This window comes from Equus caballus, chromosome X, assembly GCF_041296265.1.
Source record: "Equus caballus isolate H_3958 breed thoroughbred chromosome X, TB-T2T, whole genome shotgun sequence".
NCBI classification, from domain to species: domain Eukaryota; kingdom Metazoa; phylum Chordata; class Mammalia; order Perissodactyla; family Equidae; genus Equus; species Equus caballus.
This window is the reverse complement of record NC_091715.1, coordinates 83,339,788-83,411,876: the sequence shown is the minus strand read 5'-3', so window position 1 is coordinate 83,411,876 and position 72,089 is coordinate 83,339,788. Positions and strand designations below refer to the sequence as shown.

The 72,089-nt window shown below is 36.1% G+C and overlaps 1 pseudogene; it reads left to right on the top strand.

Annotated features, from left to right (window-relative positions):
• Positions 1–39,811: 39,811 nt before the first annotated feature.
• LOC100072134 (high mobility group protein B1-like) lies at positions 39,812–60,841 on the top strand (annotated as a pseudogene).
• The last annotated feature ends 11,248 nt before the right edge of the window (positions 60,842–72,089 follow it).

Below are 72,089 nucleotides of genomic sequence, written 5' to 3'. Positions count from 1 at the left end.
GAAGGAATGCGTTTGATTGTTGCTCTGAGGGTAGACCTGTTTTTTTTTTTTTTATCTAATTGTAAATTCTCTTTGGAATTCCTTACTCTGTATATATGTGTATCTTTTAGAATTCTTTTTTGAACTGGTTGTAACATCTCAATGGTTTCATCATTTAATTAATTAATTAAAAACGTGTTTGTTTTATATTTGTAAGAGAACCCTGATTTTACCTAGTTGTGCCTACATACCTATAGTATGTTGGGCTTTTACTAGGTACTTCCAAAGAATTATCCAAGTTGATTGCAATAATTTATACTCCTACTAGCAATGTAGGAAAGTTCCAATTGTTCTACATCCTCACCAACACTTGCAGTTATCATCCGTTTTAATTTCAGCCCTTCTTTTGGATCTGCGGTGCTATCACATTGATATTTATTTGCAATTCCCTGATAACTAATGATATCGAGCATCCCTTTATATGCTTTATGGCTTTGAATATTTTCTCTTATTAATTGCCTATTCAAGACTTTTTCCCATTTTTCTATTGGATTATCTATTTCTCATTATGATGTTTGTTATATATTCTGGATAGCTGTCCTTTGTACAAATATTGCAAGCATTTTCTCTCAGTCTGTAGCTTGACTTTTCACTATCTTTGTGGTGTTTTTGATGAACACAAGTTCTTAATCTAATAAAATTCAATTACTCAATATTTTCTTTTATGGTTAGTGCTGTTTGTGACCTGCTTACAAAATATGTCTACTCTAATATAATGAAGATATTTTACCTTTTCTTCTAGAAACTTGATTTTTAACTTTTGCATTTAAACAGCTAATCTATCTTGAATGAATTATTTGTGTATGGTTTGAGCTAAGGTTAAGATTAACTTGTATACATATATATATCCAATCCAATTTATTGAAAAGGCAACTTTTTCATCATTGTGTTTCATAGTATGTCACAAATCAGGGGTCTCTATATATATATGTTGTTCTGTTTCTGTGGGCTTTATACTCTTCCACTGATATAAGTGTTCATCCTTTCCAAGTAGCAGCCAGTCTTAATTATTGTAACTTTATAAGTTTTTATGTTTATAAGTTTATATAAGTTTTTATATGAGCAGGTCCTCTAAAGATGTTCATCATTTCATGGTCATCTTGGCTATTCTAGGCTTTTTAAATTACTATATAGTTTTTTTCAACAAAAATACTTGCATGATATTAACTGGGATTGCATTGAATCTATAGATGAATTTGGGGAAAATAGACATCTTAAAAATATTGTTTTCCAATTCGTAAACAGCTTCTCTCTCAAATTTCTTAGGTATTCTTTAATTTTTCTAAATAATATTTAATTGTTTTTTATGTAGAGTTAATTTGTATCTTTCATTACATTTATTCCTAAGCGATTGTTTTCTAGCCTATTGAAAATAGCATACTGTTTTATATTTTAATATTATTTTTTCCATCAATAAAAATACAATTGATATTTTTATGTGACATAAATCTAGTGACCTTATTAATTTTATCTATTAACTCTAACAGTCTGTAAATTTCTTTAGATGTTTTGTGTTTGTAATCTTTACATCTATGAATGAGTATTCTTTTCTTCTCTTTAGTCTTCATAACTTTTATTTCTTTTGTTTGGTGTATTGTACTGGCTAGGACCTCCAATACAATAAGTGATACTGTATATCTTTAATTTGTTACCAACCTGATGGGGAAATAATTAAATATTTCATGCATAATTATAATGGCAACTGTTGTTTTTTTGTTGATAGTCTTTATCAGATTAAGAAATTTCTTTCTCTTCCTAAACTACTGTTTTTATGAAATCATGAAGAGGTATTGAATTTTACCAATTAATTGATTTTCTTTATCCCAGCAATATAACCTTATTTTTTTAATCTCTGGAGAACTATATTTATTGTCTTTTAAATGCTAATTCCATCTTGCATTTTAGAATACACCATACTTACCCATGAGATTTTTACATCACTTTATTTCAACTAGCCAATATTTGATTTAGAGTTTTTCTATGTTCATAAAAATTATTAGCTCATAATTTTGCTTCTTTATAAAGCCCAATCAAAATATTTTCTTATATCAATTGTGCTATATTCTTTGACCAAGTGTTATTTGAAAATATGTAGGCGAGTTACCAAGCATTTGGGGATTTTTCTGGTTATATTGCTCATATTATTTCTGTTTAATTTTACTGTGGTTTGAGTACATAGTGTGAATCTTTTTTAACCTTTGATGTTGGTTGAGACCTACTTTATACCTGAATTTAAAGTCTATTTTGGTAAATGCTTCCTGTACCTTTGAAAATAATATTTAACTTGCAAATATTTGATCCAGTATTTTGTTTATATTAGCACAAGTTAATTACATTATTGTTTAAATGTTCAATATCTTATGTACTTTTTCTATCATTTACTGAGAGAGCTGTGTTAAAAATTTCTAAAGGTGATTATGGATTTATTTTTTAATCTTTAAATTTTTGCTTCATATATTTTGAAGGTTTGTTATTAAGTATATTTACACTTAATATTATATGTTTCTCTCAAAATGCTTCTTTAATTGTTATGAAATATCTCTGTTTGATGTTAATATCATTACAACAACTTTGGTTTGGTGATAGCGTGGTATAACTTTTTCTGTCATTTTACTTTCAATCATCATCTTTTATTTGGAATATTTAGTCTTTTTATACTTATTGAAATGAGTATTATGTTTTTGCATAATTCATACTTTTGCCATTTCTTTCTATGTGTCCCATCTCTTCATTTTACTTTATCCATTTCTTCTCTATAAGTTTTTCGCATAAATGCCATTCTTATTCGTCTTCTAATGATCATGTTAGAAACTTCAATAATTGTCATAATGACTACCTTATAAGTTGTTTTAAAGATTAATTTTTTTTAATATGTGATAAAGTCTCTCTCTTTTGCTGTGTTTGCCACAATTGCTACGTGGGAAGAAGATTCAATTGAAATTCACTTCAGATGTGTTTCTTTTTTGGCTTAAGAGTTATTAGAACTAGTGCTTAGGCTGTTGATATTCTTAGAAACACTTTCATTGATGTTGTTAATGTAGTGGCATTCCAGTATTTTAGGATTAAAATATAGATTAAAATATAGGTTATAGAGCTTGTACTTTCTGAAATATAAGGCATGATTTATGGCATACAAGATAGACTTTTAAACGTATTTTTTACTGTGTACTGTCTTTAAGATACAATATTCCATGTTAACTATTATATCAAACTTTTTATTTGTTTTATTAATATCTTTCATATTTTACTTTTTGTCTCTTAAGCTGTCAAATTCTTTAAAAGGCCTATAAAATGATGCCACAACTTTTGTGATTTTGTAATATTTTCTTGTGCTTCTAACACTCTCATTTTTAAATGTGCATGCATATTCTAATGATGTGCTGTTTGTTACAGAAAAATTTATTACTTTATTTCTTTGTGGCTTGTTACTTTTAATAATGTAATAATCACTATATTCTTTATTTAAAGTGTTTTGTCTTGTATGCTGCTTTGTCTTAATTTAAAAAGTTCATCCTTAGTTAACTTTTGCTAAAATTGTTGGCATTTCTTTACCAACACTTTATTTTCTGCCTTCAGGTGACATTTGTTTTAGTTATATCTTTTATAAAACTTGTGTAGATGGATCTTTTTTAAATGAAATAGAATGATCATTCTTTATCCTTTAATAGGGAAGTTTGACTGCCTTTTATTGTGATCACAATCACTTTTATCTTTTCCCTGCCGTGTCAGGGACCAGGACCACCTCTAGGTTTGACGATCCACTGGTAGGACTCCCGGGACTCGGCATATAGTCATACTTATGGCTAAGATTTATTACAGCCAAAGGATACAAAGCAAAATAAGCAAAGGAGAAAGGTAGATGGAGCGAAGCCCAGAGAAATCCCAGTGCAAGCTTCCAAAAAACCTCTCCCAGGGGAGTCACCCAAGACATCCTTAATTGTCCCCTTAGTGTGTTGTGATGTGTATGAAATGTCAGAGAAGATCCTTAAAGTACCCACGGTTTTTATTGGGGAATGATCACATAGGTAACCTCTGCCTAGTATGTATCAAAATTCTAAACTCCAAGAAGAAAAGCAGGTTTTTAATATAAACTATATTATTACACACTTGGGGCAGAGTGAGACACTCTTATCAGTTCCGGAAATGGTGGAAGTCCTCTCAAAACCCAAGTTCCAGGATGCATACCAAAAGCCAAACTTGTAAGCAGGGTTTTCTAAGAATAAGCAGTCATAGTCTGCCATGTTAGCTCTTTCCTGCATACCTGCCGTTATTTTGTATTTTTGCTTCATGGTATTTTCTTATTGCACCTTTTTTTTCTGTTAACGTAATCACGTTTTCTTAGTTTTAGTAGCTTTAAAAATATATACCTATGTTCTATGTATATTCTACTAATGATTACCTTTTATTTATTGACAAATATAATTTAAAGTATAATATTTCATTGATGTAAATAATTAAATAGTACCTGGGACCTCATCCTTTATTTTCACAGAAAAACGCAAGGTATTTTACTATGAGGCTGTTATTCAGTCTCCATGTCTCAACTCCCATCTCCAAATAATAGAAATTTGTTTCAGTTGCAGGTTTACTAGTTACTACTATTTTTTTCTTTTTTGCACTACATCTTTTTCCAGTGTTACCAGTGATGTCCAAATTTGGCAAGTCCAGTAGTCATATCTCAATTGTCACTTTGTTCACCCATTAGCAACATTTAATACTACTTTTTAAATTACTTTCATAACTTCATATCACGTGTGGTCACTGATGTCTGTTCCATTATCTCCATTGTCTGTCAGTGACCTGACAGAAATTTCCTTGAGTATCTAAATCCAATTAAAAAGGTGTTTTCCGGGGCTGGCCCCTTGGCACAGCAGTTAAGTGCGCACATTCCGCTTTGTTGGCCTGGGGTTCACCAGTTTGGATCCCGGGTGTGGACATGGCACCGCTTGACAAGCCATGCTATGGCAGGCGTCCCACATATAAAGTAGAGGGAGATGGGCATGGATGTTAGCTCAGGACCAGTCTTCCTCATCAAAAAGAGGAGGATTGGCAGCAGTTAGCTCAGGGCTAATCTTCCTCAAAAGAGAATAAATTTTTAAAAAAAGCATAAAAAGGTGTTTTCTGTCTTTAAATTCTTTCCACAGATGCTACCTGAGAATTGGTTTCAGCCCAATTGGTCTGAAATAATGACTAACTTCTCTACCATTCTCTCAGTTATCTGCCAGGCAAATGAAAACACACAATATTGATTTTTGGAGGACAAAGGTTTTATTGCCCACCTTGGCACCAGCAAACCATACCAGGAATGCAGGTGAACATCTCCACAAGCCACAATCCTGGAGCTGAGGGTGTGGATGGTACCTGTCACATAAAATGCTGAAATTCACTAAAACTTAACAGCCTCTTTCTTCCTCAAGCATTCCCCCAGACTCTGCATGTGTTCAACTAGACTTCAGTGCTCAAAAACAGTTGATTCTGGTAGTACTTACCAGCTCAATAGTTGCTTCAGTGGAGGTTCTATTCCATTAACTTACATGATATCACTGGCTAATCAGTTGCTTCCAATTTACAGCAATTATGAATAAAGTTACTATAACATTTGTGTCCACGTTTTTGTTTGGTAATAAGTTTATAAATAATTTAATAAAATTAATTTAATTAATTAGCTAATTAAATGTAAATACTTTGGAACATGAAAATATAGCAAATTTAAATTTGTCACATGCATTTAAAGTTACGCTTCAAGGTAAATTTATAGCACTAAATGCTTAGGTTAAAAGATAAAGTTTAAAATCAATAATTTAAGCTTCCACCATAAAAAAAGTATAAAAGAGGATATAAACCCAAAGTAAAAAAAAAAAAAAGAAGGAAATAAAAAAGATAAGAAAAATCATTGAAATAGAATATGGAAAAATGATATAAAATTCAAAAAAATCATATAGTATTTTTTGAAAAGATAACAAAATTGGTAAAATTCTTGTTGGACTAATCAAACAAAGAGAGAGAAGGAGATGACACAAATTACTAATGTCAGAAATAAAAGAGGGCATCACAACTGACCCTACAGACAGTAAAGGCTAAGAAGGAAATATTACTAATTTGGCAAATATTATAAATAAATAGTTCAAATATTATGTTTGATAATTTAGGTGAAATTGAAAAAAAGTCCTTGCAAGTCACAGAAGATCAAAGCTCACTCAGGAAATATTTGGTAACCTGAATATCCCTATATCAATTTGATATTTAATTCCTTGCTAAAAACTTTCCCACAAAGAAAGCTCCATGCCCAGAAGGCTTCACTGGTGAATTGTTCAGAACATTTAAGGAAGAAAAATTCATGGTATGTCCATATAGTGCATTACTATTAAACAATAAAAATGAACAAATTACTGATACATGTAACAGCATGGTTGGATCTCAGAAGTATTTTGCTATATGAAAGGAGATAGCCAAAAAAGACTGTATGCTTTATAACTCCATTTATATGAAACTTTAGAAAACACAAAACAGTAGGGACAAAAAAGCATATCAGTGCTTGCCAAAGGCCAAGGATATGAGGAGATAATTGACTGCAAGCAGGCCTGAGGGAAACTTTTGTGATGATGGAATTGTCCTGCATTTTGATTGGGTAGTGCTTATAGCACTGAACACAGTTGCCAATCATATTGACCTGACAGTCTACATGGGTGGATTTTATTGTATGTAAATTATATCTCAAGCTGATCAAAAATAATTTAATATCAACTATATAAAGTATATACATTTTATCATGTGCTGATCCAAAAACTGATTTTAAAAGTAATGTGGTAAACACTAATTATACTATGCCATCTTGTATTTTAAAATAAGAGATTAAGGAGATGTATATTTACATTCATATTTATATTTATATTAATAAAAGATGAGCCAAAAATCTAACAACTGGGTGAGGGAGTGAATAGGGTAGAGAGGACAAGGATAGAAGCTAAATTTTGCTGAATGCACCTTGTTTAGTAGATTTGACTTCAAAGATATGCAAACAATTTAAAACAAAAATAACTAATAAAACATCAATCCTTACAATTCAAAAGCAAAAGGAAGAATTTAAGTAAATATTGATTTGTGACTTTAAGATATCAGTAATTTGACTACACGTCCCTAACCTGAGAACAAGAAAAACATCCTATAAGGAAATGTCAAACTTTCCTTATTAATCATTTTATTAGCAATAATATTGGTATTGTTACACTGAAAAAAGTATACAGTTGGATAAAGCAAATAAGCAAGATAAGTTATTGGCAATCGAAATGTTTACCATAAGAGAGAATAAAAAGGGAATACACTTATAAAATCAAAGAATTTAAACAAAAAATTAAACCATGAAATCCTAAATATGAATTGGAAATATCAGTATAAACTTATAAAATATTTTCTCTGAAAAAATTTTAAAGAGAGTATTGCCTAGAGCTATATGACCTTGTGTGTAAATACCACTTACAACTAAGAGGACCAGGTCTCCTTGGAAAGTGGTGCTTTTGACATTTTGTCATACAGAAAACAAAGAAACTGTCAAAAAAAACCCCAACTGGAGTAAAAAGATTGTCAATCTACAAAAACAGAAACCAGTTTAAGAGGCAAAGCATTTATTTGGGATCAGAGAATTGCAACTTAGGGAGCACAGATTCAAGTAGAAACCCAAACAGTGTCTCACTAGGCAGTGGAAGTCAGAGGGTTTTAAAGGCAAAGAAGGGAGGTTGTGTTACAAAGAATTTTACTTGGAATGGAGGCAGAGAGCTAGTCATGGCTAAGCATTGACTATTGATTCTGTCTTCAGAAAGTCCAGAATCATGAGTCTTCATCATCAGGACATCCACTCTCCTGCAGACTTCTTCAAAAGTTGCTCATAGCACAACTCCCGTTTTGGCCCAGTCCAAGGGGTTTGGCCTGGTCCAAGGTTCAAGACAGCGAGACAGTTTCTCTGGAAGCAGCTCTGACTCCATTTTAAAATGGCTCTACTAAAGTCAACTTTGACAAGACTAAGGAGCCACATTGAGGGGCCTTTTTGTCCAAATCTGTTAAAATTCATGAGTTCATGATTATACACATGCATACACTCACAATCTCAATGATTTACTGCTTTTGAAATGTTCTAAGGAACTCAGTCATTATTCAGAAAACTATTAAATAAGAAAAAATAATTAAGCAGTTACTCTGCCTTGCTTAGATGAACTGTATTTAATGGTAATGAAAAGTTTATGAGGGGGCCAGCCCCATGGCTGAGTGGTTAAAGTTCCACGTGCTCTGTTTCAGTGGTCCGAGGTTCGCAGATTTGGAGCCTGGGTGCAGACCTACTCCACTCGTCAGCCATGCATGGAGGCATCCCAAATGCAAAAAATAGAGGAAGATTGGCCCAGATCTTAGCTCAGGGCTCATCTTCCTCAAGCAAAACAAAAAGAGGAAGACTGGCAATGGATGTTAGCTCAGGGTGAATCCTCCTCACACATATACAAAAAGTTTATGAATAACTTTTTCTTTATAAAACTACTCCAGTTAACCAAAATAAAAATTGTGAAATCTCTAATGAAATAATGCCTTTTAAATTCTCTCATGTGTTTATATTCCATTAATAAAATGGCATTGTGATATGGTAGGAAGCTTATTCCTGCAATCAGAACACCTAAATTTTAATTCAGCCCACTTTTCCTCTTAATAAGCAAATGCACATCATCTTTTGTTGCTGCTTCAGTGTCCTAAAGTATAAAATATGAGTGTTAGACTGGATGATCTTTTTTTTTTTAAATTAAATGGAGCTTTTTTTTTTGAGGAAGATTAGCCCTGAGCTAACATCTGCTGCCAATCCTCCTCTTTTTGCTGAGGAAGACTGGCTCTGAGCTAACATCCGTGCCCATCTTCTTCTACTTTATATGTGGGATGCCTACCACAGCATGGCGTGCCAAGCAGAGACATGTCCCTACCCGGGATCCGAACCAGTGAACCCCGGGCCGCCAAAGCGGAACATGTGCACTTAACCACTGTGCCCCCGGGCCAGCCCCAGACTGGATGATCGTTAAAGGCAATTCTATTTTAAAAAAAGACTAAAAGTCTAACGTATTTAACAATGGATCATTTTCCTGTTCTCCATATGTATAACAGGAATTCTATTATTGAATAATTCCATTTTAGTATCTACATAATTACCAGTAGTTTAATATTACTTTATTTACCCAATTTCAGAGAGAAAAGTGAGAAATATGATTTACATAAATATATCATAAATTCTTCTCTGAGATTATTTCAGTTACAAATGCAGGAAATACCTGATTTATTTAAGTTCTATGCTAGACAAACCCAGAATATCAATGTCGTGTCACCTAGAATCTAGTCTCACCTGTGCTATTAACTTCCTGATTGACTAAGAACAACTTGATTAGCCTCACTGTATTTCATTTATCTTAAAAATTTATGGTATAAGACTTCCCCTCAAGACAAGATGGTTTAAATTTGTTTTTCCCTGTTTCTCCCAAATAACCACTACTATAAACTCTGGAAATAGTGCAAGAGGCAACCAAAGACTATTATGAAAGGGGACAAGAAGGGAATCTGATATGGAATCTCCATACTAGAACAACACGTTTGGCAGGGCATCTTGTGTCCCCTCACACAAAGGAGGACAATCCAGATCTGGTGTTTTCCAACCGCTAACCTAGGAACAGATGGTAGCCCAGGTGGGCTCATTCCTCCACGAGATCCCTTCGATGAAACCAGGTCTCTCTGACAAAACAAGTCAAGCTTGGCAACATCAGCAATGGGGATTCATTGCTTAATGGGAGCCTAACCAAAGATAAAGTGCCAGGGAAAACACTCTCCTCTCCCACCTAGAGTCACTGTGGTGGGCAGGCTGGCTGAACCAGTATAAAAGACACAGCCAAAATAAACAACCCAGTCTGCAAAGACTCATTGTCTTCAAAGCTCGAGACTCTCCTCCCCTGCCCAGAGACACCCACTAGGGCAGGTAGGCAGAACAAGAAAAAGGGACCCAGTCACAGCAAGCAGCCTGGTTGGGTAATCCATTTTGTCCCCATGGGCTTGAGACTCCCCTCCCCTGCCCAAACACACAAAGGTGGCCTGGAGGGACAGGCAGAATGAAAGGGACTCAAATCACAGCAAGCTACCAGGTATGAGAAGCCTCTTTGTTGGAAGAACCAAGGTGGGCTGTGGAACTGGAAAAAAGGACACAGCCATAACAAATGACCCAGTCTGGGAAGTTTTTTGTTCCTGGGGGTCCAACACTTTCCATCCCGGCCCAGAGAAACAGGGCACAGAACCCAGGAAAAGAGCACCGTTATAACAAGTGGCCAGCTTGGCAATACTTTTTGTTTCTATGGGCAAGACTCTCCTCCCCTCCACCAAACACAGACAAACACACATGCACACACACAAACATACGCACACACATACACAGAGGGAGCTATGATTCTCCTTCACCAGGCACAAGAGACATAAAGGGGCATTGGAGGACATCTCCCCACCTGAGAGACACCCAGGGACCAGAGCTGTGGAAACCTGTTTGACTTCTTCAGACAGCAACAGCAGGAAACAGTGGGAGTCCGGAGGCAACAGACATACAAAGCAGACCAAATGGCAATACAAAAACTCCAACAATTAAACTGTTTTAGAATCACAGCAAAGTTAGGCCAAGACCCAGGCAAGTCAACCTAAATAAGCTGACTGCTTACTAAATTTAAGATTTAAATATGAGTTAGAGTCTCCTAATATAATGGACAAAAAGTCCACAATACAATTGAAAAACACCCTTCATACTAAGAAACAAGAAAATCCAAACTGGAATAAGAACAGACAATCAATTGATGCCAACAGAGACTTCAGAGAAAAGAAAATTACTAGAGATGAAGGAATTTTACATGAGAACAAAAGGATCAATCCAAGAAGACATTGAAATTCTAAATGTATAAGCATAAAAAAAGAAAAAGTGCCTAAAAATATATAAAGTCAAACTTGATAGATCAGAAAAGAGAAATAGCCAAATCCACAATTATCTTTGGACTTTAAACTACTCCTCTCAGCAACAGAGAGAGCTGTTAGATAGAAAATCAGCAAGAATATCTGAACAACACAATCAAACAGAAGGATCTGATTGACATATATAGAACGTTCCTCCCATCAAGAGAAGAATATGTGTTTTTTAAAGGGCCCATGGACTATTCACCAAGATAGAGTTTATGCAGGGTCATAAAACAAATCTCAAAAAATTTAAAAAATGGAAATCATACAGTGTGTTCTCTTCATATTGGAATCAAACTAGAAATCAATAACAGAAAGCTAATAAAAGCACTGCTCCTACAACACGGAAATTAAACAACACACATCGAATAATAATCCATGGGTCAAAGAGGAGATCTCAAAGGAAATGAAAACATACAGAAACTGAAAGGAAACATATCAAAATATGTGGGATGCAGCTAAATCAGTACTTTGAGGGAATTTTATACCACTAAATGCTTCATTACAAATGAGTAAAGATTTCAAAACATTGACCCAAGTTCCTACTTCAAGAGAGTAGAAAAAGAAGAGCCGAATAAATCTAAAGCAGGTAGAAGAAAGGAAATAAAGATAAGAACAGAAATCAATGACATGGAAAATAGGAAAAAATAGATAAAATCAATGAAACAAACAGGCAACTCTTTTTAAAAAAATACTTTCACACTGATAAACTTCCAAAACTTACAAAAATTGAAACAGAGAAGATACAAATTATTAATATCAGGAATGAAATAAAAGTTATCACTACAGATCCTGCAGCCATTAAAATGGTAATAAGAGTACTAAAACTTTCTGTGCATATATTTGGTGACAGAATTGCACCAATTCCTCCTTAACCACAAATGACCAAAATCAACCAAGATGAAATAAGAAATTGAATACTTATAACCATAAAATAAATTAAATTATTAATTTAAAGTCTCCTATAAAATAACCTTTAGGCTCAGATTGTTTCAATGTAGAAACCAACCAAATGTTTAAAGAATTGACACCAATTTTTCACAATCTCCTCTAGAAAAAAAAGAAGGTGGAATACTTCCCAACTTGTTTTATGAGGCCAGTATTAATCTGATACAAAAACCTGACAAAGACGTATAAAAAAAGACAACTATAGACCAGTATTTGATTCAGGTGATGGCTACACACACCTATACATGTGAAAAATAGTATAGAACTAATTACACACGTGTAAATGAGTACAAGTAAAAGTAGATAAATCTGAATAAGAATGGCAGATTGTATCAATGTCAATATCCTGGTTGTGATGTTGTCCTACAACATTGCAAAATGTTATCATTGGGGGTGAGTGCTAGAGTGTAAAAGGGATCTTGTGTCCTTTCTTACAACTGTATGTAAATCTACAATTATCTCACAAAAATATCAATTGAAAAGTATATGTTGTCATCGAAAGACTGGATGTGGAATCAAAGAATCATGGAATCATGAGATTTGAGAACCATAAGAGAACACAGGGATCATCACTAAAACCTCATTTTACAGATAAGGAAACAGAGATATAGAGACTTTTTCCAAGGTCACAAAGAAAATTAGCGAGAGTCAGAAAAGCTGAGCTTGTCCCATCTCTGCCATTTGCAAGCTGTGGCCCTATGCAACTCACTTAACCTCACCTAGCCTGTTTCTTTACCTGTAAATTAAGGATAATAGAATTATCCCCAACAACCTGACAAAGATTCTTATAAGGATCAAGCGAGATAACCTATGTGAAATTGGTTTAAAAACTATACAGTTCTACCTGCTTCACAGTGTTGAAAATAAAATAGTAATTATGAAAGCACTTTTAGATTTTATTTTTTTTTTCCTTTTTCTCCCCAAAGCCTCCTGGTACATAGTTGTATATTCTCCGTTGTGGGTCCTTCTAGTTGTGGCATGTGGGACGCTGCCTCAGCGTGGTTTGATGAGCAGTGCCATGTCCGCGCCCAGGATTCGAACCAAGAAACACTGGGCCGCCTGCAGCGGAGCGCGCGAACTTAACCACTCGGCCACGGGGCCAGCCCCTGAAAGCACTTTTAAAAGATAAGAGCTCCATATAAATGTGAGCAATTGCAAAGAACAAGATGTTCGGAATAGATTTGCAAGAAAAAAAGTTGTTTTTTTTTTTTTATTTCAAAGCTGTGTAAGCTTACATTTCTTATTGGTTTTAAAGAGTTCTATATACAAGATGTGGCATTTTTATTTAATTTATCTCGACCCATAACAAGGTAATTATTTTGTTTCATTGAAACTAAACATTATTTGATCTGATTTCTTGGTTTTTATTATCCGTTGTGTATTTTAAACAAAGCAGCAAAAACACTATTCCAAATGGATGGTGTTAATTGTATGTTTTCCCCTTGTGCTCAAAATATGTATTTATGTTTTGCAGCTAATTACTGCTAAAGTATATTCTTAAACTAAGAGTTTATTCTTTAGATAAGAAAAATCATGTTTAAAAAAATTCAGAGGATTACACTGCTTTGAGTTTACTTTGTTTATTAAATCACTAACTCCAATTGTGCCAGGCGAACTTTTAGGTAGTATATCTGTCCCTTTAACTTATGCTCAAATCATATTAAGAAAAATGTAATAATTTTCTGGTTACGTATTCCGGCATTATATCCATTTTCTGCCTTTTCCATGTGCCTGTTGCCTAAATGAAATGATCCATAATGACAGTATTCAATTATTTGAAGAAAAGATGAATCAGCTTACTACGCTATTAACCTCGAAGGGTGCAGGTCTATACAAATTGCTAGCTAACAAACTTTTAGTCATTAAAAAGTACTTATTTCAGGGGAAAAAAAGAAAAATCTTGTTTGCATTCTATTAAATAGCTCATTATGAAAGTAAATGTAGCATTTTTAGCATCTTTGTTATCCATCGGAGAAAAGAATCTATCCTAGTCAATTCTTTGTAAGGTCTAATTACAACTCTTTGTAAAAGTCTAATAGGCTTTCCCCCAATTTATAATTTGTAAAACTTTACATACCACAGGCAGTGTTTGCATGGGTTTAACATATCTTAATAGGAGAAGATCTAGTCTCTTATTCTCTGTAATTAAGTACTTGTATTTTATTAAGTTGTTTTGTATTTTCAAATAAATTTTTGGACTTGTGGTAACCGTACCTGTCAAATTTTGAATCAAAGTTCAATAGTGCATGTGTGGATATTTCTTGGGAAGTTGAAGAGTAATAGAATCTTTTCAGTTTGCCACATTAATAAAGTTTAGTAATCAAAATGCAGTCTACTCATTAAAGTTTTAGATTTCCATTAATATGGCTTCCGTGGCCATCTCACTTTAATAGACTTTATCTTTTTCTTTAATGTAATTTGAACTTCCTATACAGGTGAATTTAGTTGCTAAGACATTAAATGTTAATCCTTTCATGTCTTGAGAGACTCAGAGGTGATGTGTTGAGGTTTTGCCACTATTAAAATTATAAAAATTTACAGCTGTAAGTAAAAGTTAAAGCATTTAAACCGCATGTAGATTAGACCATAAAACAATATTTTTGATGCTGTGAAAATTGGATAATTGCTGAATTTAAACACATTTTTAGAAATATGTAATGAGGTAGGCATCATGTATAGATTTTTAAATAATATCAAACTTAATTGCTATCCCTTGTAGGAAAAAAAGTAGTATTTCTTTGATGTTTGAGTGCCAGCTTGGTTTGTGATACATAATTCTGTTTCACTATATAGTTGTGATTATCTTTGAATACACCATCACTGTGTTTAACATCATCACAAAACTATACTGACAGGAAGGCTTAATTTTGTTCCCTAATAGCAATATTTCACGAGAATCATGTGAGTGAGGAAAAGGAAAGCAGTTAACTCTAGAAATCTCAAGTAAATTATTATGAGATGGTATGCAACACCGAAGGAGGTAAAAACTTGAATTTATCCATCATCATTATCGGTAAGCAGAGCTTCCAGGGAGGCAATATAGCACAGCATAATAGTTAAATGAACATGCTTTGGGGCCTCATCACTGTTTGAGTTACTAGCTCTTCCACTTAATGATTCCTTATCATTGGGAAAATTACTTAGCCAAAGCTGCCTCTTCCATAAATTTTGGAAAACAATAATAGATCCATTTTAAGGGTGTTATGAGGATAAATGAAGTATTACATTAACATTGAGCCTGGCACATAGCAAGCACTCAAGAACTTTAAATACTATATATTAATGTGGTGTATGTAAAAGTTTAAATCATTTGGATAATCTATCTGCTCTCTACTGTGAGCACATTCACGGCTCCAAAACAGTTGGTATCTGGGGAAATGGAAATAACTTAAGGGGGCAATATGAAAGAAGGCAAGTATCACGTTGACCTGTGGCTAGGGTAGACACTAATTTTGTTCCGGCAGGGAATACTGATGATTTGTCTGACACTTAAGCTGTGGGTGAGAGAGGACAATATATGTGTGTGTATGGGCATCTATCTGTGGTCAGCTGGGAAAGGGTACCAAGAAAAAGAAAGAGTAGATAAGTTAACAAAATAAATTACTCTAATGTTTAATAGGTAGCATAATCAAATAGATAATGGAACAAAATAATAATTGTAATTACAATTAAATTCTTTGATTCCTTTCTATGTTCCTCTCCATGACTTGGTATCATGGAAATTTGGCCCACTTGGTCCAAGGAGAAATTCTGACCCTAGATAATATATGGAAGTAAATGTTCCATCTGCAACTATAAGGAATGAAAGAAAATGAGAGAAATGTGTGCCTAGATTAAAAAAAATGAATAATTTTTAAAGGGCTGATTATTATTTATGCATTTTAATGTATAGATTACTATACTTAAGAACAAAGAATATTTAGTTAAATGCTAATTTAATCTACATTTAAAACAAATTGAGCTATTTAGTGTGTACAATTAAGGTACTACTTAAACAAAATCAAGAACCAATACCTTTCAAATGTATTTTAATGAAAATTTTCTTGCACAATTTCAAGAAACGTAATAACACTTTTCTAGAATTTTGGTAGATGAAATAAAAATTATTAAAATGGCTTAATAAACTAGTGGTATATTTCTTTTACAGTTCTCCAGTAAATATGACAGTGGAAAAGGAAATTGCCAAGAGTGGCTATTAAGACATCCCAGATATATAATTATTAGTGTATTTAGTAATGCCCCACAAACCTCAAACAAAGATCAATGGCTTACAGAAGAATTTGCTATCTAAAGTGTAGCTGCTATGACTGCAATTGCATTTGTAAACTTTTTAAGCTCTTGATAATTTAAGGTCCGTCAAGCAATGGAAATCAAAGTCACTGTGCAAAAGTCCCCAAGATATCATCAAAAGAGACATAGATGTGTTGCTATCTCTAGACACTCCTGCCGTTTGTGACACATGTTGTAGTACAAAAAGGGAGATCCCTGAACTAGTCATAGAAGACAATGCCATTGAAAACAAAAATCTCAAAGGTGAATCCTCCAGTAGGAGAAATGTATTTGGAGTGGAGAAAAAAAATACATTACTAAAAGCAACAGCTCTGATCTTGCTATGATACGGCTATACTAGAAAGATAAGAATTTATTTAATTCTAATAATTACAAATACATGTGAATTCTTTGATATCTTCCTAATGGATTAATTTTTGTGTGATGCCCAGATGCTAGAAGCCATGGAATTGATCAAAATAAAAAACATCACTTTTGCTCACAGTTTAAAAGCTTTATATGGCAAGTGTCAAGTTTTAAAAATGTTTACTAAGGTACAGGAGTCTTTCTATTGGAAAAGAAATGTTTTCAGAGAGCATAAGTCACATGAAAAATGAAAACAACCACTGTTTTTAAATCTTCAGATGCATTGCAAAAGCATACATGTACCATTCCCTGAGCTGTGTGACCATGGAAATACATTTAATATTACTTCTGGTATGTGATTTAATAGAATTAATCAACAAATCAGATAATTAGTTAATGAAATTAAGCTACTTATACAGAGGAACTAAATATATAGGAGTAGTTTTTTCTTGTTCTTGGGAAAAATATTAAAATTATGTAATTCACTATAAGTTTACTGTAATAATCAACATAGAATTCTAAGGCAAAATTTGCTCAGAACTATATATACATTTCAGCAATATTTGATTTGAATTCAATGTTTATCTAGATGGATTATCTCACAAACAAAATTCATAAAGCAATTGCCAAACTAGAGCCTTTAATACAATGCATTCTCATTCATAGATGATGCCTAGAATTTTTCTAGGATCTCAGAATATCACATCTTCCAAGGTTATCAAGCTCTCTCTTCTGCATTCATGTGGGTTGTTTTCTAACTACTACAGGCAGGTAGCTATCACAAGTTTGCAGGAGATTATTTTATAGCCTTCTTTGGATGCCTTTAACTATTCTAAGGCTTATAGCTTCAGGCTTAAACTATACTTATTTTCACTACATTTCTAGGGCATTGTTTGATAGTCTCTAATGTTCAAATTCACTAACAAATGCCAATCTTTTGTTTTACTCTCTGGTATTTAAAAATTTTTCTGGCATGTAGTTTTTTCTAATGTCTACCTTAATTTTTCATGGTATGATTCAAGATAGTTCGTTCCTTTTCAGGTCTCCAGAAATCTTGCATATGAAAACAAATAAGTAAACAAAAATCTAATATCAATATCAATATTTGCTGTCATTATACTTCCTAATTTCACATCTTTTTGTACCTGGAAAAACAGTCTGAAGTTATTAAATACTTCTTATAAGTCAATAAAATTCTGATTATTCTTGTGATGTCCAGTTTTATTCACATTTCTCCAATTTTTACAATCTAGATAGCTATAAAAAACATATTAAGTATGATTTTAACCCAGTAGAATATGAAATTAAGCTAGGAAATCAGCCATTTTAGAATAGAGTCTACACCTGTTTTGCTTGATGACTTTGGACCAGTCATTTTACTTCATTATCTACTGTTAAATGCTAATCAGTCAAATTCTCATTTCATGATATGAATCTGAAATATAATTTTCCATTGAAATCGATTGGGCTATTTGTGAATTAAGAGAAAGATGATGTTTAAATCCCGTTTGTAATATACAATAAGATTGTCAAATAAAAGATGATGATTACTATAAGTTGTTCTGTTCTTTGTTTTGGCCAAAAGAGTGTGAACAACATGGAGGAGTATTGACGACATTAACGACAATCACACTGAAAATATAAGCCATGATGAATATCAATCTACTGTGACAAGGGGCAATAAGCAAGGTAAATGATGTGTAGCCCTCGTGTATAACTTGCAAGTGATATTTGTGAGTTAGGATGATAACTTATTTTCAGTTAACACCTCTTTTAAGGATACAAAAATAAATTGTTTTCTTTCTGCTCTTTAGCCCTTGAGAAGTTCTTATTTCTCAGGAAGCAATCTTCAATAAATGAATGAATTCTCCAAACCAAATAAAATATCTAAATTCTATGAAGTTACTAAACATCAAATTTCAAATGATAATGGGATAATTATACTACCATTAAAATTTGTGTTTAAAAAAACTGTGAGGCAATCGTGGCATATTAACATATGTAGATTATAATTACTCTGACTACAGAGAAAACGAATTAATTTTATTTATACTAGTCATAAAATTTCAAAGTACAATAAAGTTATGAGGAAAATTAAATCTTTAAAAAAGCGTTATGAGGGAGTAACATTAGCATTACAGTGGCATAAGACATTCTTTTTGGTCCTCCTTTTTCAACAAAGAATTAAACATCCAGCAATGAACAAAAGAATTTTTATGTGAGTTGTGGGATCCAGCACCATATGCCAAGGGACCTGGGAGGAATTTCGCCAATCTCTGCATCCAAAAATAGGCAGGCAGACCTTGGGATGGGCTGTGAAATCAGTGAAGCAGCAAAACTTCTCTAACTCATCTCATCATATTCGGGGAAAAAACCTAGAGAGTACTCACCTGAGCAGATACTCAGGGATGAGAGAGAGATTGCTTAAGTCCAGCCTTCCTCTCGGAAGATTTCAGCATGCCATTGGTGGAAAATATAAGTTTGGATACAGCAGAGATAGTAAGAAGAGCTTTACCAGTACCAGCCTCCCGAAAAACACATTGTACGGAGCTGAACAATTAGGCAGTGGTAACCCATCTCAGAGGGGAAAAGGAGAGCAGTGCATGAGTACCTGGCTGCTCCAGTGGTCCAGGAGGCAGCTGCAGAATCCCATTTCAAGCCAGCAGCATCTAGAGTACTGAGGCTGGGCCTCCATGACAGGAAGGAGAGAGGAAACCAGAAAAGGAAAGATTAAGAATCTCAAAAGGTGTTAAAGGGACATGGTTCCCTCTGACTGTGCTCAGAATTTCAAGAGGAGCCCACCCATGGGTCTCTGGGAGTATCACACCTAGGGATCTCCCTCCTGGGCCTGCAGGCACTCCCAACACACCAAGTGTTAAACCCACACCTTCCTCCACTCTGTGGCTGGCTCTTTGTGTGTGCTCCCAAGTGCAGTGACAAAAGCAAGCTCTGGTAGACAGAGTGTGCTCAAAAAACAGGCCAGAGTCTGTGAGCAAGGGAGAAGCCACAAATTTGAGCTATAGCACCATCTTCTGAAAAACAAGAGAAGTTTCCAGTCACCAGCCTGGTAAGATGTAAGAACCAGAGACATAAAAGCTTAAGAATTCTGCCACAAGGGGGAGAAATAAGAGGGGAGGAGGGATACCCACACAAAGGTAGAGAAAGCCTCAGATAATAATTGAACCAACAAAGAGAATACCCCATCTGAAGGCAGCTAGCAAAGATTTTATGAGGTGTCAGCTACTCCAAATGTGAAATCAGCAATGCAAAACTGCAAGGAACATAAAAAAAAACAAGAAAACATATCATCACCAAAAGATAATAATAATTCTCTAATAACTGAGCTCAAAGGAACTAAATTTTGCAATCTAGCTAATAAGGAATTCAAAATAGCTGTTTTGAAGAGACTTGATAAGTTACAAGAAAATTCAGAAAGACAATTCAAAGAAATAATAAAAAAAAAACGATCAAAGTGAGATGTTTACCAAAGAGATAGAAATCATTAAAAAAAATCAAATAGAAATTCCAGAGCAGAACAAGTCAATGAATAAAATAAAAAATCAGTAGAGAGTATTTGCAGTAGAATAGAACAAATGAGGACAAAATAAATGAGGTAGAGGATAGGAACTTTGAAATAACCCAGTTAGAGGAGACCAGAGTAAAAAGAATGAAAAAAGGCAAAGAAAGCCTATGATCTATGAGTTCCTTCTAAAGCATAAACATTAGAATAATTAGGATTCCAGAGGAAAAGAGAGGGTCCAAAAGTTTATTTAAAGAAAAAACTTGCCAAACCTGGGAAGAGACTTGGATAACAAAGTTCACAAAGCAAACAGATCACCCTGTTATCTCAATGCAAGAAGACCTTCTCCAAGACACATTATAATGAAACTGTCAAAAATCAAAGATAGAGAATCCTAAAAGAAGCAAGGGGAAAAAAAATATTGTAATCTACAAAACAATCCCCATCAGGTTATCAGCAAATTCCTCAGCAGAAACAAAATAGACCAAGTAAGAGTGGAACTACATATTCAAAGTATTGAAAAAAAAAAAAAGCCAACCAAAAATACTCTATCTGACATGGTTATCCTTCTGATATGGGGACATAAAGACTTTCTCAAGCAAAAGAAATGGAGTTCATCACTGCTAGACTTGCTTTGCAAGAAATGCTGAAAGGAATTCTTCAAGGTAAAATGAACTAGACATTAATCAATGACATGAAAACATACAAAAGTATACAACACACATATAAAGGTAAATATATAGTCAGAGTTAGAAAACTCTAATGCTATACCAGCCTGGTGGGTTAACCACTTAAATATAGAAGTCAAAAGAAAAGTATTAGAAATAATTATAGTTGCTATAATTTGTTAATAAATACAAAATATAAAAAGAGGTAAATAATGACATCAAAAATAAAGGGGGGAGGAAAACAGTGAAGCTTTTCTAGGTGATTGAAGTTAAGTTTCTAACAGCTTAAAAATAGACTGGTTTAATCTATGAAATGTCTTATATAAGCAACTTGGTAACCACAATGCAGAAAACTAGAGTAGATGCACAAAAGGTAAGGAAAGGGAAAACAATGCATACCACCATGGAAAATCACCAATTTACAAAGGTAGGCAGAAAAAGAGGGAAAAAGAAAGAACAGAAATATAAAACAACTAGAAAACAACTAATAAGGTGGCATTAGTAGGCCCTTACCTATCAATAATTATGCTAAGTGTAAATGGATTAAATTTTCCAATAAAAAGTCATGGAGTGAAAGGATGGATAATTAAAAACAGTCCAAACTATATGCTGCCTACAAGAGACCCACTTTAGCTTTAAGTACACATAGATGCTGAAAGTGAAGCATTGGAAAAAATATCCCATGCAAGTGGAAACCACTTGAGAGAGTATGGGTAGCTATGTTTATATCAGATAAAATAAACTGTAAGCCAAAATGGTAACAACAGACAAAGAAAGATATTATATAATGATAAAGGGCTCAATTCATCAAGAAGATATAATAATTGTGAATATATATGCACTCAACATTGGAGCAAATAATTATATTAAGCAAATACCAGCAGATCTCAAGGAAGAAATAGATAACAATACAATAAAAGTAGGGGACATGAGTACCTCACTGTCAGGGGCTGGCCCAGTGGTGTGGTGGTTAAGTTCATGTGCTCTGCTTCAGTGGCCCAGGGCTCACTGGTTCAATCCCAGGAATGGACCTACACACCACTCATCAAGCCGTGATGTAGCAGCGTCCCACATACAAAATAGATGAAGATTGGCACAGGTGTTAGCTCAGGGCCAATCTTCCTCATCAAAAAAATAAATAAAAATTAAAAAATAAAATAAAAATAAGAACAGACAAAAGTAAAAATGAACACCTCACTGTCAGCAATGGATGGATTGTCCAGACATAAAATCAAGAAAACAATCTTTCATAGTATATCCATACAAGCATACCTACTTTTCTGAGCCTTTGAAACTTTTGAATTATCACAACAGTTCTGGTTATATCTAATTCATATAGTATGAGTCATCACTTTTCCCAAGCTCTCAATAAACATTCTACCAGCATGTTAGTACTGTCTGCTTGGGTCATTGTTTGGGTGTTAAATCCTGTGTTACAGAAGTGTGCTGCTCTCATAAATAAACTTTCATTTTTCCAATATATTGATTCAGTGCCCTCAGAATCCAATATCATAGACTCTCAGATCATTCCAGTGCATGTTAATGATATCAAAATACATAAGAAAAAATCACCTAATCTACATGGATAAATAGACTAATTAAAGATTATTGTAGGAATCTTTCACATAATTCTTTCAAGAATTAAAAAATCATAAGAAAAAATAGTAAGAATACAGAGAAAAAAATCGCTGAGGTCACCAGAGTGGTATAAAAATAGTCAGAATTTGAAAGACTAGGGACAACAGAAACTGAGTGAAGTTTTCCACCTTTCTAACTGGTACATGGCACCAAGCAACAAGCTGAAAGCATAAAGCAAAGCAGAAGGAAGCAATTGAGAAATTTTGTCTGTCCCATGGGTCTGAAGAGAGAAAAAAGAAATCAAGTGGAACATGTAGAAGAGGGAAAAATACAATAACTGGAATTAAAACCTCAATATTTTAATTTTAAGAGTAGATTAGGCAGAGCTGAAGTGAAGGTTACTGAATTGAAAACAGATCAGTAGAAAATATACAGACTAAAGCAGAGAGAGGACAAAAACTAGAGAAAAGTATACGAGTACCATGGTGGAAAGAACTACCAGGAGTACTATTATAATCCCAGAAAAACAGCTCTATAAAGAGAGAAGAAACATAAGGAATATTTGAAGAGATAATATTCCTAAAGTGGCATAAAACATCAAACGACAGATCTAATGATGGTGTGTTAGACTGAGTCATTGAAGGTTGAGGTATGGGAGGTGCAGGAGACTGGGGTGTAGGAGAGACAGGAAGAGGGCCATCTCGTCATTTTCTGAATCCATCAGGGCAGGGAGGTCACTAATATCTACATCTTCTTCTATATATGCCTGCCTTGATGTTGAAGGCCAAGGTTCATTGTTTTTGTGGCTGATGTGGAAGGCTTAAAATATGACTATGCTTGGCTGCTTAGCCTCTATAATGGCTTGCTGCAAAATAATCCCTCAAAACTATTTTTACTTTTTGCCTTTTTTCATAAAAGCAAAAATCCTCTTCAAATTTCTTTTGGTTAGCAAAAACAGGTACTAATGTATGTCTTTCATAAAAGCACAGTGGCATAGAAGAAACTTGGACAGTGGGAGAAACCTATATAGTCAGTACAAATATTCTTAAAAGATTAAGAGATGTGAATATATTTTCAGATTAATAAATAAAAACTGAGGAGAGTCATACTAAGGATTTTAAGAGAATACTAATGGATTTTCTGTAGGCAAAAGGAAAATGGTGCCAGAAAATAAGCAAATAAATTCAGAAAAGAATAAAAAGCAACAGATAGGACAAATTTGTGAATAAGTCTAACTGAATATTGGCTGAACAAGACAATATTTATAGTATCTTGTGCAATTTAAAATTTACGTAGAATCAAAATACATGTCAAGAGTAACACAAAAGGCAAAAGAGGATAAATTGAACTGAGTGTTTTGATGTCCTTAATTTGTCAAGAATGTGTTAAAAATAGTAATTTGTATCTTAACCACATAAAAAAAGATATAGTATTCTCTAGGGTATCCACCAAATAGTAAATTCTTGTGTAAATAACAAACTATTAGATAGGTAAATGGACTTATACACATAATTATTTAAAGACAGTAAATAAACGGAGAAAAAAAAGAGGAGAGTTAGAAGCAAATAGTCATACTACTGACGCATTTGAGCTTATATTTACCAATATACTGTTCCTAAACAAATTAGACTAAATATGCTAGTTACAAAGTAAAGACTGACAGAATCAATGAAAAATATGTTGCTTATAAGACATAAAATTAAATTAAGGACACAGACAGAATGAAAGTAACATAATGGAAAAGATATATTTTACAAATAACAACCAAAGAAAGTTGGTACAGTTGTAGTAATATCAGACAAAGTAGATAAAGCAAGAATGCATTTCTCTAGGAAGAGTGACATTTCATTATGATGAAAGTATTCATTTACCAGGAAATATAACACATCTAAATATGTATGCAGCTAATATATATTTTCAAAATCTTAAGTGCAGCTGAAGTAAATCATAGTGGAACATTTTGTGAAACCTCTTTTAATAACTGATAGAACAAGGAAAGAAAGAAAGAGAATGAAAGAAAGGAAGGAAGAAGAAAGAAAGAGTGAGAGGGAAGATGGAAGAAAATGAGGAAGAAAGAGACAAGATTTAAATAACACAACTAACAAAAATTAATTTAACTGGTATAGAGGAACACAGTAGTCAACAGAGAAAGAACACATATTCTTTTCAAGTGCACACATATTATTTACCAAAATTGGCCACATGCCAGACCTTACAGCCAAACTCAAAACATTTCAAAAACCTGAGCTCTTACTGCGTATATTCTTTAACCACAATATAATTAAGCTAAAAATCAATAAGACAAAAAACCCCCAGAAATTCCGAATAACCCTAATTAAGCAATGAGCTCCTAAATAAGTCATAAATAAAAGAAAGTCACAACATAAACAAGAATATATTTTCAACTGAATGTTAATTAAACTTCTGGGATGTGGTTAAAGTCAACTTAGAGGGAAATCTTATAGCTTTAAATCATATATTGGAAAAGAAGAGAGCATGCAAATTTAATGATCCAGCATCCATCTCAAAAATTTGCCAAAAAAATAAGAAGAAATGAAGCCCAAAATCAGTAAAAGGAAGGAAATAATAAAAATCAGGGCAGAAATAAATGAAATAGAGACTAAAATGACAATCAAAAAGATCAATGACTGAGAGATGGTTCTCTGAAAAGATAAATAAAACTGAAAAACCTTTAGTTAGACTCACTAAGAAAAAAAGAGAGAAGCCTCCCGTAAATAAAATCAGAAAAGAAAGAGGAGAAATTACAACAGATACCACAGAAATACAAAGGATTATAAAAGAATACTATGAAAAGCTATATACTAAAGCATTGGATAATCTAGAAGAAAAGGATAAATTCTTAGAATTATACAATCTTCTAAAACTGAATCAAGACTAAATAGAGAATATGAATAGACTGATCACTAGTAAAGAGATCAAAACAGTAATCAAAAACCTCCCAGGCAGAGGGACATCAGCAATATGGCAGGCTGAGCTATTCCCTTTATCTCTCCCCCTTTGAACTACAACTAAATGGACATTCATTGGCCAATGGAGGATACTCACACAGGCCCTGGTTGACTCACACAGCTATACACCTGAAGGTGGATGGACTGGGCTGAAGGAAGTAGTGGAGATAAGTGAACAATCCCTACCCATCCCCAGCAGCCCTGTACACAAGCACAAATGCTTTCTCAGCCAGCAGGAGTGCCCATAGTGCTGCTGCCGTCGTACGAGTAGGAATGGTCCTGTTGCAACCATAAAAAGAGGTGGTGGCAATGCAGAGGCTGTGCATGAATGCTTTTCTGGCTGGCAGGAGAGTCCACTGTGCCACTGTGGTCCCAACAAGTGACCTAGGCTCAAACCTTGTAAAGAAGCCTCTCCCCCAAGCACAGCAGCCAGCGTCACCATAAGAAGAGGTGGTGGTGGATCTACACATGCAAGCAAACACTTTTATGGCCCGTAGGAGTGACAATAGTACCACTGTGGCTACACAAGTGGAAACTCACCTCGGTATGACTGTAAGAAGAGTTGGTGGCAGGCCCAAGCCCATGTGTGAATGCTTTCCTGGCTGGCAGGAGAGATCAACATGCTGCTGCAGTCCAAATGAGTGGCCTAGGCTCAGACCCCACAAAGAATCCCTGTCCACCAAGCACAGCAGCCGGCATGACCATAAGAAGACGTCATGGCAGATCTACGCATGTGTGTGAACACCATCCTGGCTGGCCAGAGTGCCCGTAGTACTGCTGCAACCCCACAAGTGGGAATGCACCTCACTGTGACTATAATGAGAAGTAGCAGCAACCTTGAGCCTGTGCATGAATGCTTTTCCCAGCCAGTGGGAGCTCCCACCATGCCCCAACAACTTCCAGCAGATGAGATGTGATCAGCAACACAGCTCCTGCTTCCCCAAGTGGTAGCAGGTGGAATCTGGGACCTGATACTGCCACAAATGTGCCAGCAAAGGATTAGGTCATCAAACACAATGAGAAACTACAGCAACAATTCAGACTAGAAGGAAAATGATGTCTCCAGAAACCTACAGTGAAGTCGCAGAAATGTACAATCCAAATGACAGAGAATTCAAAACAGCTGTCATAAAGAAACTCAATGAGTTACAAGAAAACTAAGAAAGACAGTTCAGTGAGCTCAGGAATAAAATTAATGAGAAGAAGGAATACTTCACCAAAGAGACTGAAACTAAATAAAACAAGCAGAAATTCCAGATACGAAGAAAAAAATTAATGAGATAAATAATCTAGAATCCTTAAAAAACAGGGCTAATGTTATGGATGAAAGAATTAGTGATTCAGAGGATATAAACTACAGAAATCCTTCAGGTGGAGGAGGAGATAGAACTAAGAATTTAAAAAAAGAAGGAATTGTTAGAGAAATATCTGACTCAATTGGGAAAAGCAACATAAGGATTACAGGTATTCCAGAGAGAGAGAGAGGAGAGGGAGAAAGGAGCAGAGAGCTTGTTTAAAGAAATTATAGCTAAGAATTTCCCAAACCTGGGGAAGAAACGGGACTTACAAATACATGAAGCCAATAGAAGTCCAATTAGATCAATGCTAAAAGACCTTCTACACGGCATATAATAGTAAAATTGGCCATAGTCAACAACACAGAAAAAATATTAAGGGCATGCAAGGCAGAAGAAAATAACCTATAAAGGAACCCCTACAACAAATTTCTTGTCAGAAAACTTACAGACTAGGAGACAATGGAATGATATATTCAAAATGTTAAAAGACAAAAACTTTCAGCCAAGAATACTCTATCCAGTGCAATTACCCTTCAGATATGATAGAGAAATAGGAGAAATAAAAGCTTTCCCAGATAAGCAAAAGCTAGTGGGAGTTCATTGCCACTAGAATCTCCCCTACAAGAAATGGTCGAGGATACCCTCATACTGGAAACAAAAAGACAAAGGACTACAAAGCTATGAGTAAGAACATAGACAGAAAACAGAAAACTGCAGCTCTCTTTCAAAACAGAGTAGCAAATAATTCTAACATAAGATAAAGGGAAGGAAAGCACCAAAAGTTAGTATAAACACTTCAACTTAATCACAAACTCACAACACAAAACAAAATAATTTGTGGTAACAATAACTCAGAAGAGGAAGAAGAAAGGCACGGAAACTGCTTAGACTAATGGAGACAAGAGGCTATCAGAAAATTGACTATCTCATCTATGAGATATTTTAGAAATTTCACAGTATCCACTAAACAAAAAATCAGAACAGAGACACAATTCATAAAAAAAGAGAAAACTGAGAAAACCACCACAGAAAATCACCAAAATGAAATGGCAGTCAGAAAAACAAAGGAAGAGAAACAACGGAAATATAGAATTAGAAAAGAAGAGATAAAATGGCAGTATTAAGCCCTTATATATCAATAATCACTCTAAATGTAAATGGATTGAATTCTCCAATCAAAAGACAAAGTCACAGGATGGATTGAAAAACAAGATCCAACAATATGCTGCATCTAGGAAACACATCTCAGCTCTAAAGAGAAACATGTGCTCAGAGTGAAGGGAGGAAAGACGATACTGCAAGCAAATGGCAAACAAAAGAAAACAGGTATTTCCATACTTATATGAGACAAAGCAGACATCAAGCTAAAAAAGACAATGAGAGACAAAGAGGGGCAGTTTATAATAATAAAAAGGACTTTCCACCAAGAGAACATAACACTTATAAGCATATATGCAGTTAACACAGGAGCACCAAAGTATATAGAGTAACTATTAACAGACCTAAAAGGAGAAATTAACAGCAACACAATAATAATAGGGGACTTCAACACCCCAATTACATCAGTGGATAGATCATCCAGATAGAAAGTCAACACAGAAACAGTGGATTTAAATGAAACACTTGATGAGATGGATTTAATAGATTTATATATAGCATTCCATCTAAAAATAGCAGGATACACATTCTTCTTGAGTGTACATGGAACATTCTCAATGATAGACCATTTATTGGGAAACAAAGCAAGCCTCAATAAATCAAATCATTTCAAGCACCTTTTCTGCCCACAATGCTATGAAAATAGAAATCAAGCACAAGAAAAAAACTTGGAAAGTAACAAATATATGGAGACTAAACAACATGCTACTGAATGACCATTGAATCAATGAAGAAATCAAAGGAGAAATTAAAAAATAACTGGAGACAGATGTAAATGAAAATGCAACATACCAACTCTTATGGAATGCAGCAAAACTGGTTATAAGAGGGAAATTCATAGCAAAAAATGCCCACCTCAACAAAAATGAAAAATCTAAAACTACACCTAACAGAATTGCACAAAGAAGAACAAAGACCAAAGTCAGCAGAAGGAGGGAAATAATAAAAATTAGAGCAGAAAGAAATGAAATAGAGACTTAAAAAAACAGTAGAAAGCATCAATGATAGTAAGAGCTTGTTCTTTGAGAAGATAAAGAAAATTGACAAACCCTTAGCCAGACTCACTGAGAAAAAAAGAGAGAAGGCTCAAACAAATAAAATTAGAAATGAAAGAGGAGTAATTACAACAAATACTAGAAATACAAAAGATTATAGAGAATACTATGAAAAATTATATACCCACAAATTGGATAACCTAGAAGAAATGGATAAATTCTTAGACTCGTGCAACCTCTAAAAACTGAATCAAGAAGAAATGGAGAATCTAAGTAGACCAATCACAAGTAAAGAGATCAAAAAAAGAAAATCAAAACCCTCCCAATAAACAAAAGCACAGGACAGATGCTTCTGTGGAGAATTTGACCAAACTTTCAAAGAAGACCTAATACCTATCCTTCTCAAATTATTCCAAAAAGTTGAAGAAGATAGAATGCTTCCTAAGTCATTCTGTGAGACTAACATCATCCTGAAACAAAAAACAGAAAAGTGTAGCACAAAGAATAAAAATTACAAGCCAATATTGCTAGTGAACATAGATGCAAAAATCCACAACATAATATTGCAAAACCATATACAGCAATATATTAAAAGGATCATACACCATGATCAAATAGAATTTATATCAAGGATGCGGGGATGATTCAACATCCACAAGTCAATCAATGTAGTACAGCACATTAACAAAATGAGGAATAAAAACCACATGATCATCTCAATAGATGCTGAGAAAGCATTTGACAAGATCCAACATCCATTTATAAAAACTCTCAATAAAATGGATATAGAAGGAAAGTATCTCAATATAATAAAGGCCATATATGACAAACCCACAGCCAACATCATATTCAATGGGGAAAAACTAAAAGCTATCCCTCTGAGAAGAGTAATAAGATGAGGGTGTCCATTCTTATGACTCCTATTCAACACAGGACTGGAGGTTTTGGTGAGAGGAATTAGCAAGAAAAAGGAATAAAAGGAATCCAAATTGGAAAACAAGATATGAAACTCTTGCTGTTTGCCAGTGACATGATTCTATATATAGAAAAGCCTAAAGAATCCCTCAGAAAACTAATAGAAATAAGCAACAACTACAGCAAAGTTGAGGGTACAAAATCAACTTACAAAAGTCAGTTGCATTTATATATACTAATGATGAACTAGCAGAAAGAGAAGTCAAGCATACAATTCCATTTACAATCACAATGCAATTGCGAAGGAATAAAATTTCTAGCAACTAATTTGACCAAAGAAGTGAAAGACCTATACACTGAAAACTATAAGACATTATGGAAAGAAACTGAAGAAGATATAAAGAAGTGGAAATATATTCCATGCTCATGGATTGGAAGAATAAACATAGTTAAAATGTCCATATTACCTAAGGCAATCTACAGATTCAATGCAATCCCAGTCAGAATCCTAATGACATTCTTCACAGAAATAGAACAAAGAATCCTAAAATTTATATGGAACAAGAAAAGACCTCAAATAGTCAAAAAAAAAAATCCTGAGAAAAAAAGGACAACTTTGGAGGCATCACAATCTCTGACTTTAAAATTTATTACAACATGATAGTAATCAAAACAAGATGGTTCTGGCACAAAAATAGACACACAGATTGATGGAACAGAATTGAAAGCCCAGAAATAAAACCACACACTTATGCACAATCTTCAACAAAGTAGTCAAGAACATAAAATGGAGAAAATAAAGTCTCTTCAATAAATGATGTTGGAAAAACTGGACAGGCACATGCAAAAGAATGAAAGTAGACCATTATCTTGCAACATAAAGAAGAATTAACTCAAAGTGGAACAAAGGCTTGAATGTAAGACCTGAAACCATAAAACTCCCAGAAGAAAATGTAGACAGTACCCTCTTTGTCATCAGTCTTAGCAGTATCTTTTCAAATACCATATCTACTCAGGCATGGGAAACAAAAGGAAACATAAACATATGGGACTACATCAGACTAAAAAAGCTTCTGTGAGGCAAAGGAAATCATGACAAAATGAAAAGACAATACACCAACTGGGAGAAAATATTTGTGAACCATATATCCAACAAGGGGTTAATTTCCAACATATATAAAGAACTCATATAACTCAACAACAAACAAGCTACTCGATCAAAAAATGATCAGAATATTTGAACATTTTTCAAAAAAAGATATACAGAAGACCTGCAGGCACGTGAAAAGGTGTTCAACATCACTAATTATTAGGGAAATGCAAATCAAAACTATAATGAGATATCAACTTACACCTGTCACTGTGGCTATAATTACCAAGACAAAAAATAACAAATGTTGAAGAGGATATGGATAAAAGGGAACCCTCATACACTGCTGGTGGGAATGTAAACTGGTGCAGCCTGTATGAAACACAGAATGGAGATTCCTGAAAAAATTAAGAACAGGACTACCATATGATTCAGCTATTCCATTTCTGGGGATTAATCCAAAGACCATAAAAACACTAATTCAAAAAGACATATGCACTCCTATGTTCATCGCAGCATTATTCACAATAGCCAAGACTTGGAGGCAAGCTAAGTACCCTTCAGTGGATGAATGGGTAAAGAAGATATGGTATATATACACAATGGAATACTACTCAGCCATAAAAAAGATGAAATCTTGCTATTTGCAACAACATGGATGGACCTTGAAGTATTATGCTAAGCAAAATAAGTCACACAGAGAAAGCCAAATACCATATGATTTCACTTATATGTGGAAGATAAAAACAACAGCAACAACAAATAAACACATAGACAACAGAGAATAGATTGGTGATTACCAGAGGGGAAGGGAGGAGGAGGGAGGGTAAAATGTGCAGAAGGGCACATGTGTAGGGTGATGGATGGCAATTACACTTTGGGCAGTGAACACGATGTAGCCTACATAGAAATAGCAATATGATGTACACCATAAATTTATATAATGTTATAAATCAATGTTACCTCAACAAGAAATTAAACAAACAAACAAACAAAAGACCTTGCCAAAAGAGTAGTAATTACATTGAAAGAAAACAGATTTAAAAAAAAAGTGAGAGCAGGATATAATAAAATTAAGTAAATAAATATACAATGCAGGAAATCACTAAAGGCAAATGAATAATGAAAATCAAAGTAGAGGAAAATCCAGTATTCAGTGAATATATGAAATAGAATTAACTTCACTTATTAGAGAATTGCAAATCAAAACCAAAATGAGATACTATTTCACACAGAAATCACTCCAATTGTTTTGCTTCTTAATTTTCTTGGCTCATATTGTGATTTCCTCTTTGAAATATATATTAAAATTGTGCTTTCAGGTTTTATTCAGAAACAGGGCAGAATTTAGATTTGAATTGTATTGAGTCATTTATTTTCATTTTGAGAGAATTGACACATTGGCTATATCAAATCTGCCAGTCCAGAAAAATGGTCTTACCATTTAGTTGTGTCCTTTTCTTTTTTTTTTTTTGAGGAAGATTATCCCTGAGCTAACACCCACCATTAATCCTCCTCTTTTTGCTGAGCAAGACTGGCCCTGAGTTTTAATATCTGTGCCCATCCTCCTCTACTTTATATGTGGGACGCCTGCCACAGCATGGCTTGCCAAGCTGTGTGTAGGTCCACACCTGGGATCCAGAATGGTGAACCCCAGGCCACTGAAGTGAAACATGCAAACTTAACCACTGCATGACCGAGCTGGCCGCTAAGTGTCCTTTTATATACAGAAAAGTTTTATGCTTTACCTTATATAGAATTTGTACATATTTTGTTCTTTTTATTCTTAAATAAACGGAATTATTCTGTTAGAAAGTCCAGGACTGGTATTTTAGGAAATAGCCTTCCATGAAAGCAGAAAACAAAAAGTTAACTGTTCTGATATTTATAAGTTTTTAAGTTCCCCATCCACTCATCCAATAAGTCTCTATATGACAAGAATAAATCACTTTAAAGAGGAACAATCAGAGAATTAAAAAGGAGGCTCTAAGAAACTAAAACATATGTTTTTTAATAAAAAAAATTTGTAAAACATTTAGATAGAGTGGAAGATAATATAAAAGTCTCCCAGAAAGCAGGAGATGGTAATATTTTGCAAATATGTTATTTGCTCACCTCTATTCACAGCCTGCCTGGAGTAAGCGGAAGCTAATAACAGGTTCTGGCCAAGGGAGTATAAACATAAATCAACTGTCAGTCACAGACTGAGGCATAGAAAAGAGTGTTTGAGTTATTTATGCCGGCTATCGTGATCATAGGAAACTTCATATTTAGATGAAACAGCTACAAGATCAAAGCTACCTGAAATGCTCTGTGGCATTTGTGTATAAATTTTCAAGAACACCTTTTTGTTCTCTCATATAATGACAATAACAAAGCAAAGCAAAGCATTACATGGAAATTTTATTGTCAGTGCGTATTTTGTGATTAATGAATCTCTATATCTCTAAAACTATCAATGACATGTTTTTGAATAGAAATTTGGCTTGGACAATCTGGGAGAAAAAAGTTCAAAAAGTATTGGTTAAAATGTCTGCATAATTTGAAATGTAAGCCTGTGTACATATAGTGATGAATGTAACTACCAGTTTTAGCATGGTAAACATATTTTAATTTAGGTTTTCATACTTTTACTCTTATAAGCTATAGATTAGAACGAATGCATTATTAAATGACAGACCAAAGATTAAAATATAACTATTAAAGGGCAAGAGTTCTAAATTATTTTTAATGTAGTAAGAAGCAAGTTCAGAAAATCTGATTATTTCTTTGTCACAAGACAATTTTAAAGACATAGATTGACACATGTACTGAAAGGTTTAATGAGGTTTTATTGTTCAAACAACTTCAATATTCATTCTTTAATTCTATTCTCTCAAATGAGAAAATTATCTCTCTTTAATCAATAGTATATACATCAATTCAAACTATGACTTGCCCTCTCTTAGAAATTGTATGAATTTCTAATTTCCTCTGAGCTTTTGCTCCCCATGCTGAATAGCTTACACTGCAGCATTCCAGGAAACAGTATTAGTTTTTGCATGCCCTTTTTTTAAACACTAACATAAGCAAAGGGAATTTGCTAAATGCAGTGTGACTGCTGTATAATTCTTCAAAAAGTTATACCATGATTTCTTCTCTTTTTTTTCCTGAGGAAGATCTGCCGTGAGCTAACATTCATTGCCAATCATCCTCTTTTTTGCTTGAGGAAGATTAACCCTGAGCTAGCATCTGTGCCAATCTTCCTCTATTTTTTTGTGTGTGGGACACCACCACAGCATGGCTGGTGAGTGGAGTAGGTCTGTGCCTGGAATCCGAACCCACAAACCTGGGCTACTGAAATGGAGCACACAGAAGCTTAACCACTCAGCAACAGGGCCTGGCCCATATACCATGATTTCTTAATGCTGCACAACTTGCATTAGTCAATATAAAATCTTTTCAAATGCATGATAAGAAAATTAATATATCCTTGAAAATGAAGATGAAGGAGATTATGGAATCAGGAAAACATCCTAGTGATTAAAGAAAATTAGATTATAAGGTACACACACTCAAACTTACTCATAAAACCAATGCAAAAGATTATTATCCAAGTTGGAAATAAATTTTTGCAAGTAGTACATTCTTAAAAGGAAACCACTTACATACTTGCTTTTATAGACGTTTGGTTAATATAAAATGAGAGAAAACTTTAGTAGTTATGTTCATTAATGTGATATCAAACAAAAGGATTTTAAATAGAGTGGGTGGTAATTTTTATGGGAGTATGCATATATTTAAATGTAAAATTATCCTTTCCAAATTGAAAAGAGTATGATTTCAATATGGAGTTTATTTTTAATTAGTCTTTAAATAACATTCTAAATTATTAATTATTAAAGAATTATAATTTATGTGCAATAAACATTATTTTAAACATATAATTAATGAGTTTTGAAAAATGTAGAATTTACAATTACTAAAATCAAGATATAGAATCTCCTCTTCCCTACATCTCTGATACAAGGCAATGACTAATATTTCTACCATTATTGTTTAGCCTTTTCTAGAACTTCATATAATGTCATCATATATATACTCTTTTCTCAGGGTTTTTGCACTTAACATAATGCTTCTGAGATAACTCTATAAGGTTGTATTATCAATAATCTTTTCTTTTTTTCAATTGAACATTTTATTTAGATAATTATAGATTCACATTTGATTGTAAGAAACAACACGGAGAGATCCTTTGCTTTACCCAGCTTGCAGTGGTAGTAGTATCTTGCAAAGCCATAGCAACAATATCATGACTAGGATATTGACATTGATACAATATACTTGTCTGCAGATTTTTTGAGTTTTACTTGTATTCATGTGTGTGTGTGTGTGAATTTAGTTCTAAACAATTATCTCATGTGTAGGTTCATGTATCCACCACAAGTCAAGATATGGAAGAGATCCATCAACACAAGTCTCCTTCATGATTCCATTTATAAGCACACACACCTCCCAACTGTCCAGCCTTCATTGTAAAACTCTGGCAACCACTAATCTGTCCTACATTTCTAAAAATTTGGCATTTCAAAATTCTTACATAAGTGGAATGAAGAAATATGTAACCTTTGTGGTTGGCTTTTTAACTTAACAAAATTCATTGGAGATTCATCTAAGTTGTTAGATGTAACAATAGTTTTTTCCTTTTGATTTCTGAGTAGTATTGCATGGTCCATCAGTTTCCTAGGGCTGCCACAATAAAGAGCTACAAACTCAGTGGCTTAAAAAACAGAAATATATTGTGTCACTGTTCTGGAGGCCAGAAGCCTAAAATCAAGAGTTGGTTCCTTCTGAGAGTCATAAGGAAATGATCTATTCCAGGCCTCTCTCTTGAGATTATAGATAGCTGTCTTCTCCTTATGTCTTCACATTGTCTTTCCTTTGTATATGTCTTTGTATTCAAATTTCTCCTTTTTATTAAAAAAAAAGTCAGATTTGATTAGGGCCTCATTTTAAAATGACCTCATTTTAGCTTGATTACCTCTGTAATGACCTTATATCCAAAAATAAGGTCATATTATAAGACATTGGGTGTTAGGCCTTCAATATATATAATTTTTGAGGAAAATTCAACCTATAACAGTGCACCAACTTGTCCCCCAAAATTCATGCCTTTCTGATATGTAAAATATATTCACCCTATCAAATATCCCCAAAAGATTTAACCCACTCCAGAGTCAACTCAAAGTCCAAAATCTCATCAAAATGTCACCTATATCAGGTATGAATGAGACTCAAGTTATAATTCACCTGCAAGCAAAATTCCTCTACAGGTATAAACCTGTGAAATCAGAAAACAAGTTATTTGCTTCTAAAATACAGTAGCAGGACAGGTACTGCATGAACATTTCTACTCTGAAAGGGAGAAATTAGAAAAAACAAAAAGGGTATCACTGGTCAGGTCCCAAGCAATTCTGAAACCTAGAAGGGCAAATGTCACTAGTTTTTTAAATGCTTTATTTTTTTAGAGAGTTTTAGGTTCAAGCAAAATTCAGAAGGTACAGAGATTTCCCACGTACACTCTGCCCCCATACATGCATAGCCTCGCCTATTATTAACATCTCCCACCAGATAGATACATTTGTCACAATTGATGAACCTACGTTGACACATTAACTTCATCCAAAGTCCATAGTTTACATTACAGTTCACTCTTCATGTTGGACATTCTATGGTTTTGGACAAGTGTAAAGTGAGATGTATCCACATTATGGTATTAGACATAGTATTTTCACTGCCCTAAAAATCCTCTGTATTGTACAACATGATGATTATAGATAACATTGCTGCATGATATATAGGAAAATTGTTAAGAGTAGATCTTAAGAGTTCTCATCACAGGGAGAACTTTTGTTCTTTTCACAATATATGTAAATCAAACCATCATGCTGTACACCTTACACTTATACAGTAATATATGTCAATTATTTCTCAATAAAACCATAAAAAAAACCCTGTGTTCTCCTTATTTACCCCCCTCCCCAAAAGCCCTGGCAATCATTGATCTTTTCAACATCTCCAGAGTTTTGCCTTTTCCAGAATGTCATGTAGTTAAAATCATACAGAATATAGACTTTTCAAATTGACTTATTTTATTAAGTGATGTGCATTTAAGTTTCCTTTACATCTTCATAGATTGATAGCTCATTTCTATTTAGGATTGAATAATATTCCACTTTGTCCAGAAGTGCCACAGGTTACATATCCATTCCCCTACTGAAGGACATCTTGCTTGCTTCCAAGTTTGCAATTGTGAATAAAGTTGTTATAAACATTTGTGTGCAATTTTTGTGTGGACATAAGTTTTCCACTGCTTTGAGTAAATATCAAATTGTGCTCTTGTTGGATCATATGGTAAGGGTAAGTTTAGTTTTTAGGAAACCACTAAGCTCCCTTCCAAAGTGGCTGTACCATTTTGCATTCCCATAAGCAATGTAAGAGTTCCTGTTGGTCCACATCCTTGCCTACATTTGCTGTTGTCAATGTTTTGGCCATTTTAATAGGTGCTGTCAAGAGATTTTCACATATTGAGGTATATGGGGTGAAAAAACTGATCCAGCTTGGAGCATCATGGCAGAGTGGGCTTTCCCAGTAATCTATCTCTTCCAATATAAAATGAAAAAGACATTCATACTCCAACAGAGGACCTCCAAACACATCAGGAAAAACGTCAAAGAGACCCACACAGCCATACAACAGAAGATGGAGAGGCTGGAGCCCCACTCAGAAGAGGTGGAATGGGGTAAGAGAAAACCCTGCTCCCTCACCTAAAGACTGAAAACTGGGATACGGGAGGCCTCCTAGAGGGAAGGAATGGGGGAGGGGATAATCATTCACAGGAACAGTGAGAATCCCTGAGGGCCCTTGCAGCCTAGAGGAAAGCCCTCTACTGGGGCAAAAGCTTTCACAGGGAGTGACCTTATCAAGCCAACACCCCAGGAGAGCAGATAGCAAGAGCACAGGGAGAAAAATTCCAAAAGCACACAGGAGAAAGTATTCCTGCCCTCACCCACCCAGCACTGGCTCCAGCACCTGGGATCTTGGCAGAAGGCAAAGGGATCAGAATAAAAAATCTCTTGACACCCCCCCCCCGCCCCCACCGAGTGGCAATAGGCAGTAACTGTGACCAAATAACACCAGTATGCAAAAAAACAGAGCCATTTCCTCTGGCAATATCAAACATTATATGAGCTCTCCAGACCACAAAGAAAATGGCAAGTATCCAGAAATCAGTCCTGAGAAACAGAAATATGTAATCTAAATGACAAAGAATTCAAAATAGCTATCATCAAAAAACTCGATGAGTTAAAAGAGAATGTAGAGAAACAATTCAATGAGTTCAGGAGCTACTTCACAACAGAAATTGAAAATATAAGAAGAATCAATCAGAAATATTAGAGTTGAAAGGCACAATGAAGAAATAAAACAAAATATGGATTCCCTGAATGCTCAAGCAAACATCGTAGAGGAGCTCATCAACATAATCAAAGATAGACATGTTGAAATGCTCCAAATAGAGGAGGAGAGAGAAGTAAGACTACAAATAAATGAAGAAAGTCTCTGAGAGCTATCTGACTCAATTAGGAAATGCAAATAAGAATTATAGGTATTCAAGAAGGAGAAGAGGAGAATGGAGCAGAAAGCTTGTTCAAAGAAATAATAGCAGAGAACTTCCCAAACCCAGGGAAGAAGATGGAAATCAACGTGGAAGCAACTATCAGATCTCCTAAATATGTCAATGTAAAAAGACCTACTGCAAGGCATATAGTACTGAAACTGGAAAAAGTGAATGACAAACAAAGAATACTAAGGGCAGAAAGGCAGAAGAAAACAACCTACAAAGGAACCCCTATCAGGTTTTCAGCAGATTTATCTGCAGAAACCTTACAGGTTTGGAGAAACTGGAATTACATACTAAAGTCTTTGAAGGACAATAACTTTCAGCCAAGAATACTCTAGTGAAAATATCCTTCAGATATGATGGAGAAATAAAAACTTTCCAAGACAAACATAAGGTAAGGGAGTTTGTGGCCACGAGACCCCCCTCCCACAAGAAATCCTCAAGAAGGCCCTCATACATGAAAAAAAACGAGAAAAGTGCTACAAATCACAAAGTAAGGAGACAGATAGATAGACAGAATCAGAGCAGGATAGCAAATACTCAAGTACAGCATTAAAGACAAAGGAAAGGAAAACACCAAAAACAAAGATAATCTTGTCATTTTAACCACAAACTCATAACACAAGATGGAATAAGATGTGAGAAAGACAATTTAGGAGGGGAAAAGGAAAGGAACTGACTTGGTTGAGTCTAATGAAATAAGAGGACATCAGAAAAGGGACTATCAGATACACGAGAGCTTGAATGCAAACTTCATGGTAACAGCTAAACAAAAAGGCAGAACAGAGACATGAACAATAAATAAAGAGAAAACAAAGAAACACAACATAAAAAACTACATGACTCAATTGGTAGACCAAAATACACAGGACGAGAAACAAAGGAAATGCAGGAGAATCGGAAAATGAGTGATAAAATGGCAGCATTAAGCCCTCATATATTGATAATCACCCCAAATGTAAATAGATTGAATTCTCCAATAAAAATACAAAGAGTAGCCAGATGGATTAAAGAACAAGACCCAACAATATGATCCCTCCAGGAAACACATCTCAGCTCCAATGACAAACACAGGCTCAGGGTGAATGGATAGACGACGATACTCCAAGCTAATGGCAAACCAAAGAAAGTAGGTGTTGCAATACTTATATCAGACAAAGTAGACTTCAAGATAAAACAGGTAATGAAAGACAAAGAAGGGTAGTATATAATGATGAAAGGGACACTCCTTCAAGGAGAAATAACACATAACTATCTATTCACCCAACAGAGAAGCACAAAAGTACACAAATCAACCATTAACAAAACTAAAAGAAGATATTAATAATAACACAACAATGGTTGGAGATCTCATCTCTCCACTCACATCAACGGATAGATCATCCAGACAGAAAATCGACAAGGAAACAGTGGAATTAAATGAAAAGCTAGACCAGTAGGACTTAACAGACATACATAGAACACTCCATCCAAAAACAGCAGAATACACATTCTTCTCAAGTGCGCATGGGACATTCTCAAGGATAGACCATATGTTGGGAAACAAGGCAAGGCTCTATAAATTTAAGAACATTCAAATAATAACAATCACCTTTTCTGATTACAATGCTATAAAGCTAGAAATTAATTACAAGAAAAAAGCTGAGAAAGGGACAAAGATGTGGAGACTAAACAACAGGCTTTTGAACAACCAATGGATCACTGAAGAAATTAAAGGAGAAATCAAAAAATATCTGAAGACAAATGAAAATGGCAACATACCATACCAACTCATATGGGATGCACCAAAAGCTGTATTAAGAGCGAAATTCATCGCAAGACAGGCTCACCTTAACAAACAAGAAAAATTCAAAATAAGCAACCCCAGACCACACCTTACTGAATTAGAAAAAGACCAAACAAAGCCCAAAGTCAGCAGAAGGAGAGAGATAATAAAAATTAGAGCAGAAATAAATGCAATTGAAACAAAAAAAGGCAGTAGAAATGATCAATGAAACAAAGAGCTGGTTCTTTGAGTAGATAAATAAAATTAACAAACCTCTAGCCAGACTTACAAAGAAAAAAGAGAGAAAGCTGAGATAAATAAAACTAGAAATGAAAGATAAATAAAAACAGATACCACAGAAATACTATGGATTTTAACAGCATACTATGAAAACCTATATTGCAACAGAATGGACAATCTAGAGGAAATGGATAAATTCTTAGACTCTTACTACCTCTCAATGCTGAATCAAGAAGAAACAGATAATCTGACTATATCAAACACAAGTAAAGAGACTGAAACAGTAATCAAAAGTATCCCAAAGAATAAAAGCCCAGGACCAGATGGCTTGCCTGGGGAATTCTACCAAACTTTCAAAGAGGATTTAATACTTATCCTTCTCAAGCTATTTAAAAAAATTAGGGAAGATGGAACACTTCCTAACTCAGTCTATGAGGCCAATATGACTCTGATACCAAAACATCACAAGGACAACACAAAAAAGGAAAACTATAGTCCAATACCGCTGATGAACATAGATGCAAAAATCCTAAACAAAATATTGGCAATCCAAATACAGCAAAACATCAGAAAGATCATACATCATGATCAAGTGCAATTTATATCAGGGACACAGGGATGGTTCAACATCCACAAATCAATCAATGTGACACAGCACATTAAAAAAATGAGGAATAAAAACCACATGATCATCTCAATAAATGAAGAGACAGCATTTGACAGGATCCAACAGCCATTTATGATAAAAACTCTTAACAAAATGAAGATAGAAGGAAATTACCTCAACATAATAAAGGTCATATATGACAATTCCACAGCCAACATCATAGTCAATGGGGAAAAACTGAATGCCATCCTTCTGAGAAGAGGAACGAGACAAAGGTGCCCACTCTCACCACTCTTATTCAACATAGTACTGGAGGTTTTGGCCAGAGCAATTAGGCAAGAAACAGGAATAAAATGAATCCAAATAGGGAGTGAAGAAGTAAAACTCTCACTGCTTGCAGACGACATGATCTTACATATAGAACACCCTAAAGAATCCATCGGAAAACTATTAGAAATAAGAACTACAGCAACATTGGGGCGTACAAAATCAACTTACACAAATCAGTTGCATTTCTGTACTCTAATAATGAACTTACAGAAAGAGAACTCAAGAATACAATTCCATTTACAATTGCAACAAAAAGAACACAGTACCTAGGAATAAATTTAACTAAGGAGGTGAAGGACTTATACAATGAAAACTATAAGACATTATTGAAAGCAATAGATAATGACATAAAGAGATGGAAAGAGATTCCATGCACATGGATTGGAAGAATAAACATAGTTAAAATGTACATACTATCCAAAGCAATCTACAGATTCAATGAAATCCCAATCAGAATCCCAAAGACATTCTTCATGGAAATAGAGCAAAGTATCCTAAAATTCATATGGGGCAATGAAAGACCCCTAATTGCTAAAGCAACACTGAGAAAAAAGAGCAAAGCTGGAGGCATCACAATGCCTGACTTCAAAATGTACTACAAAGCCATAGTGATCAAAACCACATTGTACTGGTACAAAAACAGACACACAGATCAATGGAACAGAACTGAAAGCCCAGAAATAAAACTGCACATATACGGACAGCTAATCTTCAACAAAGGTGCCAAGAACATACAATGGAGAAAAGATAGTCTATTCAGTAAATGGTGTTGGGAAATCTGGACAACCACTAGCAAAAGAATGAAAGTAGACCATTATCTCATGCCATAAACAAAAATGAACTCAAAGTGGACCAAAGACTTGAAGATGAGTCCTGAAACCATAAAACTCCTAGAAGATAATATAGGTAGTATACACGTTGACGTTGAACTTAAAGGGATCTTTTCGAATACCATGGTCAGACAAGGGAAACAAAAGAAAGAATAAACTGGGAGTTTGTCATACTAAAGAGCTTCTGCTAGGCAAAAGAAACTAGGATCTAAACAAAAAGACAACCCACTAATTGGGGGAAAATATTGGCAAATCATATATCCAATAAGGGGTTAATCTCCATAATATATAAGGAACTCACACAACTGAACAACAAAAAAACAAATGGCCCGATCTAACAATGGGCAGAGGATATGAACAGACATTTTTCCAAAGAAGATATATGGATGGCCAATGAACACATGAAAAGATGTTAAACATCACTAATCATTAGGGAAATGCAAATCAAAACTACCCTAAGATACCACCTTACACCTGTTAAAATGGCTATAATCACTAAGACTAAAAATAACAAATGTTGGAGAGGGTATGGAGAAAAGGGAACCCTCATACACTACTGGTACGAATGCAAACTGGTGCAGCCACTATGGAAAACAGTATGGAGAGTCCTCAGAAAACTAAAAAATAGAACTACCATATGACCCAGCTATCCCATTACTGGGTATCTACCCAAACAACTTGAAATCAACAATCCAAAGTAACATATGCACCCCTATGCTCATTGCAGCACTATTCACAATAGCCAAGACATGGAAACAATCCAAGTGTCCATCGACTGATGATTGGATAAAGATGATGTGGTATTTATATACAAAGGAATACTACTCAACCATAAGGAAAGACAAAATCATTCCATTTGCAACAACATGGATGGAACTGGAAGGAATTATGCTAAGTGAAATAAGCCAGAATGAGAAAGACAAACACCAGGTGATTTCACTCATATGTGGAATATTAACAAACATATGGACAAAGGAAACAGTTCAGTGGTTACTGGGGGAAGGGGAGTGGGAGGTGGGCACAGGGGGTGAACGGGAGCACTCATGTGGTGACAGACAAGAAATAACATACAACTGAAATTTCACAATGATGTAAACTATTATGAACTCAAATTTTTTAAAAAAGACCAAAAAAACCTGATTCAGCTTGAACTAAAGAGCCTGACTTATGGCCTATCAAATATGCATTGTACATCTGCATTTACTGTTAAAAAATGCATTCTCTTAGATAAGAATGCATGCTTTCCCTTCTATGCCCTGTTGGTAATGCCTGTATTAGTCCCTTTCCTGACATTAGGGTCATGTTGACTTGATAATTTGCCACTAAATATCTCTTTGAAAATTTTATGAAAATGTATCCTGGATGTGTTTAATGTATATCCTTTGTGCTAAAAAGATATAAGACTGTACTGAAAACCATGCTTCTCCAGAAGGCTTTCTAGGACCTTCCTGGGTCATAATCCTCACTGTGGCTCAAGTAAAACTCACCTTATTTCCCTTATCCATAGAATGATTATTGGCTATTTGGGTGGAGAGTGCACAGTGGTCTCTCATTATTTTAATTTGCTTTTTCCTGATGTTATATGATGTAGAGCATCTTTTCGTATTCTTATGAAAATTCCATTAGGGGAAAATTCCATTAGTTCTTAAGTCTAAAGAATAATTCTCTTTGGCTTGATACTTTGCTCTCCAGGCCTACTGGAGTAGAAGTCCCACCTTCAAGTCACGCTGAAGCAGAGGTTCTGCCTTCTGAACCTACCAGGGTGGTGGCCTTGCATTCTGGACCCACTGGAGAGGACTCCTGCCCACAGGACCCCAAGGCTCCTGATGGCTCTGCCCTTGAGGCTTGTGGCAGCCCTACCCTCAAGGTTTCCCTCTGCCTGGGACCATACCTCCACAGCTCTGTGAAACATTGATCTCGTTCTTTGAAATCTAGGTGGAGGAAGCCGTGCCTCCAGAGCTCATGCACTCTGCATGCCAGCAGAGATGATGTCGTGCAGATGCCACCAAAGTTTGCTACCTGTGCTCCCTGGATGGATGACCACTGTGGCACACATCACACCTGGGCCTGCCAGACATGCATTGGGTTGCAGCCAAGGAGCACAGAGCTGAAGTGTGGGGAACAGAGCAGGCAATATGGGACAGCATACACTGAAGTCCCACAGACAGTGGCTCTTCCTTTGAAACTGCTCTATCTCCCCAACTTGTACTATGGGTCTGTGATGGGATTGGTAGCCCTCATGATCTCTGAATCACCTTGGTAGGAAGGAGACTCATTCTTCCACTGTTTTGGAGAATAGCTCCTGGCTTCTTTTGAGGTGACTAATCCATACTAATCTCCTTATCAAGTGATCCCTTGGCCAAACCTTAGTCTTCTTATTTGTTGCAATATGAATAGGCTGAGAATTTTCCACATCTTTAAATTCTGTTTCCTACTTGCTTAAGAAATCCATCTTTAAGTCATTTCTCTCTTCTTGAATTTTACAAGTAGTCAGGAGGAACCAGTCCACTCCTTTAACACTTTGCTTAGATGAGCTTCAGCTAAATATCTAATTTTATCACTCACTAGTTTTATTGTTCAGAAAACACCATAACATGAACACAATTCAGCCAAGGCATTTGCCACTTCATAAAAAGGATTGTCTTTCCTCCAGTTTCTAATAACTTGTTTCTTCTTACTAACTGAGACCACATCAGAATGGTCTTTACCATCCATATTTCTACAAACATCCTGTTCAGGATTATTTAGGTATTATCTAAGAAGATTGGAGCTTTTTATACAGCTCAACTCTTTCTGAGCTCTCACCAGAATTGTCCATTCATGGTTTGGGGGCCCAGGGCAGGCCATCACACAATATCCCACCATAGCATATTGATTATTTTAAAATAAAATTACTTGAGAAGCAAAAAGGGCATTTTGACCCTCCTGTCTCTGTTCCCCTGAAAGCAGGAAATAAATCTCCAGTGTGAAAGGTGCTCTCCTCATCACCAGAGCCAGGGATTCAGGGCCGAGAAGCCTGAATAAACAAACCTTGCTAATGTACTACCTCAAGCCTAAACTCTGCTTAAATTCTTCACTAATTACGTACCCCAAACCTAAGTTTCTTTGTCCTGTCAATTCTTCACAAATTTATTGTTTCCTTGTGTAAAAACACACACATATATATGCTGCCTGCTTTGTTCACTCTCTGAGCATCATTTGTTTATGATCTCAAATATGTATGTGTTAAACTGGAGCTTTCTTCTGTTAATCTAGCCTTGTGTCAATTTTATTATTAGTCCAGGCGTAAGAACACAAGAAGGGAAGGGAAGAAAGGAGATTTTCACCACCTTCACAAGTGCAATGTAGGCTTTTTCTAGCATGCATCTCAACACTCTTAAAGACTCTAACCACTACTCAATTACAAAGCTACTTCCCCATTTTTAGATATTTGTTACAATAGCATCCCAACTTCTTGGTACCAATTTCTTAGTCCATTTGTGTTGCTATATAAGAATACCATAGACTAGGTAGCTTATACACAACAGAAATTTATTTCTCACAGTTCTGGAGGCTGAGAAGTTCAAGATCAAGGTGTAAGAAGATTTGCTGTCTGATGAGAGCCCACTTCCTAGCTCATAGACATCCATCTTATCATTGTGCCCCAACATGGTGGTGTAGGGGAGGAAAAATAATTTTCCCTCTACCCTTCTAGGTTCTTGGCTGAGACCCCCGTCATAATAAAAAGACCGATTAATAGGAGAAAAACAAATTTAATTTTGTATGTACAGGAGCCCACACGTACATGAGATTCAAAGGCAGTCAGGCACTTGATGGTTATATACCATCCTGAACTAAGAAAGGAGATAGGGGTCTAGGACTTCAAAGGGGAGGATGACAATTCACATGAAGACGAGAAGAGCAGATGTTTGCCTTGCCATGTAGATAAGTCTCTCAGATGAAAAATTTATCTCTGATAATAGCTCTCTTCTGGTACAGTCCCCCTTCGCAAAATCTTTGGGTAATTAAGGAGTAGGTAAAAAGCTTTCCCTGAGTCTGCTCAGTCTTGATTGCCTTCAGCTCAAAATAATCCTTACTCCAAAGAAGCATATTCTGCAGTGGCATGTTATGCTCCCCTTCAGTGGAAGGAGAAAGAGAGCTCTGTGAGTTCTCTTTAATAAGGGCACTAATCCCATTCATGAGGGCTCTGCCTTCGTAAGCTTATCATCTACCAAAAGCCTCATCTCTAAATATCATTGCAAACAGGATTAGATTTCAACATAAGAATTTTGGGGAGATATATACGTAATATAATTTAAAAACAAATTCATGTCTAGATACATTGTAGTGAAATTGTAGAATTCCACACAAAGATATTTTAAAGGTGTCCAAGATAAAAACCAATCACCTACATAAAGAAGAGAATTATATTGACAGCAGATTTTTTAACAATAATAAAAATCAGAAAGAAAAGAAAGTCTACAAATAGACAACAATTAGGCTTAATGTGGAATTTTCAACAGAAATATGGGAACCCAGGAGATATTAAAATGATATGTTTAAAGCCCCAGGACAAATAATTTTCCAACTTGAATCTCATGCCCAGAAAAGTTATATTTCAAAAATGAGGGCAAAATAAAGACCTTATCATATAAACAAAAAAAAAAATCATTTACTGCAGGCTGGCCCCATAGTGTAGTGGTTAAGTTCATGGGTTTGGATCCCAGGTGCAGACCTATACCACTCATCAGCCATGCTTTGATGGTGACCCACACACAAAATAGAGGAAGATTGGCACAGATGCTAGCTCTTGCCCGATATTCCTCACCAAAAACAAAAAACCTATCAAAATCTCTCATTGAAGGAAATACTAAAGAGTCTGTTCTTCATGTTAAAAAAGAGAAATCTGGCCCAAAATGGAGTCATTTGTGCTAAACCCCACATTAGCAAACCAAGACCTAATTGCAATTTCAGCTTCTCCCAGGAATGTGACGTTTAACCGGTCAATCTGGAATTACCAGATCAGCACTAGTGAGGTAATCTGCCTGACAGAGCTCCACCCTCCCCCAAAGGTAGGTGACCTTGCCTGAAATAATCCACTGTGTGCTAGCAACTTCCTTTTCTCCTCTCCCTTCTGCCTATAAAAGCCTTCCATTTTCTACAGCTCCTTGGAGCTCTCTTCTATTTGTAGATGGGATGCTCCCCAATTCATGAATCGTTGTATAAAGCCAATTAAATTTTTAAATTTAAAAATTTAAATTCTTTTTATGTTTTTAAAAAATTTTAAATACTCAGTTGAATTTTGTTTTTTAACATTCGTGAAGAAGTAAAAAAGCCTTAGAAGAAAGTCTGATAAAGGAGGAAATTGTAATAATATAGTTTAACAAAACAGCTGGATGAAAGATATTAAAATAAAATAATGAAAGACAAATAAAATAAAAATAGAATAATAAAATAACATAATAAATAAAATAAAATTGCATTAAAATATTTAAAACTAGGACAAAACATTAAACAATATACAATGCAAATAAAAAGATATATTTTCTCAGAGCAACAAAAAATAAGTTGCCTGGAAATACGTCCATTAAAAGATGTAGAGACTCTCTACAGAAAATCATAAAACAATTTTGAAAATTATTAAAATAAACATTTAAACAAGTGGACAGAAAAGCCATATTTATGAATAGGAATATTTAATATCAAAGAGGCTTCAGTTTTTCTGAAATTAATCTAAAGATTGGGCACAAATTAAGTCTAAATTGTAGTAGAGTACTTCATGGATTCTGATTTTAAAAAATGTTAAAATGGAGGTTGGCCCGCTGGCACAGGAGTTAAGTTCTCATGTTCTGCTTCAGTGGCCTGGGGTTTGCTGGTTCAGATCCCAGGCGTGAACCTATGCACCACTTATCGGGTATGCTGTGGCAGGCATCCCACATATAAAATAGAGGAAATGGGCACAGATGTTAGCTCAGGGCCAATCTTACTCAAAAAAATAAAAAAATAATAAAATAAAAATGTTAATGCCCTCCTGGTGGCATAGGAGTTAAGTCTGTGTGCTCTGCTTTGGCATCCTGGGGTTTGCTGGTTTGGATCCCAGGCATGGACCTAGCACCACTTATCAAGCCATACTGTGGTATGCGTCCCACATATAAAATAGAGGAAGATGGGTGCAGATTTTAGCTCAGGGCCAATCTTCCTCAGCAAAAAAGAGGAGGATTGGCATCAGATGTTAGCTCAGGGCTAGTCTTCCCCGGGAAAATAAAAGTTATAATGTATATGGTAAGCAAAAGCCAAGAATTTTTAAGACACTACTGCATAAGAATGACAATGTTGAGGTTAATTCTTTATGAGCCATCAATCATATTATAAATTTGCAGTGATTAAGCCAGTGTGGTATTGTCTCAGGGATTGATAAATAATCCAATAGAATTTAATAGAAAGCTCAGAAACAGACACATGCATATATAAAAACTTGCTATGTGACAGAAGTGGCACCACAGCTCAATAACAAAGAATCAAGTATTCACTAAATTGCACTGGGACAATTGGTTATACAAGTGGAGGAAACAAATAAAATTTTCTCTATATCTCATACCATACACAAAACATAATAACAGGGAGAAAAATTATATCCCCAGCGATGTTATTTGACATATCTAGAAAACATGTATAAAAATATCCAATGACAAGGGAATGGTGAAATAATTTGTGGTACATTTTTAGAAAGGTGTATCCATATGTAGCTGTGAAAATAAACAAGCTATAGCTTTATTCATAATGTACAAGAACTTCAAACAATTATACAAGAAATATATGGTATTTATATAAAGCTCATATATGGAAAGAGATTTTAGAAATATATACATGTGTAGTAAACTAAAAAGAAAAACCTATTTTATTTTTTAAAGAAGAAATTACAAGCCAAAAATTCAAAAAGTTTGTCTTTTGGTATAAAGAAAAGAGATACCTATGGGAAGAGGGATTATAGAGAACTTCAAAAGCAGTGGTAATATTCTGTTTCTTAACCTGACTGATGAATTCCTGTGTATGTGTTTTATTACTCTTACATTTTATGCAATTTTTAATTTTTTATAGGCAAGAAATATTTTATAATAAAACAGTTTTAAAAAAGTTACCCTGTTGAGGCATGAAGAATGCAAGACAACAAGCAGAGAGATTACTAAATAGACTATTCTAAGAATTCAGGTAAAATGTGAGGATGTGAGTTATGGCATTGATATTAGTGATGGATATGGATAGAAGAAATACTTAGAAGGCAGGAGAAATAGAACTTGGTGAATGCAATGGCAAGCATATCAGTCAGGTCTCAATGCAGGAAATAAAAAATAATCAGGTATTTTAAATAGAAAAAGCAATTTAATACAAATAGGAAAAGATATTATAGCCACTACACTTCAAACTCATAGTGTTCTCCAATGGACTCTTCATTTACAACAGCCCCTCCCAACTCATAGAAGAACATTCCTCTCCTTTGTTCCTCTGCACTTGCATGTGGTCAACCATAGACCACATGTCCCAAATTGAAATTCTTTGCCACTCCCAAATAAACCCATTCTGCTGGTAAAATAACTGGTTGTTTATTTGTTTTATGTTAACATTATTTGGTGTGTTGTACCGGTATATGGAGAAGACCCCAAACAACTCTGGGGCTGGTGGACAAACAGAAGCAACACCCACAAAGCCCATTGAGTTCACTGATTTCTTGCCATCTCTGGATGTGTAAGGGTAAGTTTTCTTTTGGATCTCAGGGTCTGCTTTCCTCATATTTTGAAGCCTTTAAGGCCTTCTTCAAGAACTGTCTTTTCTGTTAAAGGCTTTTGCCCTTTCTGTGAGTACTCATTTGGCCTTTGGTCGGATTCATTTTGGAATAGGTCTGCTCCTACAGGAGGTGTGCCATTCAGCCTTTGGCTTGACTTCTGAACCTGGCTGTTCCTTTTGGAAAGGAGCTAGCCTTTGGTCTGATTCCTTTGGAACTGAGCTGGTCTTAATGAACCTGTGCTGTCCTTTGGTTTGATTCCTTTTGGATCTGGGATGTTTCTAATGAAATTATGCTGGTATGTGGCCTGTAGCCTGTTTAGGAATTTTTCTTTTGCTTTAGAGAAAAAACCTCTAAGAAATGGGATCTCAGTCATCTAAATGCTTTAAGGAATTCCCCCTTCAGAGACTCCAGCTGGTTTTATGTTTAAAATCCATGGTCTCTTCTCATGTGCATTTCTAACTAAATGGACCAACTTAAACGAAAATAATTTAGAACACCAACGGTTATTATGGGGAACGTTTGAACTCTCCAAACTTACTTTCCTTAAAACTGAGTTGGACATCCATAGCTCTGAAATTGCTGAAACAGAATGGAACATTTATTTTGATTGGTATTTTGAGGCTTCCAGACATTACTAGGAGTCTACAATTGTCTCTTTCACAAAATAAAATTTTAAGATTAACTGAGGTGAACAAACAATTAAAGAAAGACAAAAGGTTTTTGAAGTTGTAGCTGCCCCTGACACAGGAAGGGTTAATAATCACTGGAAAAAGCTTGCCAACAAACTGTGACCCGGAGGTGAGAAGGCCGGTTAGCCAATGACAGGTAAGACCTCCAGGGGGAGGCAACCTAAGACAGGCATTGGCTGCCCAGGGGCACAGATGGAGACACGATATCAGGAACAGGAGAGGCCATTGCCTAGGAGGCCTTGCATGCTCCGAGAGAAAGTATACGAGCACAGCAATAACATGATAATATCAAAACAGAGGCCAAGGGAGGGCTCCTTGAGAAATCACTAAGAATTCTTGGCATTCGCTAATTACTTCATCCAGAACACCTGTGTATGTTTAACAGATGTAAGCTATGTATCTATTGAAATGCTGGTTATAATAAACTCAGAGTGGCCATCAGCCCTCTCTGCATCTATCCTGATGTGTACATTGGATTGTGACACTGACAGAAGTCTCTCTTTCCCCTCTATATCCGTTGTCTCTGGATCAGTGGCAGCCACCTTGTGCTCAGGCACTGCCACTCCATCATCTTTCTCCTTCCCTTCTATCCCACCTACACTTCCTCTATACCCTCAATTTCCCCATACTAATTCTCTCACCGAACTTCCATTTTCCCCTAAGCCTCTCTCTGCTCCCTCCACCTCTGAACCTATCAGAACCTATCCTTTTAGAGTTAAATCTTCTGAGGATCAAAACAAACTTCAAATCTCTTATCTTTCCTGGACTAAGGACAAATTATGAGCCATAGTTGAAGAGGTTTTCTAAAGTAACTGAGGACTGCCATAGGTTTGTTGAAGAATTTAACATAGTTACTCAAATTTACCAACCTGGTTTTTTAGACCTATATCAATTAATCCAAATGCTTGTTGGTGAAGGCCAAGCCAAATGTTGGATGAAACTTGCCCAATGGGAAAATTCTGGAAAGGATTTAGAAAAATAAACTCCTAACTTTTCACAAGAGGCTACAGTACTTGCTGGAAAACTCTAACAAGCAATTTCAGTAGGTTTTATTAAGCCTATTGATTGAAACAAAATTTTGGCTTGCACATAAAAATCTGATGAATATGTTCATGACTTTATAATCAACGTCACTTTGTTTTCAAAGAAAATTCTCATCTCCCTTCAGATGTTAAGTCCACTCAAGTAACTTTTAATTCTGTTTATTAACAGGCTGAACTGGGACCTTTTTCTTTTAATTAAAAAGATCAGGATGGAATGCAAAAGTATGTACACTCAAGATTTAGTTAGTTTGGCAACGAAGCTCATTCATACCCAAATGAGTCATGTAAAAGAAAGATAGTCAAAATTCTTCAATTTCAATTCTAGCAAATGAAAATCCTTAAAGAAACCAAAAACCTCATAATTTCTGCTATTATTGCAAAGAGCCAAGACATTGGAAAAGAGATTGTTAGAAATTTAAGTACTTTGAGTGCCTTCAGCCTTCTAACCAGCCTTTCCAATGTTTTCCTAATTCCCAATGATGAGGCTTCAAGAAACTACAGAGGCTTTTCCCAATTCTTCCTCTTAATCAGCTTAGAGAAACAACTCTCCAGAATGGGAATGAGTCTCTCTCTGTCCTTATTGACACCAGAGACACAATCATGGTACTCAACCCCACTACTATAAAGTAGCCCCAGCCTCAGAGTACTAAAACAGTTGAAATAGTGAGGATCTCTAATAAATCTCAAAAGGTTCCTCTCTCTGAACCTATTCCCTTTTGTTTAGGTGCTTTGAGAGATACCTACCCTTTTCTCCCTAGCTCCTCTACAGCTATTTATTAATTAGTTCAAAATGTCTTAGAAAATTATCGTGGTGAAAGAAAGATTATTTTCAAAGATCAAATTATTTTGGTGAAAGAAAAGTCTCTTTCACCAAAAGGGGGAAGTAATTAATTATTAAATAATTAGAATTAGATAATAATTCTAGTTCTAGAATTAAGTTAATTTCTAGAATAATGCAAATTCTAGAATTTGACAGTAACAATCAAAATAGTCAACCAAGTGAATTAAATGACACTTCAAGATCTTTTTTTTTTAAAGATTTTATTTTTTCCTTTTTCTCCCCAACGCCCCCCGGTACATAGTTGTGTATTCTTCGTTGTGGGTTCTTCTAGTTGTGGCATGTGGGACGCTGCCTCAGTGTGGTCTGGTGAGCAGTGCCATGTCCGCGCCCAGGATTCGAACTAACGAAACACTGGGCAGCCAGCAGCGGAGCGCGCGAACTTAACCACTCAGCCACGGGGCCAGCCCCGACACTTCAAGATCTTTTACTTGCTCTGTCTCTGATGGTACTACAGCTGACTCTGAAGACACTGATCATTTGTCCCTATTGAATCAGCTACCACTCTCCTGATAGGCAGTCTCCAACTGATATTAGCAAAATTTACAGTACACCTTCCATCAAGACTCAAATAGATCCCTCAAAACCTCTCCCCAGAATTAATCAATATTGTATAAGTAAAGAAGCCCTTCAAGTTATAGAGTCCATAATAGAAGATTACAAGTCTCATGGCCTCATTATCTCTTGCCATAGTCCCTGTAATACTCCTATTTTACCTATAAGAATAGCCAAGGGCCAAGGGTGGAGGTTTGTTCAAGACTTTCTAGCAGTAAACAACACTGTCCTCTCTCAACACTCTGTTCTTCCTCATAGCTACGAACATTTGTCCCAACTGAAAGCAAATTCTTTACAATAATTTATTTATGTGGTGCATTCTTTAGTATTCCAGTCAAAGAGGCTAGCCAATATTTTTTTGCCTTCACTTGGAAAGGAAAACAATTCACCTGGATAGTAATGCCTCAAGAGTTTACTGAGTCCTTCTTATTTCTCACAAATCTTGAAGGCTAACGTAGACGATATAAACTTTACTAGGGGCTCTATTTTCTTGCAATACGTGGACAATTTGATCTTTCGCTCTCCCTCTCAAGTTTTCTCACAGGAAGATAGAATCCATTTGCCAAAGCTTTTAGTCTTAGAGGGACACAAGGTTGCCAAGAAAAAAGTGCAGTTTGTCTAAACTCAGGTTCAATATTTAGGGCATCTGGGCTACATCTAGATCCAGTTAGGCTTCATGTTGTCTTAAGTTTTCCAAAACTCAAAACTAAGCATCAACTGTGAGATTTTCTTGGGCTAGCTGGTTATTGTTGAAATTAGATTCCAAATTTCTCTCCTTTGGCCAAAGCTTTGTATGTTTTACTAAAGAACAACAACTCTGACCCAGTTTTATGGGAAGAATGGATGACATAGTCTTTCAAATCTTAAAGGAGAGTTTAATGAACCCACCTGCCCTTTGGAATCCCAATTATCAGATTTCGTTTTCTTTTTGCATATGAAAAGGAAAGGAATGCCCTTATGGTATTCATCCCAAAATGTGGGGACCACCACTGACCCATAGGATATTATAGCCAGCAACTGGATCCTGAGGCATGGGACTATCCTCCTTGCCTTAGAGCCATTACTGCAACTGCCCTTTTGATTAAGGCCACTGAGGGAATTATGAGATCCCCTGTAACATCTTTGTACCTCATGCAGTAGAAACTCTCCTGAATTCTCATCACACTCAACATTTTTCAGCCACCTCACCTCCTATAAAATCCTTTTGTCAGTTTCTCCTCACATAACTCTTTCACACTGTAATCACTTTAAACATGCTAATCTTCTCCACCTCTGTTACTTATGAAGCCCCTCTTGACAGCTTAACACTGATGGATCACCTTCGACCCCTTATGATAATCTGCAGGAAACTCCTGTGAGTAATGCTGACTTCTCGTGGTTCACTGACAGTGTTTATTTAAGAGGTGACAATGGCAAATATTGTGCTGGATATGCAATGTTAACACCCTCTGAGGTAATTGAAGTGGCACCTTTGCCTTTGGCTACTACAGCCCGATAAGCCAAATTATACACACTCACATGGGTCTGCTCCATAGCCAAAGGCAAAACTGCCAACATTTATACAGATAGTAGATACACTTTTATAGTGGCTCATGATTTTGAAATGTTGTGGAAGAAATGTCACGTCCTTAATTTAAGTGGAAATAAAACCAGCCCTATGTTCAGGAATTATTGGATGCTATGATTTTACCTCCTGCTTTAGCTATTACTAAGATCCCAGAGCATTCTAAAATTGACTCTCTAGAAGCTAAAGGAAATCACCTTGCTGACACTGCTGTATGGAATGCTGCTCTGAAAGAAACCAACAGCAGCCAAACCTCTGTCATGGTCCAGAGGGATATTTCTCCAAATGATAACTTTAAAAAATTGGCTGGAGAAACCCAAAAATCAGCTTAAGAAAAGGAAAAGCAAGGTTGGAAATTCAACAATTTTTGGTCGAATGAAAGGAGAAAGCTCTAGTTCAAGCCAGATAGCAGCCCAGTCCTACCAGAGACTCAACAATTCCCACTTCTAACCACTGTGCATATATGAAACCATTGGTGTACTGACAAAATGACAGCATTTATGAATCAGTGTTGGAGTGGAAATATTAATAAGGCCACAAAATCACCACCTCACTTGTCTCAACTGCCCAAAATCTTAGCACTGCTGAACTAGTTGAGATAGACATAGTCAAAAGTTAGCATAGGGGAAGCCATCTTATAGAAGGAAGCCACACTGGAAGTATAAATGACCCTGACTCATTAGGTCCCCCTCCCCTGCCTTATTCTCACAGCGTGCTTTGGACAAATGCTTAGACTAGAGATCATGACTTGTTAGCAGAAGATTTAAGTCCTCTGCCCAAACTGTTCCTTCTCCCCCCATAAGAAAATAACTAATGTTTTCTTAGATTCCTCAAGAATGTCATATTCAACAGATCTGAAACTTTTTTCTATAGTGAGATGGCCAGTGGTCTGAGGTCATCCAAAACCTGGCACTCCTGAGCCCCCTCCCCTATCCCTGATTCTTTAGTTACATTCATATGTAAATATCAGTTTCTTTAACCTTTGTATCCCTAAACTTCACATTTCCAGAAAACTAGGGCTAAGATTAGAGCCCAAGTGGCCTCATACTGAAGTTTTGCTTAATTATAGTTCTTTGTAAGAAAATGAAGCTTCCCAGACCCCAACTCCTCAGGTTCCAGGTGCCAGAATCTACCATCCATCATGGAGGCAGACAGTCAAGGACATTCATCTGCAAATTCTCTTATCTTGCCATCCCCCATCCTGCAAGCAACCTCACAAGGCCACATGAAAGCTGCCCCACCAACGAGCAAGGCCACATGCTCCCCTTCCCTACAAGCAGCCACATTCCTCACAACACTTAAAAACTCTCACCTCCTATGTTTCAAGAAGACAAATTTGAGGGTTTACTCTCCTCTCCTGGCTGATGTTACCTGAAATAAACCCCTTTTCTTGCCATAAGCCTAGTATTCCAGTTTTTATTTTGGCCCCTCTGGTGTGGTGGCTAAAAGAACCTGTGTTTGTGTCCAGTAGCAAACATACAATCCAGGGAAGTCAGTTTGCATTACTCCAAGACATTTTGAATTGCCTAGTGGACCATTTGAGGCTTGGCAAATTGATTTTATATGGTTGTTCCCATATCATGGATATAACTATGTTTTAGTCATGGTCTGTATGTTTTCTCACTGGACTGAAGCCTTCTTTTGTAGACAGGCTACTGCCTCTTCTGTGGCTAAAGTTCTTTTGGAAAAACATAATTCCTCCCTGGGGAACCCCTCTCAAACTTCATGGTGATTGAGGAGATAATTTTGCTGGTCAGGTGCTCTGACAAGTCTGTGCTGTTTGGCCAGTTTTATAACACTTCACTATGCTTATCACCCTCAATCCTCTGATTTACTCCAACACCCTAACAGCATTATTAAGACTCAATTGACAAAATTTATAGAGACCCTCCAAGTATCTTGGCCAAAAACATTATTGCTGGTCCTTTTAAATCTTGAATTCACTTTCTTTGGAACTCATAAACTCTCACCCTTTGAGATAGTCGCAGGAAGCCCAGTGCACCTGGCCGCTGCCTCTTTTGCCCTGCAGCTGGTAAACAGAGATGCACTTCAATATTGTAAAGGCCTTATTGCTTGTATCAAAGGTAACCATGTTCTGGTAGAGCAATCTTTCATAGTGTGTTCCAGGGAGATGAAGACCTTAAGCATCACACCTTGCAACCTGGAGATTTCATCTATTGGAAAAGACACCTTAGGAAAGATTCTCTCCAACCTTGCCAGAAAGACCCCTATCTGAAACTGCTATCCAACATTTGTGACACCAAATTCCAATGAGCAGACTCTTGTATTCATGTAACATATCTAAAGAAAGCACCGAATCCTGATGGGTCTTCCACACCATTTGGTAACCTGAAGGCAAAGATCTTCTGGAATTGAAGCAGATGACATCTGATGAGACAGTTTTCCCAAGATGTCAAAAACAGGTCTATTAGAAGGATTCAGACTTACATGGAAAATGCCTGAGATCTCCCTTCTACCTCTCCTTGCTACTCAAATGTAAACTGAATAGGTTTTCAATCTCTGCACTTTCCCTCTGATGTGGGACATAACACTCAGGAAAGGTTCTTCCTGGCATTGAGGAACAAAAGGCTACTGAATTCAGAAAAAACTGACTTTTGATCAGCCATGCTTTCAGAGAGAGATCTTTATCAAAGGGGGAAAAGTGTGAAAATTAATAAACAGAAACTTCATTTAAAATAGACTTGGGAGGCCAGAAGTGAGAACTCTGGTGCACATGCTGCTCAATGCACATTACTGACCCCAACACCAAGAGATGTTCTTGCATCTCTCACAGGAAGTGACACATTTACTACCCCAGCAGAAGGAAAGAAGAAATTTCTCCTTGCCCAGCAATGGCTCAGTCAATGAGAGACTATCATAACTCAGCCAATGGAAAGCCACTACACTTCAAGCTCCCCGTCTCCTCCAATGGACTCTTCATTTATAACAGCTGCTCCCAACTTCATAAAAGAATGTTTCTTTCCTTTGGTTCTCCAAACTTGCATGAGGTTCACCATAGACTGCATGTCCCAAATTGCAGTTCCTTCCATTACCAAATATACCCATTTTGCTGGTAAAATAACTGGTTGCTTATTTGTTTTAGGTCAACAATATTTACTGGGTATCAGATTTTCTTCTGGTGCCAAGCATACAGTAGTAAACAAAATAAAAATCTCTGCTTTAATGGAGCAGGGGAAATAATAGACATAATATGTAACTGAACATAATATACAACAAAATATATACTATCCAAAATATATATTATGAGTAAAATATAATGTATGTATGTATGATATAGCTTATACAATAAGTTAGAAGATAAGTGCTAAATAAAAAAATAGAGCATAGTAAGACATTTTGATATCAACTCAACACAAGGCAAGCCATACTGTAGAAAAGGAATCATTCTGTAACTTTGAATGACCTCTGACTAACTAGCCAAGATATGCTCTGTAGATTTTGTAGCCCCTCCAGGCTGCTTTAGGATGCTAACTTTGTTCTTTTGAGTTCTCCAGGAATGTGCTGACCCCTGGGCAGAGAGCCTATGCTGATAGCCATCATGAATGACAACTGAAAGATCAGGGTGTAGGACATTGCCCCATTCTCTGATGCATATCCAGCAAAACAATGGGCTATCAGGAACTGGGACCAGATGTCTGCTCCCACCCAGAGATCAGAGGGAGGCCCCACCCAGAGACCAGTAAGCTCCCCTACCTGGAGCCCAGCCCTATATATAACTGGCCTGTAGTCTTTTTTTCTGTAAGATGGTTCTTTCAGTCATTAGGTGGCCATCTTCCCTCTTGCTAGCAATCTGTAATAAAGAAACCCTTTCTCTCCTACCACCTTGCCTCCTGACTATTGTCATGTCTTGTGGCAAGCAGAGGACCACCCTTGGGCGGTAACAATTTGGAAATGCTGGGAAAGGAGTTCAGATTTCAAGTGTGCTGTTAATACAGGCCTCACTGAGAAGCAAATATTTGAGGAAATATATAAAAGAGTAAAGAATGTGGACTATGGAAATATCTGGAGTAAGGGGTAAAGTTGTAGTTTTCACCATGAAACAAACAAACTGCTCTTGACCCCACATCAACTTTCAGCTGCTATCCATTTCTCTATCTTCTCAAAGTCACACTTCTTTAATAACAAACCATGATTTCACTGCTTTCTTTTTTTCCTCCCCAAAGCCCCAGTACATGGTTGTATGTCTTAGTTGTAAGTTGTTCTTCAAAGTAATACTTCTTGAAAGAGCTGCTTATTGTACTAATCTCCAGTTACTCACATTATGTTCTCTCCTCAGCCCATTACAATTGTTCTTCCATACTGTCTCTTTTCAACAAATTTCTCGTTAGTTTCACTGATGACATCCATATTACCATATACAATGTTCACACTTTTATACTCATCTTAATTACTCAGCAGCACTTGAGAGAGTTACTATACTTTTATTTTGGAAACACTTTCTTCCTTTGGCTACTCAGATACCAGACTCTCCTCGTTTTACTTATACATTACACACAATACTTTATCAGGTGTTTGTTTGTTTTGCTGCATTCTTCTCTCCTGGTTGAATTTAAATATTGGAGTTTCCAAGGGCTTTGTTCGAGGGCTTCTCTTTTGTACCTCCACCTTCCCCTGCATAATCTCATCCCATCCCATGGTTCTAATTACCACTTTTAGTCTTGTGATTCCCATCTTTATATTTATAACTCGGACATCTCTTCTAATCTCTGGACTTATATATCCAATCATGCATTTGACATCTCCTGTGGATATCTAATAGGAATCTAAATCTTAACATGTTAAAAAAATAGCAGGATCTTTCTTTGCCCAACCCACCCCATCCAAGGTCTGACCATCTCAATAAATGTTACCACCATCCAACTGGGTTCCCAAGAAAAGGAAAAATATAAAACATCCTTGATTATGTCTTTTCTCTTACAACCTCACATCCAATAAACCAGGAAATATTATTGACTTTCCTCCATGATATACCCACAAATCTGTCCACTCATCTCCAATACCATGCCTAACACTCTAACCTAAGCTAGTATAATCTGTCACATAGACTAGGATTCGTAACTGGTCTCACTGTTTCCATTTGTGTTTGTTTTGTTTTTTTTTTGAGGAAGATTGGCTCTGAGCTAACTACTGCCAATCCTCTTCTTTTTTGCTAAGGAAGACTGGCCCTGAGTTAACATCCGTGCCCATCTGCCTCTACTTTATACATGGGACTCCTACTACCACGTGGCTTTTGCCAAGTGGTGTCATGTCTGCACCCAGGATCCGAACTGGTGAACCCCGGGCCACCAAGAAGTGGAACATGTGAACTTAACTTCTGCACCACTGGGCCGGCCCCATCACTGTTTCCATTTGTGATATCTGATATCTCATTCTCCAGATATTCACAGCTCCCTAAGTGAACATCTTTAAAAATAAATGAGCTCTCACATTCATCGTAGTTCACTGAGGTCCATAGAGATGGCACCAGGGCAAGTGAGAGTAGGGGAGACACTGGATGACTCTGTGCCTTGCTAAGGAAAAATAACTAAGCAGGGGCAATGGAGATCCTAAGAAGCTGAGAGGAAAAACATCATCATATGCATTCTTTGTGCAAACTTGCCTAGAGGAGCACAAGAAGAGGCATCCAGATCCTTCAGTCATCTAAGAAATGCTCAGCGAGGAGGAAGACCATTTCTACTAAAGAGAAAGGAACATTTGAAGACATAGCAAAGGTGAACAAGGCCCATTATAAAAGGGAAGTGGAAACTTGTATTCCTGTTAAAGAAGAAACAAACAAACAAAAAAGCCAGTTCAAGGATCTCAATATAGCCAAAAAGCTTCCTCTGGCCTTTTTCTTGTTTTGTTATGAGTATCACTCAAAAAATCAAAAAAGAACATTCTATTTTGTCCATTGCTAATGTTACAAAGAAAATGAGAGAGATGTGGAATAATGTTGATGCAGATGACAAGCAGACTTATGAAAGGAGTGTTGCTAAGGTAAAAGAAAAATAGGAAAAGGATATTACTGCATACCAAGCTGAAGGAAAGCCTGATATGGCAAAAGAAAAAAAAAGAGGAGTCATCAAGACTGAAAAAAGTAAAAAAAAAAAAAAAAATGAAGAGGAGGAAGAAGAAGATGAATAAGTTTGTTCTAATACAGTTTTTTTCTTGTCTATAAATACAGAACTTATTTCTTTTAAAGAAAAATATTGATATGCGAGACTGTATAAGTTTTCTCTTTAAACTGTACAGTGTCTTTTTTGTATAGTTGATATAACATGCTACAAAATGTGTCTTTAGAGAGCCCTGTCCTGGTGGTACTTTCAATAGCCACTGACCTTGCTTGTTAAAATATGGAGGGCCATAACTCGGCATGGATCCAGGTTCTTGTTGGCTCATAGCACAAATTACTTATGTATGGAGATGGTAATTTTTCATCCTTAGTTGTCTCTGATGCAGCATACAGGAAATAATTATTATTCTGTTAACTGAATACCACTCTGTAATTGAAAAAAAAACAAAGCAAACGTTTTCTTAACATTCTGAAAACTTCAAAGTAAATACTTTCTTTTAGTGTTATCGATTTCATAGATCTGAAACTTTTCTCATTGATGGGTAGTCTTCTGCTTTTGCACCTGTTAGATCACATGAACTATTACAGTGTTTATCTTTTCATATAGCTAGCTGATAAAAAGCTTTTGTCTACATTCTCGACATACTCAGGATGAGAGTAATAAAAATTAGTTTGTGACAGTTTTCATCCATAACTGAAACTCAAAAATCTTCATCAATTGGTATCAAATTTCATATAGCCCAGTTACATTTACAAAGTAAAGAATAACCAATCTACTCACAGTATTGGATTATTAGAATCAAAGATTTTAAAAGTATACTTTGAAGAAATAATAGAAAAGTATGTTCTATGCCACATGTAGTGACAGTTATATTTGCAGTTTCCACATTAAAGACCTGAAAATGTATCTTTGAAAGCTTGGGCATAAATACAAGACTGCCATATTAAAATTTTTGTTGACGTCAATCCCTAGAAAGTTTCTATAAAACTGCTGGCTGTAAATGTCTTTTCTCATTTATCTAAATATGGACTGCTGAGAAAACTTGAGATTCTCCATTACAATTAAGTTTTTTTAATTAATTAGACTGACTTTTACAATTATAATGCCACACTTAAAATAGGGCATATTTTCCTATATTGTGATTTATCCCTTTATAAGTTAAATAGACATGAGGAAATCAGAAGCTTAAACTTTGCATCTCAGTGCCAATTATCTAATTTGTTCAAATTCAATTTTTCTTTACAAAACTAAAACTACCATTTATTAAGATTATATGCTTATCTGCTTAACAGTTTAGGAAAAAGTTTGTCAATTTTGTGGGTTTTAAGATTATCATTCTCTTTAAGTACCAGTGTTTTAAAATAGCCTTCTTGTAATTGTACATGTTTTTGTGATGTAGTGCTGTTTTGTTATATAAATTTTGACCTGGTTTCTATCCATTTGAATTGTTTATTTATAATTTCAGGAGAAATACTGAACATCGGAGTCCTAGATGATACTAACAAACCAATAATTAGAGAGGTTCATAAAAAAAGAATCACATGTCAATTAATTATTTTAAACCAGCCAACATCTTCCCATTGCACTTGGGGAAGGGTGAAACAACTCCTTCCTTGGCCTACGATGTCCTTTTTTTGTTTTTTTTTATTGACCCCTGAGCTAACAGCTATTGCCAATCATTTTTTTTTCCTTCTTCTTCTCCCCAAAGTCCCCCAGTACATAACTGTATAATTCCAGTTGTGAGTGTATCTGGTTGTGCTGTGTGGGATGCCACCTCAGCGTGGCCGGATGAGCTGTGCCATGTCCGCACCCAGGATCTGAACTGGAGAAACCCTGGGCTGCCAAAGCAGAGCACACGAACTTAACCACTCAGCCATAGGGCTGGCCCCTACAATACCCTTCATAAGATCTTACCAGTACCTTTCTAAACATACACTATCACTCTCCTTCTTGATGTGGTCCAGCTATGCTCACATTTTTGTGTTCTTCAACCACAACAGGTGGTTCTGTCTAAGACCTTTAAAATAGCTATACCTCTGTCTGGAAAGTGACATCTCCCAATCTACTTATAGCTGACTTATTTTGACCATTTAGGTCTCAAAGTAAAAGCCACAGTGAGGCCTTCTTTTACTACCCAACCCAAAGTATTCCTGCAGAAAATCTTTATGCAATTATCTTGTTTTAATATTGCATTAACACTCATAATTAAGTGATTTTCAAATGGTATTATTGAGATACAGTTGACATACTATAAGCTGTACATATGTATCAAATGCACAATTTGATAAGTTTTGACTTAGATTTACATCCTCGCAACTATCACCAAAATCAAGATAGTAAGTATATTGATTACTTCCACAGATTTCTTCTTGCATTTTTGTAATATTTCCTTCTCATCCCTCCTTGACCATTCCCCTCATCCCTAGGCAGGCACTAATATGCTTTCTGTCATTATAGATAAAATTGCATTTTCTATACCTTCATATAAATGGAATTATAGAGCGGGTATACTTTTATGATTGGCTTCTTTTACTCAACATGATTATTTCGAGGTTCATTTATGTTATGGTATATATCAATAGGTCATTCTTTTGTACAATAGTATCTATCATGGATATATGACAGTTTATCAATTTACCTGGTGTATTAGTTTGCTAGGGTTTCTGTAACAAGCTACTACAGACTGGCTGGTGTAAACAAGAGAAATTCATTTTCTCACAATTTTTGAAGCTAAAAGTCTGATCTCAAGGTATCTGCAGGGTTGTTTTCTTCTGAGGCCTCTCTCCTTTGCTTGTAAATGACTCGTGAGACTGAGCCCCTAACCTGTGGGACCTGACACTATCTCCAGGTATACAGTGTCATGAATGAGTTAAATTGTAGAATACCCAGTTGGTATTACAGAGAATTGCTTGGTATGGGAAAAAATCCCATACATCTGGTGACCAGAATTGTCATAAGTGTTGTGAGTGTGGTAGTAGTGTAAAAATGCAGGAGAAACACAGGTGGGAGGACTGAGGTTTTCCATTACAGTTGGTGTCAATGAAGTGGTATTTGCTGACTGGCCCTGGCTCATGGAAACATGTGGTTTGAGAAGAGAAAGAATGAAAAGGTGGGGGATAAAAAACCTTTGATTCCTGGGTGGCCTTATGGTCACCCATGGTGTGGGGCAGCAGCAGTGCTGTTACCAGTTACTAAAGATAAAATTTACCAAAGGAATTTAGAGACAGATCCAACTCCCTGGAAGGTGGTTCCTCACATGCATAAGAAAATACAAACTAATAAGAAAAAGGCAAAATATACAATTCTTTGTGTATTGTTATCTATAATAGCTAAAATTAAATTAAAAGAGAGTGCTAAGTCAGACCTTGATGCTAGACCAAGCTCAGATTTTGGTCTGCCTGAGCTTCTGTCACTAGCCTTAAAGCTGATGCCCAAGGGAAAAATTATACATGGACAGCAGAAAGTACCTCTAAGACCTCTGGTCACCAAGAAGGTAGTTAGTGTTGGGTGAGGGCAAAACCAAAAAGCTATTGAAACTAGGGGACATAGTATGAAAGAATAGTTTCATTTTGTAGATCAGTGTCATCAGCTTCCTGAAGGACCCCTATTGATATGGGTCACGAGAGTAAATAATTTGAGGGTTGTGTCTTTGGTTTTGAATGCTACAGAGTGAAAGAGCATGTTTGGGTTGCTACAGGACCCTCAGCTCACTTTGGAATAATCATGAATGGATATATAGGATCTAGACCTATGGGAGGTTACTCCGGAGAGAACAGCCAGCTTGATGAACTGGATAACAGCTACTGCCAGGTCTGTTTGCTGTTAGAAGGGGGGCTGTCCAACTCCCCCGACATATGCCAAGTGAAACACTCCAGAGGAAGTAGCTGATATGCTTCATATGCAAGCCATGTGGGACTGGCTTTATGATGACTGGGATAGTCACCTGATGAATATGCCCATTAGTGACCCGGGGGGCCCTTTTCACATGGGTGCCCCATATAACTTTATTGTTACAAAATAAATGGAGAGTTTGGGAAATCTTATTGAATTTGCTGCCTCAGCTTCCCCTCGTTGGTCTGTGGGTCTTACAGATGCAAATAAAAGTATTAGGTTGATTAACAAGAGAATGAAGAAAGACTGAGAAGAGAATCAAAAGACTGGTCTTAGCAGGATGGATATTTTTAGATGGTTATTAAGGAATAAGGTAAATAAAAAAATATTGATAAGAATGGAATAAAAAAACAGAGGAGCATCATAGGACTCATTCCAGCAGGGTAGAAATCTTCAGATGATTATTAAGAAATGGGATAAATAAAATGGAAATTGATGGGGTTAAATAAAAAGGTTTTATTATAGCACTACCAAAGGTTGAGTAGGCCAAAGGGACCCTCTGCTGGTCCCCCAACATTAAAGGGCCCCAAACAAGTCTGCTCTACTTGTCCCAGGTTGGAGAAATGTAAAAAGATAGGAGGCAGAAATTACAGTGAGAAACCTGACCAACAATCAGTTGTGGCAGGGGTTGAGCAGATCAGTTAAGCTAAATGTTGACAAAAGGTCCACGGTCCTTTGACTTGACTGCTCACTGGAGACCCAAAGCCTTTTAAGCTAAATATTGACAAAGGGCCACAGTCCCTTGGCTTGACGGCTCACTGGAGACCCAAAGCCTTTTGCAGAATAGTGGGTAAAACAGTCAGAGGGAGGAGAAGAGAAGTTTCCAGGGTCTTTTGATAGAGGAGTCCCATGCACTGTGGTACCCAAACCCAATGGTGAAGCCCTGACTCAGGCTACAATTAGATTGAGAAAACATAAAAATGTAAGAACCAATACGATTATGAAAATTGGAATGTTTAAACAGGCTTTATGTAAAAAACTTGTGAATCTTTTACCTTAATATTTTATGGAAATGGATATTATGTCATACAGGGGAACATTTACCCTACCTAATATTATAAAACAGAAGGCATGTAAATCCACCCTTCAAGCAATATTAACTGGAAATGCTAAATGGGAATCAGTAAAATTGCCTGAGCCCACACACTGTGGAACAGAAGCTGGAGTGCTGTTAGGGACAAATCCTCTGTGTGCAAGCCCTATAGGGAACATAGACTGGGGCTTATGGTTAAAGCCTGTGAGGACCTCCCAGTGATGACTGCTGGGACTTTAGACTAGAGAACATCCATGTGAGGGCCAATTACTACCTTGCTAGCAGGCATTAATTGAAGCTATCCTTATGGCTGAAGGACATAAAATGATCTTGAAACCCGAAATAACCACAATGTCTAAGTGGTTGTTGGAGAAATGCTCTAATGGGGATGGCAGTACTCAGAAAAATTCCATAATAATATGAAATGACTTTTACGGGATCTTGTTATTTGGAGAATGTGAGGAGGAGCTACTCACAAGCTTCTTTTCTCCTAGGACTGACTCTGGAACTGCATGAGGATCTACTGGATTCTATTGTCACATGGGCAATGCTCTATAAACAGCTCTCAACTGACCAACAAGTTGCTGCTTGGTTTGTAGTGTGGGGAACCGGTCTTGGCCACGCCAAGATATGTCTCTTTGGCATGAGGATTATTTGAGGCTGGTTTCTTTGCAGACAGGAAAGCAACTGAGAAGTAGAACTTGCTTACCCTTTTGTTAAGAGACATTTACATTGTAAAGGAAATCTCCATCTGTAAAGATATCTCCCTCTCTGTGCCAGGAAGAAGAGAATGGCCTTATCTCTAGAAACTCCTATCAATACAGAATGCAAGGACTTAAACCTGCATAATGATCTTATTCCTGTTTCTGATAATCTCCTGTAACTGACTCCCCCCACCCCAACATCTTCCTTTGTCTTTAGATATTTAGGGTGGGGGCTTCAGCCATTTTGGCGAGTTGCTCAGCTTGCCTGACATCTCCCATGTATACATGTTATAAAGCTTTGTTTAATTTTCTCCTGCTATTCTGTCTCGTGTGAATTTAATTCATTCTCTGGCCAGACGAACTCACATTGGATAGAGGAAATGTCTTCCTCGCCTACAGTAGACAGCAGTTTCGTGGTGACTGGACAATATCTTGCTTGGAAGGCCTCCACTCTGAGCAAAGAAGATAAAAACAAGACAGCTCAGTGGGCGGAAGTGCCTGCTGTTTTCCTAGCAGCGATGGAAGAATTGAACAGTGGAAAAAGCCCCCATGTTTGGGTTTTTACTGACTCATAGGCAGTGGTGAATGGCCTGGCCATATGGTCATATAGAAGGACAATGGAAACCTGTCCTGTTAAAAGGACACCCATATGAGACACAGCCTTGTGGAAATCACTATGGACATTTGAGGGATGCATTAAAATAGGACATGTTGACGCCCATAAGAAGAACCTCCTCCCAGGTTCAGAAGGTGATTGAAATCAGTAAGCAGATATCCCTCTGTGGTCACTTAAGGTGGCTACCAGGGACCATGAGATGATAGAATGTGGGGATGCTGTAGCAATGCAGAAATAGGCTGAATTTAAACATTTTCCCCTTGCACCCTCTGAGGCACAATATGTCAATAAGAGCTGTTCTGTCTGTTTGCAAAAGAGACAGAGACTGAAGAAGGCTTTGTGGCAGATTCTGTGGGGGGAATACCCTGAACATAGCTGGCAAGTAAGACTGATGCTACTAGCCCTGGGGAGCTGAAAATGGGTCCTGACAGAAATAGATACTGACTCTGGACTGGGCTTTGTTTACCCTGTAAACAAAGATGTAGATGCAAATAGAATACTGTAAAAGAACTGGAGCACAAGATATTGTACCAATTTTGATTGCTTCTTCTTTAAATCAAGGAATCAATTTTGATTGTTACTTCTTTAAATCAAAGAATGCACTTTACATCCCATAATCTCCAACAATTGGCAGAGAAATATTCTCCTCAGAGTACTAGTTTGAAAGAGAATTGAAATGGGCAATTGAACCATTAGTTGTCTAAAATAGGGGACCATAACGCATGAAGGGCTGGCTTACACACCCTCATCAGTATGTGCTCACACTTAACATGAGTGGAACTAAAGGAACGTTCCCACTGGATAGATTTTTCTGTTTTTCTTGTGGATCTTGGGAAGAGGTAATGCGAAAGGATACTGGTATGGCTTTGCAATTTTAGCCAAGGGAGAATAGAGGTATAATGACTATACATTTTCTTTCCTTCTCCCCCATATTATCTCAATATTTTTCCTCACCTGATGCAGTGATCACAGGACCAGAAACGCAATTACAAGGCTAGAAACAGGGATGGTTTATAAGTAAGAAATTGTAACTATGTCTTTAACCTTTATCTCCGAATTTCTTGGGGCCTGATGGGGCAGGATGTGCCTTCACTCCATCTCTTAAAATTGGTATTAACAGTGAATTGATCTATATTGCATGGTGGTAAAAATAGTCTAATAGTTTTATACTCATATACCTTTACCTTATCTGAATAGAAGTGGACTTGCTAGAGTAGTATTTCTGCCTGCGATCTAGACCAGCATAGTGGCCAAACGTAATGTCCCTTCCAAAGGTAGAAATGTTTTGGTATATACGAAGAGAAAGAAAAATAGCAGCTGTGGGTAAAAGAATGAATAAATGCATTATGTAATGAGGAAAATCCAATATTACATGGACACCTCAAAAGAGGCTCAGAGCAAAGGATGACATTGTCTCTTAGCTTGATTTTATCAGATGCCTGAAAGGATGAAGATGTATATTGCTGACACTCCTGCTTTGGAAACTGACAAAACTGAAGGAAGTGTTACTGAGATAGGTTTGTTTTGCCCACCACACGATATGCCGATCACTGAGATGGCAAGTGTGCAGAAGAGAAAGGGTTTATTGACAAGGCAGCCAAGCAAGCAGATGGGAGAACAAATCTCAAATCCACCACCTCAAAAATGGGGATTAGAGATACTTATGGGATAGAGAGGTAGGGTGATCTGAAGTGTGGGAATAGATGATTGGAGGTAAGAAGAAGCGAGGTAATTGATGATCTCTGCAAGTTTAGTCAAGCTTCAGGGCTCTTCATAAGATGCGTGTATACAAAATGGTGGCATTAGAATGATCTGAGCGTGGAGTTTTTGGCTCCCTGACATCAGGAGGTCACCTATAAGACACTCACACAGGCCCAGTTGGTGGGTTGGTGGTCTTACCCAGGCTGAACTGGACAGGGTTTGATCCTTAGTTCCTGAAAAACAACTCAAGTACCCACTATGAAGTTGACCCTAGTGTCTTAGATGTTATCTATAAGGAACCTAGTGGGAGTCAGATAATATATTGCCTATCTACATGCCTTTTAAAAACAAGCAACACGATTAACAGTGGGTGGGTGAACGACTAAAGGCTACAAATAATAGCTGTCTGAAAAAAGCTTCACTTACTACCTATATAATCATTAATGGCTAACTGTCCACTGGTTTCAGAAGTGTACGGGTGGAAAACTTTGTCCTCCTTCCTTTCTAGGTTCTTTGGCTGGTCTAATAATTAAGGTGACATAAGACAGACTAACAGGAGAAAAACAAAGTTTGTATATACAGGAGTCCCAAAGGCATGAGACCCAAAGACAGTAAGGCAATTAAGGCTTACATGCCATACTGAGCTAAGGAGAAAGGGTAGGGGTCTGGGGCCTCATAGAGGAGGAAGACAATTCATAGAAATATGAGAGGAACAAATGTGTGGTAAACAAATGTTTGTCTTGCCATGAAGATAAGCCTTTCTGATAAAAATTTATCTTTGGTATTAGCTCTGTCCTGGTGGAGGCCCTCTATTTAAGTTATTTTAGGCGGTTAAGAGGAAGGTAAACAGCTCTTCCTGAGTCTGTTGGGCCTTGAGTGTCTTCAACTCAAAATAATCCACATGCCAAAGTGGCATGTTTTGAGATCCTATATTCTGCTCTCCCTCAGAAGCCTGCAAACCTGAGCAGCCTTACTCTGAAAGACATTTTCATATGATATGATAGTTATTAATGACTAAATGGGATTCTTGTAATGTGCTGGTGTCTTTTGACCTTTACGATTGTTTTGCTATAAGAGATTCATATGGGGGCTTTTGGTAAGCCCCTAGGTAACCTAAGGATGGGGGCTGGTTGCCAGTGGAGCCAACCATGTGATTAGAGGGTTAGAATTTGCAGTCCCACCCCCAGACCACTGAGTAGGGGAGAGGGGCTGAAAATTGCTTTCAATGACCAATGGCCAATGATTTACTCAATCATGCCTGCATAATGAAGCCTCAATAAAAACCCAAGAGGATGGAGTTTGGAGAGCTTCTGGGTTGGTGAGCACGTGGAGATTTGAGGAGAGGTGTGCACTCAGAGAGCATGGAACTCCGTTCCCTTTCCCCATACATTGCCCTATGCATCTCTTCCATCTGGCTGTTCCCAAATAATATCCTTTTATAAGAAGCTAGTAATCTAGTAAGTAAAATGTTTCTCTGATTTCTGTGAGCTGCTGTAGTAAATTAATTGAATCCAACGAGGAGGCTGCTGGAATCTCCCATCTATAGCTGGTTAGTCAGAAGCATAGGTAACAACCTGGGACTTGCAATTGGCATCTGAAGTGGGCAGGGAGAATTATGGGGGAAGGGAAAAAGCCCACACAACAGAACTGGTATCATAATGGTGCAGACATGCTTTTTTTCGCACAGATAAATATTGTAGGTATATGTTTAACTTTTTAAGAAAGTGTCAACCTGTTTTCCAAGGTGATTACACAACTTTACATTCCCATAAGCAGTAGGTAAAAGTTCCAATTTCTTCAAGTCTTTGACAACATTTGGTATGATCAGTCTTTATAATTTAATCCACCTACTTGATATATGTTGTTATCTCGTTGTGGGTTTCAATTTGTAGTTCCCTAAATTCTAATGAGGTTGGGCATCTTCTTGTGTACTTATTTGCCATCTGTATATTTTCTTTGGTGAAGTTTCTGTTCAAATATTTTACCGATTTTTGTTGTTGTTGCACTGTTTGTTTTCTTATTACTTAGATGTGAGATTTTTTATTTATTCTGAATTCAAGTTTTTTATTAGATATGTTCTTTCTAAATATTTTCCCCCAGTCTATGTCTTGAATTTTTTTTTAAAGTACACTTTATATTTTTGGGCTGGCCTGGTGGCATAGCAGTTAAGTTTGCATGCTCCTCTTCGACGGCCTGGGGTTCACCAGATGAGCTCCAAGGTGCGGACATATGCACCGATTATCAAGCCATGCTGTAGCAGGCATCCCGCATATAAAATAAAAGAAGATCGGCACAGATGTTCTTCCTCAAGGCCAATCTTCCTCAGCAAAAAGAGGAGGATTGGTGGCAGATGTTAGCTCAGGGCTAATCTTCCTCAAGGAAAAAATACACTGTATTTTTTAGAAAAGTGACTTTTAATTGCCTTAATGTTTATTAAAAGCATAAAGCTTTAATTTTAATGAAGACCAACTATCTTTTTTTTCTTTTATAGACCATGTTTTGGTGTTTTATCTAAGAAACATTTGCCTAAGCCAAAGTGACAAATATTTTCTCCTATTTTTTCTTCTACAAGTTTTATAGTTTTGGGTTTTAAATTCAGATGTATAATCCATTTTGTATTAATTTTTGTATCTGATGCCAAGTATGTGTTGAAGGTAGTTTTTTTAATACGGATACTCAATTGCTCCAGCACACTTTGTTGTAAAGACTATCCCTTCCCCTTTCCCCACTGAATTGTTTCTGTACATTACCAAAAATCAGTTGTCAATATATATGTGAGTCTATTTCTGAACTTTCTATTCTTATCCATTGATGTGTTTGTTTATTAGGGTATGCTAGGACTCCAAATTTGTTCATCTTTCATCAAAGTTGTTTTGGCTATTATAGATCTTTTGCATTTCCAAATGGGTTTTAAAATAAACTCAACAATTCCTGCAAGAACTCTGCTGACATTGTGATTGGAATTGTGTTGAATCTATAGAGCAAACTGGGGAGAATTGACATCTTAACAATATTATGCCTTAATCATGAAAATGGTAAATCTCTCCTTTGATTTAGGTCTCAGGTCTCTTTTAATATAATTTATCAATATTCTTTTTGTTTTCAGTATATAGATCTTGCACATCCATTGTCAGATTTATCTCTAAATACTATATATTTTTTAAACTGAAAATGGTATTTTTTATTTAAAATTCCAATTGTTTGTTGCTTATATAAATACAATTTTTATATTTATCTTATATACTGAAGACTTGTTATGTTCATTTACTACTTTTAATAACTATTTTTTATATTCCATTAGATTTTCCACATAGACTATCATTTATTAGTCATAATTTTTGTTGACCCTCATTAGATTAAAAGCCTATAAGAA